At 47.9% G+C, this 67,258-nt stretch overlaps 7 protein-coding genes and 3 long non-coding RNA genes across 28 annotated transcripts in view; 7 read left to right on the top strand and 3 right to left on the bottom strand.

Moving 5' to 3' along the window:
• The window catches only part of sgf29 (SAGA complex associated factor 29), a 6,691-nt gene extending 5,591 nt beyond the window's left edge, over positions 1 to 1,100 (top strand). For both annotated transcript variants that reach the window (XM_023957221.2, XM_023957222.1), the window contains exon 10: positions 677 to 1,100. In XM_023957221.2, coding sequence (XP_023812989.1) covers positions 677 to 793 — 117 coding nt within the window. In that variant the 3' untranslated portion in view covers positions 794 to 1,100. The remainder of the gene's footprint in view (positions 1 to 676) is intronic.
• Positions 1,101 to 1,348: 248 nt separating this feature from the next.
• Positions 1,349 to 7,847, top strand: nfatc2ip (nuclear factor of activated T cells 2 interacting protein). Of its 4 annotated transcripts, none has more exons than XM_023957217.2 (9): positions 1,349 to 1,426; positions 3,609 to 3,707; positions 3,775 to 3,835; positions 3,904 to 4,030; positions 4,230 to 4,307; positions 6,883 to 7,111; positions 7,180 to 7,324; positions 7,411 to 7,511; positions 7,586 to 7,847. In XM_023957217.2, exons 1-9 carry the CDS (start codon positions 1,415 to 1,417, stop codon positions 7,745 to 7,747), a joined length of 1,014 nt encoding a protein of 337 aa, XP_023812985.1. In that variant the 5' UTR covers positions 1,349 to 1,414; the 3' UTR covers positions 7,748 to 7,847. The 4 variants fall into 4 exon arrangements, with proteins under 4 accessions (XP_023812985.1, XP_023812984.1, XP_023812987.1 ...); XM_023957216.2 differs by having other exon boundaries at positions 3,901 to 4,030; XM_023957219.2 differs by having other exon boundaries at positions 1,395 to 1,762.
• A 2,865-nt stretch (positions 7,848 to 10,712) lies between these two features.
• spns1 (SPNS lysolipid transporter 1, lysophospholipid) lies at positions 10,713 to 18,958 on the top strand. Of its 3 annotated transcripts, none has more exons than XM_023957214.2 (12): positions 10,713 to 10,954; positions 14,430 to 14,636; positions 14,705 to 14,770; positions 14,843 to 14,979; positions 15,235 to 15,386; positions 15,466 to 15,532; positions 15,607 to 15,749; positions 15,818 to 16,160; positions 16,234 to 16,299; positions 16,376 to 16,474; positions 18,241 to 18,409; positions 18,478 to 18,958. In XM_023957214.2, the coding sequence occupies exons 2-12, from the start codon at positions 14,435 to 14,437 to the stop codon at positions 18,546 to 18,548; spliced, it is 1,515 nt and encodes a 504-aa protein (XP_023812982.1). In that variant the 5' UTR covers positions 10,713 to 10,954; positions 14,430 to 14,434; the 3' UTR covers positions 18,549 to 18,958. The 3 variants fall into 3 exon arrangements, with proteins under 3 accessions (XP_023812982.1, XP_078808126.1, XP_078808125.1); XM_078952000.1 differs by having other exon boundaries at positions 10,717 to 10,954; positions 15,466 to 15,493; XM_078951999.1 differs by having other exon boundaries at positions 10,927 to 11,186.
• Positions 18,959 to 20,401: 1,443 nt separating this feature from the next.
• LOC110014520 (uncharacterized) lies at positions 20,402 to 25,385 on the top strand. 10 transcript variants are annotated; one of them, XM_023957227.2, is made up of 13 exons: positions 20,402 to 20,779; positions 22,504 to 22,649; positions 22,749 to 22,788; positions 22,865 to 22,899; positions 22,970 to 23,033; positions 23,376 to 23,428; positions 23,507 to 23,533; positions 23,604 to 23,652; positions 23,722 to 23,777; positions 24,385 to 24,411; positions 24,594 to 24,644; positions 25,201 to 25,274; positions 25,347 to 25,385. In XM_023957227.2, the coding sequence occupies exons 2-13, from the start codon at positions 22,511 to 22,513 to the stop codon at positions 25,359 to 25,361; spliced, it is 630 nt and encodes a 209-aa protein (XP_023812995.1). In that variant the 5' UTR covers positions 20,402 to 20,779; positions 22,504 to 22,510; the 3' UTR covers positions 25,362 to 25,385. The 10 variants fall into 10 exon arrangements, with proteins under 10 accessions (XP_023812995.1, XP_023812994.1, XP_078807134.1 ...); XM_023957226.2 differs by having other exon boundaries at positions 20,403 to 20,779; positions 24,355 to 24,411; XM_078951008.1 differs by having other exon boundaries at positions 20,412 to 20,799; positions 22,504 to 22,613; positions 24,355 to 24,411.
• Positions 25,386 to 26,578: 1,193 nt separating this feature from the next.
• Positions 26,579 to 32,324, top strand: LOC105354488 (uncharacterized). The gene is made up of 4 exons (XR_013657860.1): positions 26,579 to 26,893; positions 31,353 to 31,514; positions 31,622 to 31,953; positions 32,028 to 32,324. It is a non-coding gene; the product is annotated as an uncharacterized LOC105354488 (long non-coding RNA).
• Positions 32,325 to 38,526: 6,202 nt separating this feature from the next.
• On the bottom strand, positions 38,527 to 48,157 carry sh2b1 (SH2B adaptor protein 1). Of its 4 annotated transcripts, none has more exons than XM_023957199.2 (11): positions 47,970 to 48,157; positions 44,287 to 46,187; positions 44,115 to 44,216; positions 43,838 to 43,929; positions 43,675 to 43,757; positions 43,451 to 43,606; positions 42,396 to 42,607; positions 41,506 to 41,680; positions 40,594 to 40,684; positions 39,613 to 40,025; positions 38,527 to 39,447 (listed from the first exon to the last, which is right to left on the bottom strand). In XM_023957199.2, the coding sequence occupies exons 2-10, from the start codon at positions 45,901 to 45,903 to the stop codon at positions 40,004 to 40,006; spliced, it is 2,550 nt and encodes an 849-aa protein (XP_023812967.1). In that variant the 5' UTR covers positions 45,904 to 46,187; positions 47,970 to 48,157; the 3' UTR covers positions 38,527 to 39,447; positions 39,613 to 40,003. The 4 variants fall into 4 exon arrangements, with proteins under 4 accessions (XP_023812967.1, XP_078808104.1, XP_078808102.1 ...); XM_078951978.1 differs by lacking the exon at positions 40,594 to 40,684 and adding an exon at positions 46,634 to 46,721 and having other exon boundaries at positions 47,970 to 48,111; XM_078951976.1 differs by lacking the exon at positions 40,594 to 40,684.
• Positions 48,158 to 49,905: 1,748 nt separating this feature from the next.
• Positions 49,906 to 52,776, bottom strand: LOC101169944 (heat shock 70 kDa protein 1). Its single transcript, XM_023957233.2, has 2 exons — positions 52,574 to 52,776; positions 49,906 to 52,091 (listed from the first exon to the last, which is right to left on the bottom strand). The coding sequence occupies exon 2, from the start codon at positions 52,069 to 52,071 to the stop codon at positions 50,152 to 50,154; it is 1,920 nt and encodes a 639-aa protein (XP_023813001.1). The 5' UTR covers positions 52,072 to 52,091; positions 52,574 to 52,776; the 3' UTR covers positions 49,906 to 50,151.
• A 1,267-nt stretch (positions 52,777 to 54,043) lies between these two features.
• Positions 54,044 to 57,013, top strand: LOC111947723 (heat shock 70 kDa protein 1). Its single transcript, XM_023957231.2, has 2 exons — positions 54,044 to 54,246; positions 54,835 to 57,013. Exon 2 carries the CDS (start codon positions 54,855 to 54,857, stop codon positions 56,772 to 56,774), a length of 1,920 nt encoding a protein of 639 aa, XP_023812999.1. The 5' UTR covers positions 54,044 to 54,246; positions 54,835 to 54,854; the 3' UTR covers positions 56,775 to 57,013.
• Positions 57,014 to 61,244: 4,231 nt separating this feature from the next.
• LOC101166873 (uncharacterized) lies at positions 61,245 to 62,923 on the top strand. The gene is made up of 2 exons (XR_177412.5): positions 61,245 to 61,427; positions 61,520 to 62,923. It is a non-coding gene; the product is annotated as an uncharacterized LOC101166873 (long non-coding RNA).
• LOC111947724 (uncharacterized) lies at positions 62,771 to 64,590 on the bottom strand. The gene is made up of 2 exons (XR_002873619.2): positions 64,380 to 64,590; positions 62,771 to 62,907 (listed from the first exon to the last, which is right to left on the bottom strand). It is a non-coding gene; the product is annotated as an uncharacterized LOC111947724 (long non-coding RNA).
• Between the last annotated feature and the right edge of the window lie 2,668 nt (positions 64,591 to 67,258).

The following is a 67,258-nucleotide window of genomic DNA, read 5'->3' as shown; positions in this document are numbered from 1 at the left end:
CATTTAGTTAGATAAATATGTAAATTTGAGCTGTAAAAACAACTATTGAGTTTTATAGACGTAAGAAATTAGATTGAATAAATTTAACTCAATTACTTGTTACCAATAGAAGTAATTCATTTACGTTGGCAAAATTGGATAAGTTATATATATATATATATATATATATATATATATATATATATATATATATATATATATATATATATATATATATATATGAATATATGCATCACATGAAAATAGAAATAAGATCAGAAACTTGTGCGTTTACTTTGTTCTTTTTCTCCAAGCAGAAACTCTTTCTTTTGCTGATGATGCAGCCGTGTTACTTTTTGATGGACGTATAATCTTCATAGCCGTCATTACAATCTCAGACTCCGTCTCACTGAAGCGCTCTCTCTTTTTTTCTCCACGCGTTTCCATGGTGACTCCAGAAATCTGTGATCCATTGAGAATGTCTTTATGTACCTGCTGTGCACGTGCATTAACCCAGGGTTACCAAGTGGAGCGTAATTATGCTAACTCATATCTGGTCTTTGGGAACCGACATACCCAGAGTAAGCAAGTTCAGGCGGATTTCAGCCAGAGTTCAGGGTTAAAGTCAGGCTAGTTTAAACATGCTTCCTGGAATAGCCCCCTGGTCCGTGACTGTCCCTGCTGTGTTTGTGTGCAGCCTCAGGACGACTACTCGGTTCTGTTCGAGGACACGTCGTACGCCGACGGTTACTCTCCTCCGCTGAATGTGGCGCAGCGCTACGTGGTCGCCTGCAAGGAGAACAAGAAGAAATGAGCGGCGCCGGCATCAAACGTGGTGGGACAACCTGAACCAAAAAAGAGGCTTCCAGCGCCACCTGTGCTCCAGAAGAGGAACTGCTCATTGTGGTTCCAAACAGAACCGGGTTGATCCTGACCCGGGTCACTGTAAACGTTTCCCTTAAGAGCACACAGGACAGTCAGAAAAAGTACTTTTGAAAGATCAAAGTAAGTCGCCTGAACAAAACAAACTGTGGTTAACGTGAAGCTGGAAGTTGAATCATGCCGTCATTTTTTTTTAGAACAAAACAAATCCAGATTAATAAAAAGATTTGCTTCTCTAATATTGTTGGCATTGAGTTTTTACATTATTTATTTTTTACATATTTCAGTGTTTTTGAACTAAATTCAGTTTGTTTTAATGTAGTCATATTCTATACTATTATAAAATCAAATCAATGTAAGAAAAATAAAATAAAACATGTCTGTGACACATCGGATATCAACGATGTTATTTGATTATTTTTTAACACAATGATTAGTTTATTTATGATGTGCGGCCGCTGAGTGACAAAGGCAACGCGACAATAACAGAAATGATGCTAAATCTTAAATATCCGAGGGTCCTTGAAAGCAACAGAGAGGCGCGAAAAGAGCCATGGCGGAAACGGTGAGTGGCGGCTATCCTCCGTGATTCCTGTAGTGAAACCGGTCTCCGTGGGGGCTGGTCGTGGCTGACGGGTGTTGTTGAGTGAACGAACTATAAACTTCAAGTGAAGTTTGGGACGCGGAGCCACAGGATCGTCGGATTTCTTGAATATTGGATTACGCAGGCTTTTCACAATAAGAGTCTGCTGTTAGCAAACATTGTGTCGCACCGAGGAGACACATGGAGGCGATGGCCGTTTGTTCTGGTTTAAAGTGAGTTCACCTTTCGATGTTCTTTCGGCTGAAGACTACTGCAGCAGAATGACGGCTTTCCAGGCGCGTGGCTGAAGGTTATAAGGCAGGTTTGAGTTTGTTCAATAACGTAACATTTAACATCCGGAATGAACCTTTTCACGTTAAATCACCGGTTTTGTAAACTCTTTGAGTTTGATGGAACTTTTTAGACTCTGGGTGAAAACGTTCAACTTTAAAAGTCGCACTTTGTTTTACCATCAAAAGCCAAAGATCCTCTGCACAGTGAACGCATCACGAAGCTGTAGTTGAGGTTAGATTGGTCTAAATTGTCCACTTTCCAGATCAAATCTGCCTTCAATTGCAAGACCAGTCAGGACACAGCGTGGGGTGGGGTGGGGTGGGGGGACAACCCGTCCCCCCACCCCCCCCCCCGGGCTGAGGACTCCTTGGCTCCAACAAAAAGAGATTCTCTTCCAGTGTTTTTCAACCTTTTCTGAGCCACGGCACACTTTAACCTTAAAAAAAATCCCGCGGCACACCAGCATCCAAAAATTTAAAAAAAGAAGGATAAACTCATAGTCTGTATTGATCTACAGCCCCTTCTTCCACAATCTCACATGCATTTTTGAGATGATTGTTGCAGAAAAAGCTGGAAACTGCAGCTGTTTTTTCTAAAAGATGCAATAAAAGTTAAGTTAGAAGATTTAAAAACAGTTTTAAGTGTGTTCGTTGGTTTCAAGACGTTTAACAACAGATCTCCGTATGCGCTGTCACTCTCACAACCCAATGCATCATGGGAGATGTAGTGCATAAAACGGCCGGAGATCACTTTTCGGAGCTTCATTGTTTTGTTCTCTTGTTCCACGGTCTGATACCGGATTCTGTGGAAAGCTACACCGCTAAAGACGAGCTTTAGCTGGTATTTTTGTTAGAACTGAGAGACTTTACGAGCTAAATCGGGACAAGGAAGTGAAGACTTTAACCACTTCTGATTGGTCAGACTGATGACATGTGATTAAGCCTTCAAGAATGATTGGTGGAGAGAGATAAAGGGACGGGACGTTTCCAAAATACAGCCAAAGGTGCAGATGAATCGCGGTACCTTATCAAAATGTCTTTAATAAAATAAAATAAACGCAAAGAAAAAGTATTTTACGATCTTTTATATTCCTAACTCCTCAGTGTTTTATCAGGGCCTGTTTGGATGAACAGAGAGCTGAAATCCTGGAGATGGGAAATGTTTTCAGATCAGTGAATGAGGGCAATTTTCCGCGGCACACTGGTTGAAAAACACTGCTCTTCCAGACCAGATTGTGAAAACTGCTGCTGTGTGGAAGGCAGATGCTGCCCCCCCCCCCCCCCCCCGACCTTGGCATTTTTACCCCCCCCCCCCCCCTCCCCTCCAAAGTGAGCGCTGCCTGGAGACGCTCTTCTGCAGCTTGGAGTGTATCACAGCGGGAGCCCCCCCCCCCGTGTGATTTTGTGCGTTTGTGTTCAAACAGTGTAGTTTTTTGGTCGTCTCACAGTGTTTAGATATGACTTTTTTTTTTTGTCAGCAACGCCCCCCACCCTCCCCATTGGTGACCCATCTGCCCCCCTCCTAAAGCAGCACAGTCTGCTCTGTGTGTCTGATGGTGTTCCGGTTTAATGTCTGATGATGACCATAAACGAGGGAATTCTGCTTCTGACCACGGCGGTTGGTGCCGAGCGCTTCCGGGTTCCTGTCACCTGGTGTTCCTCTACCTGTAGTAACGGGGGGGAAGTCGTGGAAACTTTACATGAAAACAGAATTTTTAAGGAACTCTTGGTGTTTCATTGGGATTTATCTGCTGAAGTTTTCTAGTTGTTTCTAAAATCTTTGTAATTTTTATTTCATGAATTCCGTTTATTGGATTAAATGAATAAATGTCTTTCTCTCGTTGTCCCTCTGTGCTTCGCCTCCCTCTCAGGTTTTTGGCGGCGACATTCAGCAGATGGATCCGCCCCCCAAACGGCGGCGGGTCCTCGACCCGTCTGCCATCGCCCCGGTCCCCATCTACTCCAACAAGGTAAGCGGCTGACCCGTCGGTCTCTGTGCTGTGACGCCTGAACACGGCGGCCATGTTTGTCCCTCAGGTGAGCAGCGGCCTGCAGCTGAAGCCAACGTCCTCTTTGTTCGCCGAGAGCGAAAACGCAGGTAACGTCGGAGGAGGCGGAGCTTCCAGCAGCAGACCTGGTTCCTCCTAACGTCCTGTCTCCCAGCAGACGACGCTGATGACTGTCTGTGGGCGGAGTTTTCCTCCAAGGAGGCCGCTGATGTCATCTGCTTAAGCGACTCGGAGGAGGAGCCTGGATCCCATCAGCGCCTCGCAGAACCAAGAAAGGAGCGTGCGTAAGTCTGCAGCTCCACGCCGAGAGGTGACACGCTTTGAGGATGACCTGGAAGCCGTCCCCCCATGGCGGCGTTCCCCAGCATGGGGGGCTCTGGCCTGGGGGGCTCTGGCCTGGGCCTCCTGTTGGGTCTGCAGCTCTGAGGCTGGAGTTAGTGGTTTGGATGTGGTTCTGCTTAAACACGTGTCCGTGTGTTACAGAGAAACGCCGCGCTGCCCGACCCCCCCACCAGACAGTCCCGTGCAGAAACAGTCCAGGAAGGTCCGACAGAAGACCAAGTGAGTCCGGTTACCCTGGTTCTGTCAGGAGGTTGGTTTTAAAACGTACAACAGAGTTTAGAGCCAGTTTACAAACTGTAATGACTTTTACGTCATAGATTCATACGTCACACAGACGTAGAGACCAGGGGCCTCATTTCTAAAGGTTGCGTACGCACAAAAGAAGGCGTACGCCACTCTCTACGCAATAGTTGAGATTTATAAAAAGCAAACTTGACGGGAAAATGTGCGGTCCTTCAAGCTCTGACCCAGGCGTACGCACAAAAACGGGTGAAAGGAGAAACGGCGACGCCGTCGGCAGATGGAAGAAACACGTGAAAGTGAAAATGACAATACTGCCTCTCAGAAATAACATGAAGACTTCACAAAGCAAGTCTGACAATTAACAGCTACACCAACACCCGTTTGATCGATCAGCAGTGAAACAAACAAAAAGAATCAAACGAAAATTACAATAGAAATACAAATGAACACTTATTTGGAAAAAGAAAAGTGAAATATGTTCTGCAATATTGGCATGTTGTGCAATTCATCCTCATAAATAATATAGTTAACAGAACGAAATAATGTACAAAACTGATATTCTCCTCAGTGTGTCCGTCTGGTGGAGCAGATATAGGTGCAATTAGACAGACGGACATATTAATTGTCCACTGGGGAAAGTTGTTTTCATATTAAAACATTTCTTCATAAGCTATGGAATTATGGTATTCATGCATATGCCTTTAGTTTGTTTTATTTTTGATAAAACAATGTATGGCGTATGTCTCAACCATTCAGAAAGCAACAAGAAATTACATTTGCTGATCAATTTCCCATTTCCACGTGGATTATTACCGACATCTGTAGCTTGTCAGATGTAATTAAATGGAGGGAAATAAAATGCCCCATCACAATGTGTAATGACGCACAATGGCTGATGTTGTGCTCTTAGAAGATGTGGCAAATGGAAGAATTCAGAGTGAACGCATCTTTAGACAGCAAGAAGACGTGCTGGCAAACGAGGACGAGTGGCTTATGAGCCGGTTCCCACTTCCTCCAGCCGTCCTGTTGGAGCTTTTGGGGGGGTGTCACCCGGTGCATCTGGCGCATCGTGACCCCCCCGCCTCAGTCACCACTCCACTTAAAGGGATTCCCCAATTATTGCCGCCACTCTCTCTTCCAGAGGGGTCAGCTCCGGTGCCCCCCCACCCGTGGCAGACACACTCTGGCGATGCAGCGCCAGACGTTTTTTTGCCTCGACTTTGATGTCCGACCATTTCTTCTTTATTTCGGCCACGGTCCGAGGTTGTGAGGCTGCAGAATTAACGGCGTCTGTCACCGTTTGCCGCTCATGTGCCTTTTTGGCATTAGTAATGCCCACACTTTGCCCTCCAAACAACACTTTTCTCCTCTTTTCCACCTCGCCAACGATAACTTCTACTTCACATTGAGTGAAGTTACGTTTTTTTCATTTCCTCTCTGTGTTTGCCATGGTTTTGCAATCAATGAATATTCATTTGTGGGCGTTTCACGGACTATTTATGGGCAACTATGGGCGTGTCATGAAGCCGCAAAAGCTGCGCTGCATTTAGAATCGGTTGTGATTTATTGAGGGAAAGATGCGTAGGATGTGCGTGCGCACGGTTTTATAACTCCGAATATTTCTGTGCGTACGCACGTCCTATGTTTCATCCGTACGCCACTTCTGACGCAAATCCTACGCAAAGTTTTAGAAATGAGGCCCCTGGTCTTTGGAGGAAGAGAGGATGAAGGTGGACGTCTGCAGGGACACCGACGTCTTCATCAACGGCTGACAAATGAGCCTCCAAACATTTGAAACGTTATCAATAAAGATTCAATAAGACTCAACATTCCTAAATTTAACGTTTTTTGGTGGCCCTTTGTCGTAAAACCTGGGTTTTGTTTGAGTTAAATGAACCTTTTTGTGCGATGCGTGATGCCCCGTCATGAAACCACAACCCCCAACACGGATGGAACACGTATGTTTTATTTATGGCAGCAGAAGAATCTCGTGTGACGTTGGACTAAAACTAGAATTTCTCCTTAAAGGAAAAACTTCAAACCTCAGAACAAAAAGAGACTTTTCTTTGCTTCAGTTCAGACAGTTCAGAATTCTCTGGTTCTGGTTCTGGTTCTGCAGTACGGCTCTGGAAAACAGGTTAAAGGTGGAGCCAGGTGCTGACATCATTGATGATGCTGTTGGGGGCGGGGCGTCAGACAGAGCTTCAAAGCAAACGTCACACGGAGGAGCGGACAGACTACGGCGGGCTGGAAGCCGCCGCTCGAGCGCCATTCCGATCCCGGGGGGAACGCCGCGTCCGGGTGGGAGATGCTACAAGCTAGCATAGCTGCTGCTAACGTTTAGCCCGTTTTCTCAGTAAAGCTGCTCACAGCTGGTTGTGAACGTCACGTCTCTGAAGTCTGGAGTGACCACGACCATCAAGCCCTCCTTAGATGGGGGCGTGGTCTATTGGCGGACTGAAGGTGCTCCAGTGTATCCAGAGGGCGACGCCCACACAGCTGGAAGCCAGACTTCACAGCGGCAGGTTTCATTTTTGACCCCCCCCCCCAGTGAGATCAACAGGAGGCTGCAGGCGGCGAGCTCCGTCCTCTCCCCGAAGTCTCGCCCCACGGCGGCCCCCTGTGCCCCCCCGCCTGTGGAGGAGCAGGCAGACGACGATGACATCATCGTCTTGGTGACCCCCGGCACTCGGAGTCTGCCGGACTCCTCCGACCCGGCCCGGAAGATTCCCCTCAAGGTCCGCTGCAGAACGGAGATCCACCGGGTCCAGGTGCTGCCGGTAGGTTCTGGCAGAACCGCCGGTCGCTCCGCCTGTGCTCTGCTGCAGAACTGTGTTTGTCCTTTCAGTCCACGCCGTTAGGCCAGGTGCTCCGCCAGCTGTCCGTCACCCTGGACGTCCCGCCCTCCCAGCTGCTGTTGCTCAGGGAGGAGGCGGAGCTTCCACCACACCTCACCGTGGAAGAGCTCCGGCTCGGCATTGCTGACATCATCGGTGAGTCACATGACCCCCCCCCCCCCCCCCATGGCTCGTTGAGATCGGCTGCCTTCTGGTCGTCATGCGGCGTCTCTGTTCCTCAGACTGCGTCGTCATGGCGACGGAGGAGAAGAGCGGCAGCCTCATCACGGTGCGGCTGCAGAGCAAAGACCGCGGATCCTCGCAGAGCTTCTCCGTTCACAGAGTCGGTTCCTCCTGGTTCCCTCCATCCTGGTGTTGGTCCAAACCCGAACCAACCGTGTCCTCTGCTCCCCGCAGGACGCGCCGCTGGCCTCCGTCTTCTCCCAGTATCTGTCCGGCGTGACGGCCGCCGCTCGCTCCAAGGCCCGCTTCCAGTTCGACGGGTCCCGGGTGACGGGCGAGCAGACGGCGGCGCAGCTGGACATGGAGGACGGAGACATGGTGGAGGTGTGGATCTGAGCGTCGCCCAAACGCCGTCCGTCATGGAGTCACTTTGGGGCGGAACGTTCAGATGTTCTCCTCCAGAAACTGTCAAATAATTTAAACCTTTCTGTCTGCACTGAAGCTTCTGGTTTTTTCAAAATGGTTTTGAGAAGAAAAGGCTAACGTGACGGCAGCTTGTTGTTTCTGAGAACCATGGAGCCCCTTCAGTTCCCATGGTAACCACCAGGGCTCCGGTCTCACAGCTGAGGCCCTTCAGAGGCCTGCAGGTCTAGATGGTCCTGGATCCGGGGCGTCTGACGTCTGCTGGGGAAGGAGGAAGAGGGAGATCTAAGGGGGGGGAGGGGGGTACAGGTGGAGGTTTGGATTGAATTTTGAGGATTTTCTGAAGAGGTTTACAGAAATCACTGCGGGGGGGCAGGTGGAGGTGATGTTGGCTCGACCTGGGGGGAGAACGGAAACAGACTGAAGATCCGGGATCTTCAGGGTCGGAACCCGCCCCCCCTGTCGTTCCAAACAGGAAGTGATGTCGACGTCAGAGATGAGCTGTCAGTCATTCTGTTGGTCAGAACCGTTCTGGATCTGAAACTTTATCTTTATAATCCTCATTTTTCTGTCATTCAAGTCATAAACGGACCAATCAGATGCCTCAAAAGTAGGTGGAGCCTATGTGCCCCAACGTTCAAAACGTTTTTCTGCAGTGGTAGGGGGTGTGGCCTTTCAGCAAGCCCACTCCTGATTGGTGAGGGTGGTTGCCATAGAAACGTAGACTCAGACGACTCTGTCCGTGCGCTGCTTAATGACGATGTCTGACTCCGTCTTGGCGACGCCCACATCATGAAAAACTGGAAACTGATCTGAAAGTAAACCGATTTTTATGGGGGGGGGTCTGATCCAGTGGACGGTGGAAACCAGCCAACGGTTAAACTCCAGACCTCCAAGGCCAAAGTCTGCATCTTTTCCAGCTGATTACCTGGATCAGGTGTGTCCAGAGGATACCAGAGCAGGACCCGCCCCCCCCTTGCCCCCTCCCATTTAGCAAAACTCCCTCCCACCAGTATGGAGGCCTGGGGCTGACTCTTCAGGCTGCAGCTCCTGGTTTCGTGGACCACAACAGTCAGAAACTGCACACCTGAAGCAAAGCTGGCTGTGGGCCAACTCCGCCTCCTCACTCAGGGAGGGGGTCTCAGTGACCCAGAGACACCAACATGGGGGGTCCAGCTCCTCCTCTGTACCAGGACGGCTAACGGCTGTCCGCCTCCACCACCAGCAGAACCTCAATGACTCGCTGAGAGTTCTGACAGTTCAAGTCCCAATTCCTCATAATCCAAAGTGTTAAAACTTCCAGTTCTGCTTCTGTAACCGAGGCTGTGATCACAGAGGCTGTGGATCAGAGTCCAGCCGTCTGCTAAACCTGCTACTTCCCCGTTCAGGGTCCGGGGCTGCAGACACCAGCTGCAGGTTTTCTCCAGGAGAGACGCTCAAGAATCGGTTTCTGCTGGTTCAGGTCTGGTCTCAGACTTAAAACGTTCATTTAAAAGGAATATTAAACCTCTGGTTTTGATTGGATTTGCTTGCTTGATGTCAAGCAACCAAAAGAATTGAATGCTGCAATAAAAAACACACAAGGCACAGATGATTTCAACTCACTTCACATATAATGTTGATTAAAAAGAGTTTAGAAGAAATGGAGGTTTCTTGTTGAGGCGTCAGCTGATGAGGAACCTTTGGTTTGTGGCTTAAAGCGAAGAACATTTCTATAATCCCACCTCTGTAGAGGTTTTCCTTTATGTATAGTTGCCACAATCCGTTCCTGATCGTCCTCAGAAAACATTAACAGGAATCATCCTTCATGCCAGACTCACTATCATCCCAACACATTATTCCAGTAATCATCACTGATCTAGACTAGAAAATTGGTGGTTTATGAATTGAACCATTAGATTTCTCCAGCTGACAGTGACGTCCAGGAGCTAAACCACATTATTCACTAATGTCTCTGCGTGTGCAACTCAAGTCCCAGTTTTTGGGTTTCCATGACCTCAGCTGTCCACCTGCGGGATCTCCCTGAAGCATCCAAATGTCCGGTTAGTGCGGGACAGATCCAGGAAGAGCCCACATACAGGTAAACCGGCGTTATGGCGTCTGCCTGCTCCATCTGTCCAGAGGACAGTCCTCACCAAAGTCCACCCTAAGACCACCTAGAGCCGGGTCCTGGTCAAAAACCGCTGGACCTGCACTGATCAAACCTGGATTCAGTTATGATTTAGATAGTAAAGAACACAAGAAACTGTTTCTGATCAGTGAAAACTACAGAGGATTGTATGTAGTTGATAAATTTAAGATGATGTAGATTTTGTTGTGGCCTGAGCTGGACTGTAGGCAGATGACAGATTCACTAGACTGGAGGCAGCAGCAGTTCCAGACAACAAATATTTACTTTTTTAAACACAAAAAATTCAACAAAAAGGAAAGAAAGTCCATCCATTCTGGTTTTTCTGTCCTCCTTTCTGTTTCAGGCTCTGAAACTGTGTTTATTTATTGGGTTCTTTACTATCACAACCATAACTGAATCCAGGTTTGGTCAGTCCCGATCCAGCGGTTTTTGAACCAGACCGGTTCTAGGGTGAAAAACTCTGAAGGATCCACTTCCACCAGAACAGATCCATCAGGTGATCTGAGGCGGTCCACTGACCTCCTTTCATTCATAACGGCTGCAGGATCTGACTGTCTAAAGAGTTTCACCTTCTGAGACTGATGGGAAAATAGAAATGATACATTTGACGGAAAGTTTATGACTAATAAACCAGAAATAAACCTTTAGAAATAGGACAAAAGCAGGAAAATGTTCCCAAAGTGTGAAACATTCAGAAATGAATATTAACCCTTTAATTCACCGAGAATCTCCGGTAAATGTCGCTTTAGAACAAAAATATCGAACATTTCCTTCAGCAGTTGAAACGGAGCGGCGGTCACGTGACGGTGGCAGTCACGTGAGGGGCGGAGCTGAGGCGTCATCATGGTGTCATGGCGGTGAAGGAGCTTCTTCCCTGAAGCGGCTTCCAGGACGATAATTAACGGTTCTCTCTTTTTACGACAGCCGCGCGTGACACAAACCCACTCGACCCCCACGCCGCGGCCCGTTCCCATGGCGACGCAGTGAGGCGCGGCGGGCGGATCTGAACCGGCAGCAGACCAGACGCGGCGGTCCTGACTCATCTCCAGGTAAACAACAACAACGGGTACGAAGAAGAAGCCGGTCCAGAGTACGGCCCGTCCGCGGGGTTCGGGCTCCGCGGTTCCGGTGTCGGACCAACGGGTCGATCGGGTTCCCGCGTGACATACAACAAAGGTCACCGCCGGTCAGTCCTGATCGATACGTGAGAAATCCGGGAGGATCCCAAAGGCATCACTGCGGGTTCTTCCTAAAGGAATTCTGGGATTCAAGCGCGCGCCGGTAAAATGTGTGACACGGATCCCAGATCCAGGACCGTAGAACCAGAACCAGATCTTTGCTTTGAGTTAGAACAGTTTTTGTCTGATTTAATTTCTGTCTTTGAATTAATTTGTGGTGAAATGAGTTTGTTTCATTTTGCTGATTTATTTATTTAAATTTAGTGTTTTTGTTTGTTTTTTCATTCCTGATCATTTTTAGGAAGTTTGGTTCCGATCCTGTCACGTGACCGCAGACTCGCTTCCCTTCAGAAATCAAACGTTTTCCACTGATTCTGTTTGGCTCCTCCCCCCCAGGTCACGTGGGGTCAGTTCTACCCAGGCTGGTCTTTCTCTGCTTCCTTTTCCTCTGCAGAGCACCAGGTTCTGGTTCTGGTTACTAAGAACAAAGAACGTTTTCAGAAATGCAGTCTTCCTAAACCGTTTTACAGACGACATTTTCTAGAGGCTGATCCAGTTTTCCAGAACCAGTTCCTGGATCAGTTTTCCAGAACCAGTTCCTGATCCAGTTTTCCAGAACCAGTTATCCAGAACCAGTTCCTGGATCAGTTTTCCAGAACCAGTTTTCCAGTATCAGTTCCTGATCCAGTTTTCCAGATCCAGTTATCCAGAATCAGTTCCTGGATCAGTTTTCCAGAACCAGTTTTCCAGTATCAGTTCCTGATCCAGTTTTCCAGAACCAGTTATCCAGAATCAGTTCCTGGATCAGTTTTCCAGAACCAGTTTTCCAGTATCAGTTCCTGATCCAGTTTTCCAGATCCAGTTTTCCAGAATCATTTCCTGGATCAGTTTTCTAGAACCAGTTTTCCTGATCCAGTTTTCCAGAACCAGTTTTCCAGAACCAGTTCCTGGATCAATTTTCCAGAACCAGTTCCTGGATCAGTTTTCCAGAACCAGTTCCTGATCCAGTTTTCCAGAACCAGTTCCTGGATCAGTTTTCCAGAACCAGTTCCTGATCCAGTTTTCCAGAACCAGTTATCCAGAATCAGTTCCTGGTTCAGTTTTCCAGAACCAGTTTTCCAGTATCAGTTCCTGATCCAGTTTTCCAGAACCAGTTTTCCAGAATCAGTTCCTGGATCAGTTTTCTAGAACCAGTTTTCCTGATCCAGTTTTCCAGAACCAGTTTTCCAGAACCAGTTCCTGGATCAATTTTCCAGAACCAGTTCCTGGATCAGTTTTCCAGAACCAGTTCCTTTTTCATTTTTCCAGAACCAGTTCCTGGATCAGTTTTCCAGAACCAGTTCCTGATCCAGTTGTCCAGAATCAGTTTTCCAGAACCGTTCCTGATCCAGTTTTCCAGAACCAGTTTTCCAGAATCAGTTCCTGGTCCAGTTTTCCAGAACCAGTTTTCTAGGATCAGTTTCCCAGAACCAGTTCCTGATCCAGTTTTCCAGAACCAGTTTTCCAGAATCAGTTCCCGGATCAGTTTTCCAGAACCAGTTTTCCAGAACCAGTTCTGATCCAGTTTTCCAGAACCAGTTCCTGGTTCAGTTTTCCAGAAACAGTTATCCATAACCGTTTCTGGATCATTTTTCTAGAACCAGTTTTCCAGAACCAGTTTTCCAGAATCAGTTCCTGGATCAGTTTTCCAGAACCAATTGCTGATCCAGTTTTCCAGACCCAGTTATCCAGAACCAGTTCCTGGATCAGTTTTCCAGAACCAGTTTTCCAGAATCAGTTCCTGGATCAGTTTTCTAGAACCAGTTTTCCTGATCCAGTTTTCCAGAACCAGTTTTCCAGAATCAGTTCCCAGATCAGTTTTCTAGAACCAGTTTTCCAGAACCAGTTCCTGGATCCGTTTTCCAGAACCAATTCCTGATCCAGTTTTCCAGAACCAATTCCTGGATCAGTTTTCCAGAACCAGTTCCTGATCCAGTTTTCCAGAACCAGTTATCCAGAATCAGTTCCTGGATCAGTTTTCCAGAACCAGTTCCTGATCCAGTTTTCCAGAACCAGTTATCCAGAATCAGTTCCTGGATCAGTTTTCCAGAACCAGTTTTCCAGTATCAGTTCCTGATCCAGTTTTCCAGAACCAGTTTTCCAGAATCAGTTCCTGGATCAGTTTTCTAGAACCAGTTTTCCAGAACCAGTTTTCCAGAACCAGTTCCTGGATCAATTTTCCAGAACCAGTTCCTGGATCAGTTTTCCAGAACCAGTTCCTTTTTCATTTTTCCAGAACCAGTTCCTGGATCAGTTTTCCAGAACCAGTTCCTGATCCAGTTGTCCAGAATCAGTTTTCCAGAACCGTTCCTGATCCAGTTTTCCAGAACCAGTTTTCCAGAATCAGTTCCTGGTCCAGTTTTCCAGAACCAGTTTTCTAGGATCAGTTTCCCAGAACCAGTTCCTGATCCAGTTTTCCAGAACCAGTTTTCCAGAATCAGTTCCCGGATCAGTTTTCCAGAACCAGTTTTCCAGAACCAGTTCTGATCCAGTTTTCCAGAACCAGTTCCTGGTTCAGTTTTCCAGAAACAGTTATCCATAACCGTTTCTGGATCATTTTTCTAGAACCAGTTTTCCAGAACCAGTTTTCCAGAATCAGTTCCTGGATCAGTTTTCCAGAACCAATTGCTGATCCAGTTTTCCAGACCCAGTTATCCAGAACCAGTTCCTGGATCAGTTTTCCAGAACCAGTTTTCCAGAATCAGTTCCTGGATCAGTTTTCTAGAACCAGTTTTCCTGATCCAGTTTTCCAGAACCAGTTTTCCAGAATCAGTTCCCGGATCAGTTTTCTAGAACCAGTTTTCCAGAACCAGTTCCTGGATCCGTTTTCCAGAACCAATTCCTGATCCAGTTTTCCAGAACCAGTTATCCAGAACCAGTTCCTGGATCAGTTTTCCAGAACCAGTTCCTGGATCAGTTTTCCAGAACCAGTTTTCCAGAACCAGTTCCTGGATCATTTGATTCTGGTATTCTGCCGGTGACCCGCCTTGTTCTGCGTCGACTCTTTCCCGCCTCATGAAGCAGTTCTCAGCTGTGAGGCGTTCACTGACCTCCAAGTGATTCCGTCCAATGGAATTATGTAAAAATAAAAGCTCACATGGGGCTTTTATTCTGGCAGACCATCCGGCTCCTCAGGAGAGGAAGCGGTTCTCCACAGCCCCCGTTTTCAGTGTTGGTGGGGGGCAGTTGACTGTAGACGTGTTTCGTGGTTTTATTGAGTTTCTTGGAGCGTTTTGAAATCAAATGGATTATTATTAAGTGGAGATTATGATGAGCTGGTGTCTCTGCTGGCTCCGCCCCTTTGTAGCGGCCATGTCTCTGGCGGGACACACGTCGGACTCGGCGCCGCTCTTCTCCTCTGACAGCGAGGCAGACGGTCTGGAGGAGCATTCAAGGCCGACCAATGAGCAGGAGGCGCCGGCCAGCGGCGTGTCGGCGCTGCGAGCTCTGCTCACCGTCTTGGTCCTCTGCTACATCAACCTGCTGAACTACATGGACCGCTTTACCGTGGCGGGTAAGGGCGGCCCGCGGCGCCATCCCAGGGCGTCGCCGCTTTCATAACCCCGAGCCCTGTCTCCGCAGGCGTCCTCCCAGAGATCGAGAATTTCTTCGGGATCGACGACGGGAAGTCGGGTCTGCTGCAGACAGGTCAGAGGTCGGCCAGCGGCCCAGACGTGTGCGGGCGGCGCCTTCTGACCCGGTTCTTTTGTCTCCCGACAGTTTTCATCTGCAGCTACATGTTCCTCGCCCCCTGCTTCGGTTACCTGGGCGACAGGTACAACAGGAAGTACATCATGAGCGTTGGGATCCTGTTCTGGGCCCTGGTGACACTTGCCAGCTCCTTCACCCCCAAGGAGGTGAGTTTCCAGTCCTGGGGGGTCGGGGGTCTGTCAGAGGCTCTGAAAGACGATCTGACGCCGAAAAGTGGCCAATGGTAGAGTGTCATGCCGGGACCACAGTCTGGTCATTCCAAAGAAGTTAAAATGGCCCCACCCTGGTGGGGGACGGTTTGAACGGTGGGTCCTGTCTGAAACGGCGTGGGCTCTGATGTCATCAGGAGGGTCAGGTGACCTCCGCGGGTCGGACACTAAGCGTCACTTTTGTTGCTGCAGCACTTCTGGGTTCTGCTGCTGACCCGCGGGCTGGTCGGCGTCGGGGAGGCCAGCTACTCCACCATCGCCCCCACCATCATCGCCGACCTGTACGTGAAGGACAGGAGGACCAACATGCTGTCCTGCTTTTACTTCGCCATCCCAGTGGGCAGGTAGCCCCTCCCCTCACGTGCGCTCCGTGCTGACTCCGCCTCTCCCGTCAGCCTGACCCCGCCTCTCTTCTCCCCGCAGTGGGCTGGGCTACATCGTGGGTTCTCAGGTCAGCAGCGCCGTGAAGAACTGGCACTGGGCTTTGCGGGTGAGTTTGGCGGTTCTGCCCGGCTCCGGACCGGTCCGGACCGGTTCTTCAGCAGCTCCGCCTCTCTGCCGCAGGTGACGCCGGGCCTGGGGCTGGTCGCCGTGCTGCTGCTGCTGTTCGTGGTCCAGGAGCCGAAGCGAGGAGCGGTGGAGGCGCGGGCGGAGGAGCAGCTGCACCGCACCAGCTGGCTGACGGACATGCGGGCCCTCAGCAGGAAGTAGGAGGCGTCTGGGTCGGAACCGCCCCGCTGTCACAGCTGAAGGTGATGGGTGTGTCTTTTTGCAGTCTCAGCTTTGTGCTGTCCACGTTCGGCTTCACGGCGGTGGCGTTCGTGACGGGCTCCCTGGCGCTCTGGGCCCCCACCTTTCTGTTCAGAGCGGCCGTCTTCACGGGGGAGAAGGCGCCCTGCTCCGAGACGCACTGCTCCTCCTCGGACAGCCTCAACTTCGGGATCATCACGTGCGTCAGTGGCGTGCTGGGCGTGGCCAGCGGCGTGGCGGTGAGCCGCCGGCTGAGGACGAAGACGGCTCGAGCCGACCCTCTGGTCTGTGCGGCTGGTCTGCTGCTGTCGGCGCCGTTCCTCTACCTCGCCATCGTCTTTGCCGAGTCCAGCACCATCGCCACATATGTAAGTGCTTGTGGTCCCGCCCCCTTCCTGTAAACCCCGCCCATGGTTTCACCGTTTCCACCTCTGTCCTCAGGTCTTCATCTTCTTGGGGGAAACTTTCCTCTCCATGAACTGGGCCATCGTGGCCGACATTCTGCTGGTAAGAACCGCGGTTCCTGTTCTGACCCGAGAACCGCCGGAAGGCTTCAAGCCGTCTCTGTTCCTCTGACCTGCAGTACGTGGTCGTTCCGACACGCCGCGCCACGGCCGAGGCTGTGCAGATCGTCCTGTCGCACCTGCTGGGAGACGCTGGAAGTCCGTACCTGATAGGAGTGGTAGGTTCCCACTTCCTGTGGCGCCCTGAGCAGCGATGACATCACACCACGAAGACAACGGGAGAAAAAACACTGATGCACAAACACACACACAAACACACACTGATACACACACACTGATACACACTGATACACAAACACACACTGATACACACACACACAAACACACACTGATACACACACACACAAACACACACTGATACACACACAGACACTGATGCACAAACACACACTGATGCACAAACACACACTGATGCACAAAGACACACACAAACACAAACACACACTGATGCACAAACACACACACTGATACACAAACACACACACTGATACGCAAACAGACACTGATACACAAACACACACTGATACACAAACAGACACTGATACACAAACACACACTGATACACACACACACACACACACACTGATACACAAACACACACTGATACACAAACACACGCTGATACACACTGATACACAAACACACACTGATACGCACACACAGACACACTGATACACACTGATACACAAACACACACTGATACACAAACACACACACTGATACGCAAACAGACACTGATACACAAACACACACTGATACACAAACAGACACTGATACACAAACACACACTGATACACACACACACACACACACACTGATACACAAACACACACTGATACACAAACACACGCTGATACACACTGATACACACTGATACACAAACACACACTGATACACACACACAGACACACTGATACACACTGATACACAAACACACACTGATACACAAACACACACACTGATACACAAACACACACTGATACACAAACAGACACTGATACACAAACACACACTGATACACACACACACACACACACTGATAAACAAACACACACTGATACACAAACACACGCTGATACACACTGATACACACTGATACACAAACACACACTGATACGCAAACACACACACTGATACACAAACAGACACTGATACACAAACACACACTGATACACAAACACACACACACTGATACACAAACACACACCGATACACAAACACACACTGATACACAAACACACACTGATACACACTGATACACAAACACACACTGATACACACACACACTGATACACAAACACACACTGATACACACTGATACACAAACACACACTGATACACAAACACACACTGATACACAAACACACACTGATACACACTGATACACACTGATACACAAACACACACTGATACACACACACACTGATACACACACACACACACTGATACACACACACACTGATACACAAACACACACTGATACACACTGATACACACTGATACACAAACACACACTGATACACACACACACTGATACACAAACACACACTGATACACACTGATACACACTGATACACAAACACACACTGATACACACACACACTGTTACACAAACACACACTGATACACACTGATACACACTGATACACAAACACACACTGATACACAAACACACACTGATACACACTGATACACAAACACACACTGATACACAAACACACACTGATACACACTGATACACACTGATACACAAACACACACTGATACACAAACACACACTGACACACACACACACTTATACACCCAGTTTTCCTGAAAGCTTCAGCAGGATTGTCCAACAGATGGAGATTTTGACTTCCTCCCCCTCCTCCTCCTCCTCTTATTCCTCCCCCCCCCCCCCCCTCCTCCTGCTCCTCCTCTTCAGGTGTCAGACTACATGAGGAAGACGGACTCCTTCCTCTGGCAGTTCCGCTCCCTGCAGCTGTCCTTGCTGCTCTGCTCCTTCGTGGCTGTGGTGGGCGGGGCTTTCTTCCTGGCCACCGCCCTCTTCATCGAAAAAGATCGTAACCGCGCAGAGAACTACGCCCCCACAGGTGAGTCGGACCCCCGTTGCTGTGACCAGGAGGCTGCGGCTCATTAAAGCTCTAAACCTCCTCCACAGAGGACGAGCCCATCGTTGTCCCGAAGAGCGGCCGCTCCACCCGGGTGCCGGTGTCCAGTGTCCTGATTTGACCCCAGAGTCGTCGCCGTGGAAACAACAACGCTAACTTCAACGAATTTATGAACAATTTACTGCTGCCGGGTGCAGTTTGGCTGCTGCCTGTAGGTGGCGCTTTGGCCAGTGACTAAGCTGATCTGAGATCAGGAGGAAGGGGGAGGAGCTTCGTTTGCAGTGAAGGCGTGGTTTAACCTCCGGGTGTTCGCATCAACAGCTTTAATTCAGCAGCACTTTTCTTTAGACCAGGACCTCCTGGACCTCCTGGACCTCCGGGACCTCCTGGACCTCCTGTCCATAATCCAGCTTTTATTTTGAAGTGGTCGTAACCCTCAGTTAAGCAGATGTCTGAACGTTTTAAAACTTTTTTTCATTTCACTAAAAACTTGTTTATCTTTTTAAGACAATAAAACGTTTGTAACTTTCAGTCGTCTGCACTTTACGCCTCTTCTTTTCACTTTTGTGCACAAACAGCTGTGGCGTCGTGGTAGAGCGGTCGACCTCTGATTGGAAGAATGCAGGTTCAGTTCCCTCCCATGTGACAAAGTGTCCTTGAGCAGGACACTGACCCCCCCATGCTCCCGTGTGTGTGTGTGTAGACTTTTATTTGTTGTTTTTCTTGGTTTTCCTGATCTGAACCAAGACTCGGTGACCCGGTCCAAACCGGGACTTTTGGGATCTCTGGTACCTCTACCACACAAACGTCTGGTTCCTGAGGATGACGTCGGCTTCTGTTAGAGTCCTGGTGGTCGTCGCACCCGTTCTCTCCATCTGCCCCCCGCCCTGGAACAGCTGTAACACCCCCCCCCCCCCCCCCAGCTTAATGCTTAGCAGGGACGCTCCTGGATTTGAACTGACAACCTTCCAGTCTCAGGGCAGACACTCTTCCACAAGGCCACTGAGCTGGTCTGGCTCTGTCACAGTTAATTCTAAACTGAGTCCTGTTTCCATAGCAACCAAACTGATTGCTGGAACTCTTCATCACCCCCCCCCTTCCCGTGAACGCCGTCCAAACCACAGAAGAAGAGCCGTCCTGTCAGCTGTTCGTTTGGAAAAACTTTCTTCAGGATGTTGATCAGAGTAAATCAGGTTTTGGCGCTGAAACGTTGCCGCGGTGACGCTCAAATAGTCGGTTAGGAAACGGCGCCTCAGCTGTTTGCAGACGCAGCTGGATGTATGCAGGTTACAGGAAGCCGCAGACGAACGCCGCCTGTCAGATTCTTATCGCTCGGCTTGCAGCCTCATCACTTCTGACTCGTCTGAAGTGGGACATTATTGAAGAATTAGGACCAGACCCCCATGCACACACACACACACACACACACACACTTTTATGACCTGCTCTGAGGTCACGACCCTCAGCTGCATGACCTCCATCTGCAGGCGTCTCTGCTCATGCAGAGGAACCGGATGCGTTCTTGCTTAGAAGCTCAGATCCATCAGAAACCTTCAAAGGCAGCCCCACCCCCATGCAGTGTCCCCCCCCCCCCCCCCCCCCCCGGGCCTCTTTCACAGACGTCAGAGCAGAACTTTACCAGAACCCGAGCCAGAACATTTCTTGAAAATGTACGAACACCTCAGTGTGTGAGGCCAATCGATGGGACCGTTTGGCAGAAACGATGAAACTACAACTCCCATGATTCATTGGTTTGTTTGAAAGCATGGGGCTCCTGACCGGATCCCGGTGGGAATCCACTGGACTTTCTCTGGACCGGTTTTCTGGACGGGCTTTGGTGTTTAGGATCCGGCCTCCATCTGGGTTTGGTGGATCCTCTTGGTGGAGGGGGGCGGGGGTGAGGGAGGTGGGGAAGGACCCGCCCCCCCTCCTCGGTGTGGTTTCCTGTTTGTAGGTGGAGGATGTTGAGACGGTTGCAGCAGCGTTCTCACAGCTCTGCAGCCTTCTAACAGCGAGGTGCCTCAGCTCCGCCCCCTGATTGGTGCAGCAGCCCCCCCCCCCCCCCCCCCATCGCATTTCCAGCAGCAGATTGCAGATGAGCGGCTGTCAGCGGGCAGCTTGATCAGCCCACACACACAACACCAGAGCCTGGTGAGTCACACCTGAACCCTGTGCCCATCGCCAGCTTCTTTGGGGGCGGAGCCTGTTAGGGGACGACAGGAGGAGAGACCGTGACGAAGACGAAGACATCCTGAGACATGGTGGCCTCATGGTGAGGAGCGCATGTGAAGACCCTGCAGGCCGAGCATCCGTCCGTCCGTCCGTCCTGTCCCGGTTCCTCCCAGCCCTCAGGTGAGCCGTGATCCTCACAGGTGAGTTCGGACCCTCTCTGGTGCCGGGACCGTCCCTCAGAGGAGGTTCTAAGCCTCATTTCAGCCTTTCTCACGCAGACTTTTCCAGAAAGAGGTCGCCTGTTCTGCTCAAGAATTCAGCAGAAAGGTTTATTCTGAAGAACAAACAGAACCGAGTCCAGAACCATGGACAGAATGTGATCCGATCCACTTCCTGGAGGTCCGACACTTTCTGGCAGCAGCTTCTTTCAGTGGAAACTCACTCTGAAAATGAGAAACTATCTGAGAATCCAAACTTTATTTTGTTCCTTTGGATGTTTTTCATCCGTTTTGTTACATTTGGAAAAACATTCAGGAAAAACGTTGGTTTCACATGAAACCGGGTCTGAAGATGAGTCTTCAGGCCCAAACGCAGGAAACATGGCCGCCGCCGCCGCAGGAGTCTTTTTGACCCGCTCAGAGACGCTGTAACGGGTCTTTGACATGAAGGAGGTTCTTCTGATCGAGCTGTTGAACCCGGTTCTACTGACCCATTTCAGGGTGAGAATGAAGCTCCAAGTGTGGAGGGGGGTGGAGCGTCTCCTGCATCCTCTGATGGTTAGCAGGTAAAAATGGAGGACAGGAGTCAGAAGATCTGGGGTCGGCGTGCAGAACGGCGTGATCTTCTGCAGACGCCTACAGGAAGGAGGAGCAGCTGCTCCTGTTAGATCAGCCGCAGCATCTGCGTCTCCTTCCTGTGAAGATGCTCTGCAGAGAGAAGAAGCTTTGAAGGCGTGACCCGCACAAGCTTTTAGGTTCTCAACAAAGACGTGAAGCGCCGACCCGGCGCCGTGGCGCTGCGGCACAAACGCCTGAGCTCTACTGTAACTCCAGAACTGACCCGGCCCACCGAAGCAGATGAGGTCCACATTCCCAGAAGGTTTGGACTCCAACAGCACGTCTTCCATCTTTGGTCTGAAATCTGAGCTGCAGGAGGCGGAGCAAACATCTGCGTCATCAGGACGGAACCATTTTCTCCGAGGTTCTTCTGCAACTGGAAAAGGATTTAGAAAATATTGAGCCGAGTCTGAATTCATAGCGTCGGGTTCTGCTCTGGTTTGTAGAACCATAAAGGAGAACCTAGTGAGACGGACGGGGAGCTTCACGGTTCTGGTTCTGGACTCCAGAAAGGTCCGATGGCTGTGATGTCGTGTAACGGTTGTTACTCTGCAGATGTTCACTAATGAGTGGTTCTGGTTCTGGAATTGCGAGGACCTCCCTGGAAACTTCTAGTCTTTGTCCTGAGGAGCAGAGCGACCTGGCGGTGAAGGCGGCGTGCTGATGGAGACGGCTGGATGTGGAGGCGGAGCAAAGACTCTCCACTTCCTGCAGATCTGCATCACAAACTCAGATGTAGATGGAACTGAAACAGGAACTTCCTGCTTAAGCCAAAGTCCCCAGAAGGTGTGAGACCCTGAGAGGCGGGACCTCGTGCTGACCATGTGAAGTGGGTCCACCAGGTCCCCGCTGTGACCCCCCCCCCCCCACCACCACCACCACCACCGCTGGATGCGGACATCAAGTCTCTCCAGAGTTTCTAAACCTTTCTCCTGTTTCTTTTCTAAGCCAGTTGAACCTGTTTAGTCGTGGTTTTATCCTGCTTGTGGCCTGACAGTAGCCCTCTTTAGCCCGGCTTTTGGACTTGGTTTCAGACTTACTTCACAGATTCACCTTTGACCTCCTCAGATGATCCATGGAGGTCTCCTGGCTCGTCCTCCTGGTGTCGGCCGCCGTCTTTGCCGCCATCTTCCTGCTGTTGGTTACCTGTGTGGACTGTACAAACCAAGGCCCATTGGGTGAGAGGAAGCCCCGCCTCCCTGCTGCCACATGTGGTTAGACGCTGCTCTCTGCGGCTTTCAGAGTTTGGCGCCTTTGACGTCCGACTTAGATTTGTGGTTTGAGATTGGAATGTTTTTCTGTTCTCCTGTCAGCTCACATCATCCAAAGAACCCCTTCAGAGGAGGACGTGCCGTAAGTACCCCACACCTCTGGGGCACCTGCGCCTCCCTGCCCCGCCTGACCCAATCCCCTTTCTGTGTTCTCCCAGGCCCAGCGGATTCATCGTCATCCATCCACGAACCGGTAAGTGTCGCTCCGCTTGAGTGGGCGCTGCCAGCAGAAGTCTGACCGTCATCTTTTTCTCTGAGCTCAGGATCCACGCTGCCGGCCGTGGACGTTAACCCCGCCCACCCCTCATCCATCGCCCTGTCGCCATAGTGAGTCTCTGACATCTTCAGCCGAGAGATCCTTCAGAACCGCAGAAACGCCTTTTTCCAGACTGACATTGTAGGTCTAGGTTTAGAGCGAGGGGGGAGGAGCTTCAGGCCTCCATGGCGGGTGGGCCTGCATCTTTTCCAGAGATCATAACTCTGAGTAGGGTTCTTCAGGTGACCAGAACTGGACCAGCAGGACTGCAACCCCCACCCCCCATCTAGAACCAGGGACCGTCCTTTCAGATCTTCTCCCAGAATCCTTTTCTCCAGCCTTTCATTGAATATTTCTGATCATCTTTGGACCCGTCTGGTTCTGGAAGTCCTGAAGGTTTTCTCTGCTTTCAGCCCGAGCTCTGCTCATCCTGGATACCGGCGGCCCACCACCCCGACAGAAACCGGTGAGGTTCTTCATCTTTTGCAGTTCCTGCTCTGTAACGTGCACTAACACCCCCCCCCCCCCCCCCCCCGTCCTGCAGAGAGCAACCCCAGCTACGAGAACTCAGGTAAGGCCCGCGAGCGGGGAACGCTCGGACCGGGACGTTGACGGAATCTCAGTTCTGTGGTTTCCTGCAGGAATGCCTTCCGCACAGCGAGAGAGCGACGGCGAAGACACCGGATACATGTAGGCTCCGCCCCCTTGCTGGAGCAGCTGCCTTGCTCTGCAGAATCTGACTGTCTTCTTGTCCCGCAGAACCGTGCTGCCCGAAAACGACCCTGGGAAGAGTCGGGCCTCCACGCCCAGCTCAGGTGGGGCGACTGCAGAATCCTCCCAGATTTAAGGCCCCGCCAGGGGCGCAACTACCCCCACCCCCCACATGCACACATTATCCCTGGTGCTATCCTATGCACGTTAACGTTGGGTCATCTAGACCCACTAGACAGAGCTCTGAACCTTTTTTCTTCAATGATTTGTGATCTTCACTGGTGTCCATGGATTACATGAAATCTTTCCACCTTTATCCACCTTTGTCATGGTAGGGAGAACACCTCAATGGAAGGGTGGGGGGGGTCATCTAGATAGGGTTATACAATGCCCCATCCACCCCTCCTCAAGCTAACTACACACAGCACAGCAGGGGCGTCCAATCAGCTGTGATGTGCTTCTGATCAGATCAGATCATGTATGTGTGCACAAACAGCTGTGAAATAACTAAATATAGACTGTAAATCATTTTCCCGACTTCAGGTCGGCGCCCCCTGTACCCTGGCGCCCCTATGCTGCATACCCCCTTATTGCCCCCCTGGACCCCGCCTTCTGTTCTTAACATAATTTTCAAAGTTTGACTTCTTTATTTCACGTGTTTGCTGTGACAACATGAAGAAGACCCCGACTGCTCCTCCTCTTCTTCTACAGATGATCTACACGAGTACGTAAACGTCGGTAAGTTATCCGCCTTTCATCATCTTTACTGTCTCTGTGAATGCTGACGCTTGATTGGTCTATGTTCATGGCTCCGCCTCCTCTAACCAGCCCAAAGATGCTGGGGTGGGGGGGGGTAAGAGGAGGCGGGGCTTATAGCGTGGATGGAGCAACTTAGACTGACGTTTCCTGTGTTTCCTCAGAGTCCCAGGGGTCCAGCAACTACCTGAACGTTCCCAGCCCGAGCAACGCAAGTGAGTGCAATGCTTGGGTTCAAGTCAGTGAACGAGGGGCGGGGTCTCAGCTTTTTGGGATATTTTTATCCTTCATATTTTTAAAAGTTTGGTTTAAAGGGTCAGATGTGAGAATTGCTTCATGGAATGTAATCTTAAACCAGAACTTGATTATTGATTGATTGATTGATTGATTGATTGTGTTGGACAGGTGCTACTGTTACAGTAGTGCGGTCTTCAGGGAACACTGCCGTAGAGGGATATGAATCTGACACACGAGGGGGATGTTTGTATAAACCCCTTCTGGATTGAAGGCTAAACTTTATTTATATTTATAATGTTAGCATAAATTTCTTGTTGGACCGGACGTAAAACAGAAGAGAGACGGATGTTAGAAATGGGGTGTGAGGGTATAAAGGGGGGGTTAAGGAAGTAGGAAGCTGAATCAGAAGTGGGCGGTGCAGAATCACAAAGTAATTTTAAAATTATGAATAAAAGTCACACAGAATCAGGTTACCATGGTTACACTTAAGAAGTTTTCACAAGTGAATCCCCCCCCCCCCCCCCCCCCCCCCAGGATCAACCCCTGAACCGTCGTGTCCGAGCGTCAGCGATGACGATGACGACAACAACTATGTGAACCAGCTGCCGGTAGGCTCCGCCCTCCGCCATAGTCAGGCTGGTCATTGGGGCTGCAGCTCTCATCTCTGTTACTCCTTTCAGATCAACGACGGCTAACCTGGTGCTGGGACCCCCCCCCCCCGGACCCCCCTGAGTCATGGTTTTTGTAGAGACCCAACTGACCACAGACCCCCCCCCCCCCCAACTGAGATCATTTAGACGGCAGGGGGGGTATTTTCTTTGTAACCCCTGTTCTATCCTAGGCACTTTAACGTTGGGAGTGGGGTCATCTAGACCCACTAGACAGTGGGTCATCTAGACCCACTAGACAGTGCTCTGAACCTTTTTTCTTCAATGATTTGTGATCTTCACTGGTGTCCATGGATTACATGAAATCTTTCCACCTTTATCCACCTTTGTCATGGTACGAAAAACACGTCAATGGAAGGGGGGGTCATCTGGACCCCATAGGATAGCACAAGGGATAATATAAAACTTACAAAATAAACCAGAATTTTCAAAATAAAAGACTGAAAAGCCCTTGAAGTCTACTAATAAATAAAGATTTCAGAAGATCATTTAAATTATTCAGGAACTTCCACCAAAAGATTCATGTTCCTAAAAATATTTTTTGGTTTTCTTGTGTTTCTGGTTTGCACCGCTGCCATCACTATCCCATAATAACCTTCCCTCACTGTTGATATAGAACAGAGGCAGTTTTTACGTAGCGAGTCCACAGGCATCCCCTGCCTGCAGACCTTAGAGGGTCTTCCAGTCCTCCATGTCAGGCACGGGTTTTGGTTTCTGGACCTGAACCTCCTGCAGAGTCTGAGCTGCAGGATCCTCCCAGCCGGAGCCTCTGAGCGTAAAGATGAATCCTGGGGAAGATCCTTCTAATCTGCAGTCCCCCAGTCCTGGATCTCCTCTGGGGGGTCAGGAATGTTGGAACGCTGAGGGAACTACTGGCTCATTTCAATGTTTAAGCTTAACTTTACTGACGGATCCTGAGAATGTCTGTGTGTGGTTACCATGGTTACTGCTGTCATCTAGAACTTTTTCCAATAAACTGAACTAAACCTGAGAACTCGCAGTTATTTTATAAAATAATAATTATTCTGGTGTGAAATCTGGAAATCTGTTTCATCTATTTTGGGGGCTGTGTGTGTGTGGGGGGGGGGGCGTAAACACGAGAATCAGATTTAATAGAAAAACATTTTCTGGTTGAGCACAAATAATTTTAATTTCAATCGGATCTTTCCTTTGATCTTGATAGACGCTACTGATGTTGAGAGAAGCCACTTCCGGTTTGCTCCAGCATGATCGATCCGTCTGCGACGTTTGCTGCCCCCTGCTGTTCACGGAGACACATTACAGGACCTCTATCAGCGGCTCGCGCTGCTTTAATCCTTCTGTTTGAAGTTCAAACAAATACAATATTAGACCACGAAGCCTCGACGTCGGACAGGTGCGTGTCAGGTCAGCGTGCTTCACTTCCGGTGAGCATGACGAAACAAAACGATTAAAAAAACGGTGTAAGGCGGGTTTTCTTCCCCCTGTTCTAATTGGATTCAGGTGTGCGGCGCCCGAGCGTGCTCTCATTAAGCTGCGTTGCACGCGGCGGCCCTCTGTTCCTGCGCGTGCTGCCTCCGGTAAGTTCCAGATTTCTCATCATTTTGACGTTATGAATGTTTTTTGGTGGGTCCGGGTCAAACCGGGTCAAAGTTTTTAAACTCTAAGTTCTCATTGTAAACTTGAACACAGCACTCAAAATCTGTTCCAATATTTGTATATCTAAAAATATTTGCGTAGTAAAGCTGGGCTCTAAACTTGATAAACTGACCATCATACAGGGGGCGGGAACACATTTAGTTTATTGTAGAATTAACCAGAATATATGGCGTTTAAATTAGATGCTAAATGTTTTTTGGTCGATTGTATCGAAAATCCTGTCGGAAACATGACGTCATTTGAGCCGCTGACAGAAGACTTGACATGTTTCAGAAACGGTTCATGAATTGAATCCTAGCCCATAATATGGGGCTAAAGCAGACTCAGGCTGACCGCTTTTAGCAGATTTATAGTAATGAGTGCCGTCGTTCAAAGTAAAAACCTAATAAATATGAACAAAAGACTATTTCTGAATCACTGTTCAGGTGATGAAAACTTAAAAACAATTTAATTAAAAAATAATAAAAATGAATTTTGTTTTTTAAGAGGTCATAGTTTTCTGTTTCACTCTAATCACTCTAAAGTCTGAAAATGAAACATGTTTTTGATAGTTTAGGAACAAGTTTAACTTCAGTGATGACATCTGTTTTTAAGTATTTAAACAGACTGATAAAAAGGTTTCATAGATGATTTGTTTTTAAAGTTGAAGTCCCATGATCCGTCACACACCTGTTTGAAAGGTGTTCCCTGCCTTTGACCCCTCCCCCCTGGGGAAGCAGTGAGCCGCGCTGTGGAACCATTTGGTGGTTTAACCCCCCCATCCTACCCCTTAATGCTGACTCAACAGAGAGGCGTTGGGTCTTTGGTATAACTCGGCCAGGATTTGAACTCACTACCTTTAGTCACAGGGCGGACACTCTACCACAAGCCCTCTGAAAAACGTGGATCAGAACCATTAACAAAAAAAAACAAACGGGCGTCGTTTTAAAGTCACAAATTTGAAACTATAGACTAGATTTTACGTGTCGTGCTGTGACTTTGCATTTGCTCTTCTGGCCGCCGAGCCCCGACTTTTTGTTTCTCGGCCGCCGTGCCGTGACTTTGCATTTCCTTTTTAGGTCGCCGAGCCCCGACTTTTTGTTTCTCGGCCGCCGTGCCGTGACTTTGCATTTCCTTTTTAGGACGCCGAGCCCCGACTTTTTGTTTCTCGGCCGCCGTGCCGTGACTTTGCATTTCCTTTTTAGGCCGCCGAGCCCCGACTTTTTATTTCTCGGCCGCCGTGCCGTGACTTTGCATTTCCTTTTTAGGCCGCCGAGCCCCGACTTCATGTTTTCTCGGCTGCTGTGCCGTGACTTTGCATTTCCTTTTTAGGCCGCCGAGCCCCGACTTTTTGTTTCTCGGCCGCCGTGCCGTGACTTTGCATTTCCTTTTTAGGCCGCTGAGCCCCGACTTTTTGTTTCTCGGCCGCCGTGCCGTGACTTTGCATTTCCTTTTTAGGCTGCCGAGCCCCGACTTTTTGTTTCTCGGCCGCCGTGCCGTGACTTTGCATTTCCTTTTTAGGTCGCCGAGCCCCGACTTTTTGTTTCTCGGCCGCCGTGCCGTGACTTTGCATTTCCTTTTTAGGCCGCCGAGCCCCGACTTTTTATTTCTCGGCCGCCGTGACTTTGCATTTCCTTTATAGGCCGCCGAGCCCCAACTTTTTATTTCTCGGCCGCCCTGCCGTGACTTTGCATTTCCTATTTAGGCCGCCGAGCCCCGACTTTTCATTTCTCGGCCGCCGTGCCGTGACTTTGCATTTCCTTTTTAGGCCGCCGAGCCCCGACTTTTTGTTTCTCGGCCGCCGTGCCGTGACTTTGCATTTCCTTTTTAGGCCGCCGAGCCCCGACTTTTCGTTTCTCGGCCGCCGTGCCGTGACTTTGCATTTGCTCTTCTGGCCGCCGAGCCCCGACTTTTTATTTCTCGGCCGCCGTGCCGTGACTTTGCATTTCCTTTTTAGGCTGCCGAGCCCCGACTTTTTGTTTCTCGGCCGCCGTGCCGTGACTTTGCATTTCCTTTTTAGGCCGCCGAGCCCCGACTTTTTATTTCTCGGCCGCCGTGCCGTGACTTTTTATTTCTCGGCCGCTGTGCCGTGACTTTGCATTTACTTTATAGGCCGCCGAGCCCCGACTTTTTATTTCTCGGCCGCCGTGCCGTGACTTTTTGTTTCTCGGCCGCCGTGCCGTGACTTTGCATTTCCTTTTTAGGCCGCCGAGCCCCGACTTTTTATTTCTCGGCCGCCGTGCCGTGACTTTGCATTTACTTTATAGGCCGCCGAGCCCCAACTTTTTATTTCTCGGCCGCCGTGCCGTGACTTTGCATTTACTTTATAGGCCGCCGAGCCCCAACTTTTTATTTCTCGGCCGCCGTGCCGTGACTTTGCATTTACTTTATAGGCCGCCGAGCCCCGACTTTTTATTTCTCGGCCGCCGTGCCGTGACTTTGCATTTCCTTTTTAGGCCGCCGAGCCCCGACTTTTTGTTTCTCGGCCGCCGTGCCGTGACTTTGCATTTCCTTTTTAGGCCGCCGAGCCCCGACTTTTCGTTTCTCGGCCGCCGTGCCGTGACTTTGCATTTCCTTTTTAGGCTGCCGAGCCCCGACTTTTTGTTTCTCGGCCGCCGTGCCGTGACTTTGCATTTCCTTTTTAGGCCGCCGAGCCCCGACTTTTTATTTCTCGGCCGCCGTGCCGTGACTTTGCATTTCCTTTTTAGGCCGCCGAGCCCCGACTTTTTGTTTCTCGGCCGCCGTGCCGTGACTTTGCATTTCCTTTTTAGGCCGCCGAGCCCCGACTTTTCGTTTCTCGGCCGCCGTGCCGTGACTTTGCATTTGCTCTTCTGGCCGCCGAGCCCCGACTTTTTATTTCTCGGCCGCCGTGCCGTGACTTTGCATTTCCTTTTTAGGCTGCCGAGCCCCGACTTTTTGTTTCTCGGCCGCCGTGCCGTGACTTTGCATTTCCTTTTTAGGCCGCCGAGCCCCGACTTTTTATTTCTCGGCCGCCGTGCCGTGACTTTGCCATTCCTTTTTAGGCCGCCGAGCCCCGACTTTTTGTTTCTCGGCCGCCGTGCCGTGACTTTGCATTTACTTTATAGGCCGCCGAGCCCCGACTTTTTATTTCTCGGCCGCCGTGCCGTGACTTTGCATTTCCTTTTTAGGCTGCCGAGCCCCGACTTTTTGTTTCTCGGCCGCCGTGCCGTGACTTTGCATTTCCTTTTTAGGCCGCCGAGCCCCGACTTTATTTCTCGGCCGCCGTGCCGTGACTTTGCATTTCCTTTTTAGGCCGCCGAGCCCCGACTTTTCATTTCTCGGCCGCCGTGCCGTGACTTTGCATTTCCTTTTTAGGCTGCCGAGCCCCGACTTTTTGTTTCTCGGCCGCCGTGCCGTGACTTTGCATTTCCTTTTTAGGCCGCCGAGCCCCGACTTTTTATTTCTCGGCCGCCGTGCCGTGACTTTGCATTTCCTTTTTAGGCCGCCGAGCCCCGACTTTTTGTTTCTCGGCCGCCGTGCCGTGACTTTGCATTTACTTTATAGGCCGCCGAGCCCCGACTTTTTATTTCTCGGCCGCCGTGCCGTGACTTTGCATTTCCTTTTTAGGCTGCCGAGCCCCGACTTTTTGTTTCTCGGCCGCCGTGCCGTGACTTTGCATTTCCTTTTTAGGCCGCCGAGCCCCGACTTTCCGTTTCTCGGCCGCCGTGCCGTGACTTTGCATTTCCTTTTTAGGCCGCCGAGCCCCGACTTTATTTCTCGGCCGCCGTGCCGTGACTTTGCATTTCCTTTTTAGGCCGCCGAGCCCCAACTTTTTATTTCTCGGCCGCTGTGCCGTGACTTTGCTTTTCCTTTTTAGGCCGCCGAGCCCCGACTTTTCGTTTCTCGGCCGCCGTGCCGTGACTTTGCATTTCCTTTTTAGGCCGCCGAGCCCCGACTTTTTGTTTCTCGGCCGCCGTGCCGTGACTTTGCATTTCCTTTTTAGGCCGCCGAGCCCCGACTTTATTTCTCGGCCGCCGTGCCGTGACTTTGCATTTCCTTTTTAGGCCGCCGAGCCCCGACTTTTCATTTCTCGGCCGCCGTGCCGTGACTTTGCATTTCCTTTTTAGGCTGCCGAGCCCCGACTTTTTGTTTCTCGGCCGCCGTGCCGTGACTTTGCATTTCCTTTTTAGGCCGCCGAGCCCCGACTTTCCGTTTCTCGGCCGCCGTGCCGTGACTTTGCATTTCCTTTTTAGGCCGCCGAGCCCCGACTTTATTTCTCGGCCGCCGTGCCGTGACCTTGCATTTCCTTTTTAGGCCGCCGAGCCCCAACTTTTTATTTCTCGGCCGCTGTGCCGTGACTTTGCTTTTCCTTTTTAGGCCGCCGAGCCCCGACTTTTCGTTTCTCGGCCGCCGTGCCGTGACTTTGCATTTCCTTTTTAGGCCGCCGAGCCCCGACCCCAAAATCCAACTAAAATGAGATCAGATGAACTTTGGCCTATGAGCATTTTTAAAGCTTGATCTGGTGACTTTCATCGAAGGACAGACGGTGACGATTCAATGAAGACCCCCCCCCCCCTCCACCACCACCATATTTCCTGTAAGGTAATACTTCTCTAATAATTTCACTGTCTCTTCATTTAAAAAACTAATTTGAAAATATCTTCAACCTTGAGTTGACCTTCAAAGCCCCCCCTTTTCTCTTTCTGCAGGTATCCCTCATGATGGACCACTAAGACCTGCATCCCAGAACTGGTGACTTCCTTCAAAACCAGATTCTGGTTTTCTGCCGGCGTTCTGTCATCAGAGCTTCTCCAGAGGGCCTGAAATAATCGGGATCTTTTTTGTCCAGAACCTTGAGGGGAAAATGTTTTCCTCTAAAATCTTAAAGTGTCTTTCTGTGGAAAACTTCCAGGATGTCCATCAGTTCTTAGAGTGAAAACCGAATAACCTGGATTATCTGCTTTCCAAAGACATGAGACTGAAATCCTCTCGATCTCCAGCGGCGAGGACGTCTTCAGTCAGGCTGGATTCATGACTAAAGGTAAAGATCTTTTTCCACCAGAGCTGTTTCTGTGCAGTCTGAACTGAAGGTAAACTTTATTTCCTAACCTGCAGGTCTGTTCATCTACAGAGAAAACGCCCCGTTGGAAGAGGAAGCTGACGTTTGCTGCGTCTTTACCTGCATTTCTAATTTAGCAGGAAAACGGACTCTGAAAACGGAAAACTGTGTTTTAAAAATGTAAATGTTGTTGTTGGAAAATCCTCAACTATGTACAGAATGTCTCCACAAGAGAACAAATGTCTGCTTTTGTCTGCTTTACATCCTTTTTAGAGAAAATGTCAACATTTGTTTCTGTTTTCAATTGTCAATCCTGCAAAAAGTATCAATTAAAGGGTTTTGTTTCACTTTTCTACCATTTTTATTCTTTGACCTAAATTCTACTGTAGATTTGAACCCACAACCTCCAGGGTGTACCTGTAAAAACCTCTAAAGCCAGTTTAACTCTGTAATCTCAGATGATTCCATGTTTACGTCGGCACCTTTTTCAGGATGTGGACTAAATGTCTGGAACACGACGATCACGTTCCTGCCTTTGACCGTCAGGTGAAGGTCCACCTGTGGTCCTCAGGACAGGCGGCTCGAGGCCAGGTGAGGCCATCGGCCGACGAGGATCAAAGGTCAAGGCGTGAGGGGGCGGAGCCTGCCAGCGTCCCATGAACGAAGAAGGTTCTCCTTCAGCGTAGAAGCGGAGCTGAGATTTGGTCGTGAAGCTAGAAAAGATTCTTCAGAACCTCAGGAACATTACGGGAGCAGTGTGCTGCTTTTGGATCCAGTCTGTCAGTGTTTGGCACAAAAAACCATAATGGACCTAAATGTAAACCTGAATACAAATCTAAATGTTCAATGCTTAATGTCAGAGTGTGGAAGCATTTCTGTAGCAGACTAAAAATAAACACCTTTTTCATTTTAACAATGTAACTGCATCAAATGACTCGAATAAAATGAATCAATCCTCGAAATGCTTTTTCATTTTATTCAACCACCGCTCATTCTGTGACATTTAAGACACACCCACAGTGCAGAAAGTGTAGCGTAATTCAATTCCAGTCTGCATTTCCAGGAGGGAGGCGTGGCGAGGATGAAGACGGACATGTTTAGGAGCAGTGCGGTCCGGCTCGTAGCTTCGTTATCTGCAGGGGAGGGTGTCGCTGTGCGCTCCTGATTTACAGATTCTCAGGTGAGTGGCAGCATTTCTGCCGTCTGGAGCTGCGGGCCGCGGTGCGTCTGTCTTTGGACAGAGCGAAGACCGTATCAAAGCACAGCCGGTCGGAAGGTGGAAATGTCACAAATCATTGAAGAAAAAAGGTTCAGAGGTCTAGAGCAGTGTTTTTCAACCTTTTCTGAGCCACGGCACACTTTAACCTTAAAAAAAATCCCGCGGCACACCAGCATCCAAAAATTTAAAAAAGGATAAACTCATAGTCTGTATTGATCTACAGCCCCTCCCTCCACAATCTCGCATGCATTTTTGAGATAATTGTTGCAGAAAAAGCTGGAAACTGCAGCTGTTTTTTTTCTAAAAAATGCAATAAAAGATAAGTTAGAAGATTTAAAAACAGTTTGATGTGTGTTCGTTGGTTTCAAGACGTTTAACAACAGATCTCCGTATGCGCTGTCACTCTCACAACCCAATGCATCATGGGAGATGTAGTGCATAAAACGGCCGGAGATCGGTTTTCTGAGCTTCATTGTTTTGTTCTCTTGTTCCACGGTCTGACACCGGACTCTGTGGAAAGCTACAGCGCAAAAGACGAGCTTTAACTGGTATTTTTGTTAGAACTGAGAGACTTTACGAGCTAAATCGGGACAAGGAAGTGAAGACTTTAACCACTTTTGATTGGTCAGACTGATGACATGTGATTAAGCCCCTCAAGAATGATTGGTGGAGATAAAGGGGCGGGACTTTTCCCAAATACAGCCGGAGCTGCAGCTGAATCGCGGTACTGTACAGTCATTCTTATCAAAATGTCTTTAATAAAATAAAATAAACGCAAAGAAAAAGTATTTTACGATCTTTTATATTCCAAACTACTCAGTGTTTTATCAGGGCCTGTTTGGATGAACACAGAGCTGAAATCCTGGAGATGGGAAATGTTTTTAGATCAGTTAATGAGGGAAATTTTCCACGGCACACTTGACCATCTCCCGCGGCACACTAGTGTGCCTTGTGCCGTGGCACACTGGTTGAAAAACACTGGTCTAGATGACCCACTGTTAAAGTGCCTAGGATAGCACAAGGGTTACAGGCTATTTCCACCCATTTACATCTAGATGGTCATTGCAGCATTGATTAATAATAATCATAACAGTAATAAAAGCACATTTAGAAAATCGTCTCCTGCTGCTTTATGCTGTTCGAGGACATCTGCAGCTCCAGCAGATTTCATCTAAACCTTTGCTGGTTGGACCAACACGCACTGATGTCATCGCCCCGCCTCCCTCCTGGAAATGAACTATGCCACACTTTTAACATGGTGGGTGTGAAAACTAAAATGCAACCCCCCTTCATGCAATTTCACTTTATGTCACAGAATGAGCGGTTTTTAAGTAGAAAAAGCATTTTTGAGGATTGCTTTTTCATTTTATTTTGAGTCATTTGATGCAGTTATGTTGAGAAAAGGAAAAAGCATTTCTGTTGATCCAATTTATTTTTCAAATTAGACATTTCTAATTGAATTTTGCTACACATTCACTAAAGAACTTTTAGAAAATGAAATGTCTAACATTTTAATTATCGGAATAAGCGGTATTGTAGAAGAAAGCGGCTTGGCAGATTGCTTTTTCATTTTCATTTGAGTCAACAAATGCAGTTACATTTTGAAAATGAAAAAGCATTTTTGGTTTTGACTTCAATTCTTAATTATGCCACTGAAATGCTTCCACAGGTTGTTCTAATTCCTTTACTGCACAGTGTGTTCATCATTTTCTAGTTCTGTCTGAATCTAGAATTCCAAATCCAGAGCCCTGGAAATTTCCCAGAAGTCTTTGTGGAAAACCAGTGTGTGTCGATGCTCACTTAGATCGCTGAATATAGACCACAATGCATTGCGTCCGAGCAGTTTTTGCCAAAAACATTTATTTAAATGTATTAAACAAAAAGTTATCTTCTGAAGACAATTTTCTCATAAATTAGATTTTGTGAAATCGATGACATCATATTCACAGTTTAGAAAATAAAAATGGTAAACGAATGCTTTTCAAATCCAGGCCACTTGTGGTGCTGCACTATAATGTAACCCTTGTGCTATCCTAGGCACGTTAACGTGGGGTCATCTAGATTAGTGTTTTTCAACCTTTTTTGAGCCACGGCACACTTTAACCTTGACAAAAATCCTGCGGCACACCAGCATCCAAAAAAAAAACAAAAAACAGAAATTCATGGTCTGTATTGATCGACAGAACTGAGCGACTTTATGAGCAGAATTAAGAACAAGGAAGTGAAGACTTTAAGCACTTCTGATTGGTCAGACTGATGACATGTGATTAAGCCCCCCAAGAATGATTGGTGGAGACAGTTAAAGGGACGGGACTTTTCCGCAAACTGTCCTAGCTGCAGGTAAATCGCAGTAACGTCATTCTTATCAAAATGTCTTTAATAGAATTAAATAAACAGAAAAAGTAATTTTAAGATCTGTGTTTTATCAGGGCCTGTTTGGATGAACAAAGAGGGAAATGTTTTTAGATCAGTGAATGATTAATGAGGGCAATTTCTCCACAGCACACTGGTTGAAAAACACTGATCTAGACCCACTAGACAGAGCTCTGAACCTTTCTTCTTCAATGATCTTCACTGGTGTCCATGGATTATGTTGGAAAAATATAATCTGTCGCTTTGAGATTACTTTCCTTTGTTGCATGTTCAATAAAGTCGAGAAGAAGAAAACCACGGGATTCGGCCGGATTAAAGATTAACAAATTTATTCCCTAACATAATTTCTAAAAACATAGTAAAAACAGAGTAAAATAAAAACAGATCGATCTGGGTGTCCAAAATCAAGGCCTGCAATACGCAAGAGGTTACATTTCGAATTCACATGCAGCTTGTCTGGAGACACAGGAAAATTCCTTGAGTTCAGACTTTTAAGCATGTGGGCAGAACATCCTCCCCCGGGAGCAAGATGGCCGCCGAATCTCCGCCTCTGGTCGCTAGAGATTGGCTGGCAGGGGAGCCCGCCTACTTCCTTCAGCCCATGTTAGGAGTTACAGCATTTGGTCCTGGCTTCCTGCTTCAAACGTCCAGGGGGGTTATTTCAAAGACGGACCACTGTCCGACCACCAACAGTGTCCCCATGGGGGTCCAGCACCGTCGCCCGGATCCTTCTCCGCAGGCAATCAGTCCCAACTCTTTGTCCTTTTCATGTGAGTTGACACCTTCAGGGGGTTCCCATGAATTGAATTGAATCCTGGAGACAATTTAATTCTGGTCCATGTCAGATCTACAGTTAAGGCTTCCAGATGGTCTTAGAAGATCAAAGACTGTTTTCTCCTGAAGGGGGTTGGAGGTTGGAGCTGCATTCCTGAAACCTCTTTACATATGCAATTATCAGGAAGTCCCTTTTAATTGAAATGACTGAAACCCACACACAGTAAACCAGAAAGAAAACCTTCAATGAAATAAAATGAAGATAAAAACCTAGGAGAAATGAGAACCACAAAAAATAAATTCCTTCAATTACATGAAATCTTTCCACCTTTGTCATGGTAGGGAGAAGCTTTGTTGGTGGAAAATCTAACGATTCTGGTCCAAATCGCAGCCGTCAGTCCTCCCTGGGATTAAATGTGAATAAATAAAAAGATCCAGTCTTTTGAATCAGAAATCCTTTATTGTCATTGTTACAACAGAAAGCTCTCCAGCTGCTCTGACAAAATAAAGTCATATACATACATGGAACTATGGATGTATAACTGTTATTGCACTTTCTGGATGAACTGATCCAAAAGACTCGGCTCCCTAAAAAGAGCCGTATATGTTGTAGTGGGGGCCCCTGGGCCCTTAGCGCTACCAGCATGGATGATCCCGGTGACGGTCAGAGGGACCATAGGCGTGACCTGGCAGCCACGCCCCCACCATCAGCAGGTATGAATGAAGAGTGAATGAATGACGGACCCAATGGAAGCGTCTGGAAAAGCTCAGATGGATCCATTAGTATTCCCATCAGGAGGGGGGGGGGGGGGACGTGTTCCAGGTCGTTGAGGAAGAGTGAGGAACCGCACAGACTCCAGGTTTGACTAAATACCGGTTGATGTGAATTTCCTTTTTGCTGCTCTTGAAGCTCTCTTGACATCCATGTTTATTATTTTGTTCAACCCTTTTTTCTAGATCTAGTGGAAGCATGAAGGCGGATCTAAAGGGTTCTGCAACCGTGGGTCTGCACTGCTGCAGCAGAACGACACGCATGATGCCTAAAGAACACCGGGGGGTTTATTATTATGATTACATAAGTACATTAAGAATTACAGAGCAGTCGTCTGAACCAACTGAAAACCTGAAGTGTTCTTCAAAGATCCATCTTGAACCTTCATTCATTCTTCTTCCAAACCACGTTTGTCCCTTTCGGGGTCACGGGGTGGCTGGAGCCTATCCCTGCTGCTCCTAAGAGCAGCGGCTGGAAGTCCAGAGAACATAAGTAGGAATTGATCACTAAACTTTGGTGCTTTAGATGTTCTCCTGGTGGAATAACATCCCTTTTCTGTCCCACAGGAGAGTCTGAGTTCAATTCCCACGGTGGGCAATGAGCCATAAATCCACGGGGAGGACTTTCTTGATGTTACTCGTCTGTGCCATGAAAACCCCCACCTGAAGGTGAAAGGTCAACGTTGTGTTTAGTGTGTGTATAATTTATTATAGCAATGTATGCATGTGAGCACAATTCTCCCCGTTCATGTTACCATGGCAACGGTGAGGTCTCTCCTCCTTTAAAGAGCGAACAGGTGGTCAGCAATTAGAGACTCCGCCCACTTCTTCACCTGTATGATCTTATTGGACAATAGTTCCTCCATCGATGTAGACGTCTGACAAATGTTTGAATAATAAAGGACATTAAAAGCTACGTTTGTGTGTTTGTAGTGGTTTTTTGTTAAAGGTTAAAGGTCAAGTTTTTGGGAACCTGGTTGTTTTTCTTTAAGACTGAAAACTCAGAACCAAAACACAAACTTTCCTCTGTGGCAGAAATAAACATGTTTGCAAACAGAACCTTTAGTATGTTTTATACATGTGGAAATGAAAAAAAAAACAGTTCAGTGGGAGGCATGTTAAACATGTTTACCCCTTGTGCTATCCTAGGCACTGGTGGGTCATCTAGACCCACTAGACAGAGCTCTGAACCTTTTTTCTTCAAGGATCTTCACTGGTGTCCATGGATTACATGAAATCTTTCCACCTTTGTCATGGTAGGGAGAACACGTCAATGGGAGGGGGGGTCATCTAAGATAGCACAAGGGTTACAGACTAAATCAAATGTTTACATTTAGTTGGCGAAGGACTCTTCAGAGTCTGGATCCTCCAGGCTCCGCCTCCAGGCTCGTGCAGAACAAAGGAGGCAGCACAGCAGCTTCCATGTTTCACTATATTTATATTATATCATTAAATTCAATGTAGTACCTGAAACTAACACACGGGGGGGCAGACAGCTGTGCCCCCCCCACACGGTCCCAGCAAGAGAGAAGAGAGCGAAAGGCACGAAGAGTTAAACAGGACAGGGGGGGGGGGCAGCACGACAGACAGAGAAAGGCACAAATACAAAGGTCACCTGGAAACAGACTGGGGGGGGGGGGGGGTTCCCCCCCAAACAAAACGAAAAGAAAAGGCACAGAAGCATGAGAACTGAACGATGGTATGAGAGCAGAACCAGAACCTCCATCCGGACCACCGGAACCATCCAGAGGAGAATGCAGCGCCACGCCCAGATCGCCAACCGTCTACAGCAGGTTCCATCAGCGTTGGGTTCCACAACGGGACCATCGTCCCGGATCTTCTCTGGCTCAACCGCCGTCGGGCTTCAAACATCTTGGTTCTAGCCTGTCTTTAGAGGTCAAAGGTCACTGGACCCGTCTCAAACACTCTGCAGGAAACCCGCCTGCTCCACCTGGATCAGGGGGGTGGGGGGGGTCCCGATCAGGTGGTCTGCAGGATGGGGGACCTCAGGGAGCGCGGTTGTGCTCCCTTCAGTTTGGCGTTCTGGATGGTCTGGAGCTGCAGCCGCAGGCGGCAGACAGGTGAGTCCGTGCTGCGCCGGGGGGGGGGGGTCTACCCCCGTGGCAGAAATGTCTGCAGACCGTGGTTGCTGTGAGGTATGGGGGTCCGCCAGCCCCTCAGGGGGAGCCGGCTTTGAGGCGCACCGGCAAAAACAAGCTTATCTGGCTAAAAGATTAAAGAAATGTACGGATAGTTAAAGTGGTGAAGCTGCTCCTGTCTGCTCCTCCTTCCCTCATAGTGTTAGTACTTTACTCCTCCTCCTCCTCCTCCTCCTCCTCCTCCTCCTCCTCCTCCTCCTCCTCCTCCTCCTCCTCCTCCTCCTCCTCCTCCTCCTCCTCCTCCTCCTCCTCCTCCTCCTCCTCCTCCTCCTCCTCCTCCTCCTCCTCCTCCTCCTCCTCCTCCTCCTCCTCCTCCTCCTCCTCCTCCTCCTCCTCCTCCTGCACCGAGCTAAATAAAAATACTGGTTACAAATGGCTATGATGTACGACGCCTCATCCACGCTCGCTCAGTCGCATGCACACAAACAAACGTGCTCCTCCTCCATCCCAGCATCAGAAGAAGGAGTACTGGTTATCAATGGCTCTAGGAGCCCGCGCGCCGTCCCTCTCCTCCCCCTCCACAGCTTCTAGTTGGCGGAGGGGCGTGTCTCTTTCTCTCTCCTCCCACTCGTCTGATCCTCCCCCACTTCCTCCTCCGCTGCCTCCACTTCCTCCTCCTGTGGCTGCTACTGTCCCTGCAGGCACTGCTCCTCCTGCCAGCTCTAGTTCTCCTCTCTCCTGGGGCGGAGTCGGTGGCGGCGGCCGGCCCGGCGGTAGCGTAGGAGGCTGGGGGGGGCTACGGGGTCTGCTGGTCAAGTCTGCCAGGAGAGAGAAAGGAGGCGTGAGAGGGAGAAAAGAGAAGGAGGACAGGAGCATGGAGTCAGACGCCTCCTCAAAGCGCTTTTCTCCCAGATCACTTACAGCAGAACTCTGAGGTTCTGGTTCTGGTCTGATCCAGAACCAAAGGGAGGAGATGCTGTGAACTCCATGTGTGTGCAGGAGGCACATGTAGATAAAGCGAGAGAGAAGCGAGGAGTAACGACCAGGAGGCGGAGACAGAGTCCTCCTCCTCACCAGAGGAGTCCAGATTTCACAGAGAGGAGGACTGAAGCTCCGCCCACTACCAGGAGACGAGGGGGAGCCGCATCTACTAGAGATTCTACGCACAGACGTGGAGCAAGGACCGACAGGAAACAGCTGATGTCCTCAGAGATGGCTCCGCCCCCTTGATTAGAGATGTAGATCTGGACCAACTAGATCTGACCCGGTTCCAGTCTATGATCTACTACTCCAGAAGTCAACCAGTAACATTCAATCTGATTGGCTCTGAGGAGTCATGTGACCCAGAATGTTCAGTCAGCCACACACGCGTCCGGTCTCACTTACACACAGTCAGAGATGGGGGTTGATGGAGAGTCGGGATGGCGCGTGGTGATGACATCACAGACTGTAGGCCGGCTGCCCGCCCTGTCCCGGCCTGTAAGGACGAGCCAATGATACAACAAGGAGAGGTCAGAACGGCCGCGGCAGCACGGAAACGGCGCCGGTTCTGCAGCCGCCGTGTCCATGCCGGTCGGAACACAATCAGGAAAATGAGGAGTGTGATGATGATGATGAGGACATTATGGGCTGCATGCAAATGCTACACATCAATCCCAAACACGCTGCAAAGGTTCTGATCCGCCTCGATGCTTCCAGTGACAGCAGAACCGATGCACAGCAGTCAACACAACCCACAGGCGGCGGGTCCGGTCCGACTCGCCACTGTGGGTCTGCCTGAAACACAGTTTTGGGCCAACAGTCCTTTGACCCTTGCCAGCTCACCAGGAACAGGAATAGAGGTGACGACACCCCAGCCCCCCTCGCCGTTGCTTCCTGATACGGGCGCCGCCCAGTTGCAACTAGTCGAGTGACTGATTTCAACACGGCGCCACCCGTATCAGGAAACAACGGCACTTCCTGTTTAGGAGCAGGGAGGGGTCGGGCTGAAGGTGTTCCTAATGATTTCTCCTCACAAAGGATCAGGACAGGCCCGCTTCCGGCGCCGTCAGAGGGTCACGTGACTGTGTGGTCACTAAAGCGTGTGTAAACGGACATGAATGAAGATTCCAACATTGGTGTTTACACGCACCGCAGTGAACTGGTCTCATAAGGAAACTGGTACAGAGTTTCCTCCGGGACGCCACACGCTTGAACACGGTCGACCGCCGACACCACCTGGTTCCTGGACCGGCCCGGGCAGCACGGGTCCAGACCTTCAAAGAGTTTCTGTGGGCCCTACGGCGCCGTCACACATACCTGGCTGGCGCATGGCGGTAGCACCGACGAAGCTGATGAGGGTGACGTCAGAGGCCCCCCCCGACTCCAGCGGGATGGGATGCACCCGGAAGTGCTCCAGCATGTCGAAGATGGACTGGAACCAGAGGTGCTGCACGCGGCACTGCCCGTCCTCGTTCAGGGACAGGCGGAGGTGCTGCAGGAGGCGGGAGAACCGCAGGTGAGAACAGAGCTTCTGCAGAACCGCAGGCCCAGCTGGAGAGGAGACGTTCCTGCAGGACTGCTGTTCAGCTGAAGGCACATCTCTGATTCATGTTGGAAACATTTGTGCTACAATCATCAGGCTGAGCAGGAATCAAACCTGCAGATCAGAGGTCGAACGCTCTGCTTAATTATCCTACAGAAATTATCTCTGATGCATGCGCGGTTTTCATAAAAGTACAAGGAAAATGTATCCGTGTTTGCAGGGAAGGCGGGGCCAACCTCGACCACCGAGGGTCGAAGGCGGGGCCAACCTCGACCACCGAGGGTCGAAGGCGGGGCCAACCTCGACCACCGAGGGTCGAAGGCGGGGCTTGACCAGCTCCACCCGCCCACCGCAGGAACACCCATGGAGCTCCTTCAGGACTGGCGGAGGACATGGAGCGTCGTTTTAAGGCTGTAGTATCTGTGCTGCCGCCAGCAAATCTAAAATCTAACAGGATTCAGAGAAAAGCGGCTTCTATCTGCGTCAGAATCCGTTGGAGTCACGTTGACAGATTCACGGTCATTCAAAGAATGTCCAGACTGGATGTAAACTTTCGAGGTTCAGGAGTTGATGATGGCAAAAGGATTCACTAGAACTGTTTTAAATAAAGGTTTGCTGATTGAATCTGGCCGCTGTGATTCTTCCTGTCTACACCTGCACTCACCTTGGCCTTGCCCTGGAAGTTAAAGGTCAGGACGTACTCCCCGCGCCGCGTCTCGCTCTGGCGGACCAGGAAGACGCCGTGGCTCGCCGGGCCTCCTGCCAGCACCAGCTGGGCGGCTTTGAGGCGCGACAGCGTCCCGTGGAACCACTGACACTCGCTGAGCGGGTGCTCCACCGCCTCTGCGGGCGCCACATCAGAGAAGAGGAACGACCCTGGAGGTCACAGAGGAAGAGACGCCGCCATCAGCTGCTGCTTCTACAATCAGAACTGGCTTTAAACGGACCAATCAGATTCCTCGAAAAAAGTAGGTGGAGCCTGCTGGCCCCCACAACATTAAAAACTTTTACTGACAGGCCCTCCAGCAAAGGCCACACCCCTTGCTGGAGGGCTTTCCAACAAGCTCACGCCTGATTGGCCAGAGTGGTTGCCATAGAAACGTTTGAGACCAGCCTCGATTGCATCAGAAGCATAATTAACAGCTTCAATGCACATTTGACGTTTTCAGGGTTGATCCTAAGTGGGGGCGGGGCTTTAAGTCCATCGGCCAGCGGGACGTGATTGACGTACCAAACTGAGAAAATATCACTGCTGACGCCAACAACAGACGCCTTTCTGGAGCGGAAATGACCTCTGATGTCAATCAGCCAATGGACTCAAAGCTCCGCCCCCACTAAAGCTCAACTACAAAAACACAAAGTTCTGAATAGAAACTGTAAATTAAGAAATGAAAAAATAGAAAACAGCAGCTGTTACAGAAAAGGTTTTAGCTTCATAGATTCTTACATTCCTGGAGTTTTCTTTCTAATTTTAGTGCCAGTATTTCAAGAGCAACAACCAAAAGACAATTAAAGGAGCAAATAGAACTATTTAGAGCCACAAAAACCGGCCAATCACAGACATGGATGCTGATTGGTCAGAAAACCTCCAATCCGCTGCTCCGCTTCACACTTGTAAATGTGTGAACTATTGGCACAAACGTCCCTCCATAACCATCTGGTTCTTCCTTCAGGACCCTCCTGGGTCACGTTTCACAGGGGGCGGGGCATCACACTCACCTGTGGCGTCTGGCGTCTCTGCAAAAGGCGTGCCCAGGCTAGCCCCGCCTCCCCCGAGAATCCTGCCATCCGGTTCGTCCAGAGGGGCTCGAGGCGGCAGCTCTGGCGGGAGGGGGTCCATGAGCGGCAGGAAGCCCCCGATGCCCCCGTAACAGACTGGGGAGGGAGGAGGCGGTGAACGTGCTGCAGAGGAAACATGCAACACCCTTTACCGCCAAACTCACTTTGTGAGAGACGCTCGCCAGCCTCCGGCGTCCCGCTGATGTCCAGCGGCCCCCGGCAGCCCCCCTCTGCGTCTTCCTGTTCACTGTGGCGGACAGGAAGCAGGGAAAGACTTCAGAACCGACGGTTCTGGAAGAAGAGCGGATCTGCAGAAAACATGAGTACCTGATGCAGATGGCGTTCCTGATGTCACTAAGCCACGCCCTCATCTGAATGGCGTCTCGGGTTTCGATCACGTACTGCGTTGAGCCCTCCAGCTGGAAAAAGACGACGGCGAGCAGAAACACAAACGTTTTCACATCAAAGACCAACGTTCAGGTTGGATCTTTTTTGGGAAATAAAGATGAAACTTTTGATCTGCTGGTTTGTGGTCGATGCGTCCGTCACCGACAGACGCCGCGCCGGCATCGACCCGCTTGGACCTGAGCGGAATCCGACTCACCTGCAGCAGGAAAGTGTTCTCCTTGTCCGGGACCTCCAGCGCCGTGGTGCTCCTCACCTCCGTGATGGAGCAGCAGTGGACGGTCAGCCGGGGCTTTGAGGCCTGGGGAGTCAGACGTGGGCGGAGTCAGAGCAGAAGCCATCGAGTTCCGTTCGCTCTGACGAGAACTTACTTTAGGAGGGATGAAGAACTCCAGGTAGTACTCCTCTCCCCGCTCTCCCCCCTCCCTGTCCCTCGCTCTGAGGACGAGGCGACATTTATGCCAGCGCCCCCCGCTCCAGGGCACGTTCCCCCCGCTGGCGAGGAGCGGCGCCTGACTTCCTTGGCTAGCGGCGGTCGGCGACGTTGCCACGCTGTTGCTGTCCGTGCCGTGGTGCAGGAGGCCAAAGGAGAAGCCGGAGAAGGCGTGGCTTCCTCCCAGCTCCTCGCTGGAGGAGCTGACACTGACTCCGCCTTCCCGCATCAGCCGGCCCACCTTCCTCTGAGGACCCGCAGCGGCGGCGCTGCTGGGGGGCAGCATGGAGGAGGGGTTGGAGCCGGCGGGGGGTGGCAGGAGGACGGGAGGGGGGGACCGGGACAGCCGCAGTTTCTCCAGACGATGGCTCCACTTGTCCTTCTCCCCCCCCTCACCGTTGCTCCGCCGGCGGTCCCGGGCGGCGTCCGACAGAGACAGCGAGGTGGCGCTGCTGGAGGAGGATGGGGGCAGTGAGGATGAGGAGGAGTGAGGAAGAGAGAGAGGCATGGAGAGGGACACCGGCATGGAGGAGGTGGGGGTGGGGGGCTGCGTGGCGGAGGTCCTTTTGGTGGTGGGACCCAGGCCGGCGTCCTGCACCCCCATGGTGTAGCTGTAGCTGGGGGAGAGCTGGTTCTGACCCGAGTCGCTGGAGGAGCTCCTCCAGTGCAGGATGCCGCGCACGCTCCCGCGCACGCTGCGGCCCACGCTGCGCAGGGAGAAGCGCTTCTTCAGTTTGTTTTTGGAGGAGATGGGGGTCTCTTTACACGAAACCGCGGAGGGGGAGGGGTCCTGAGGAAAGGGGTCGGCCTCCCCGGACTCCTGAGGCTCCTCCCCGATGGAGGCCACACCGGGCCAGCTGTCCTCGTCGGGCCCCTCCCCGTTCCCGGGGCTGAACGTGACGCCCCTCTCCTCCCGTCGCCCGTTGTTGCCCCCCACCGAGGAGCAGCACGACGAGGACGACGATGGGGGGAGGGCCTGTCCGTGGGAGTCCTGGAACTTGTCCCCGCCGCGGTTCTCCAGAACCAGCCGTGCCGGTTCGGGTCGGGATGAGGCCTGGGGCGGGGTGGCCCCCGCCGCTGCAGATAAAGGCGAAACCTCCTCCTCTTCCAGCGAGGTGGCGTCCGACGGGGGGGCCCAGCTCACCATGTCGTTGCGGCTGGGCGGCGGCCCCCCCTCCAGCTCGCTCTGGAAGTGGCGCACAAAGCGGTCGGTGAAGCGGCGGCAGAAGGCGGCGGCCGAGTCGGTGCTGTAGTGGGGGTTCTCCAGGAGGAACGCCCGGAAATGGCGAGCAAAGTCCCCCGCCGCAACTCGCGCATGGAGCTCACAGAACTCGGTCCAGCTGAGGGAGGGGGACGGGGACGGTGTGGGGGTGTCCGAAAGGGAGGAGGGGTGAGTCTGGGATGGAGGGCTCACGAGAGGTGGGAGAGGGGGGGGGCGGGGGGATAGCGGCAGCAAAGACGGCGACGGGGGGGACGGAGACGGGGAAGGCGAGGGCGGTAAAGGGGAGGAGTTTGTAGCCCTCGGGCTGGGGGGGGTCAAAAGAGAACCGTTCATCTCTAGGCCGGCCAGCTGAGCTGCACTTCAATCACAAATAAAGGGGGCGTGGCAACGAACGGCGGCAAACACAGAACGCCTAAAGTCGCACGGCACCCCCGGTCTAAAACCAAGACGAGGGGCGGACCCCCACAGGACGCGGTTGAAGGGGGCGGAGACCTGCAGCTGTCTGCTACATCCTCTGGTCCTGGAGCAGGACGGGGAAACGATGATGATGATGATGATTCACGAGGAGCGTCCCGTCTTCATCCTCTGACATGCGGCCGGAGAGGCGGAGAATCATCCTGCAGAAGAGACCAAAAGAGATTCAGAGAATCTGAAGAAATCTCTGTGTGTCGGGGACTAAACGACGCAGAAAAGTCACTGCGTTTGGGGGGGTAGATGTCCTGAAGACAACCATGTTCTCTTCTGCAGAAAAGGGGCGGGGCTAAATTCAACAACAATAGAATTGATCTGAACCAACAGAACTGGACAGATTGATAAAATCTGTTTCCTATTTGTGTTCATGAGTGATAATAATTCTAAACATTAGCTCCTCCTCCTTTCAGGTTAAACAATGACACGCTTTAAGGAAATGAATCCAGTCGGTTCCGTGTTCCGGCTGTGAACGTCAGCCCAACAGAACTCCGGACTCTCTACCTGCTCAGACAACCTGTGGACCCGCAGGTCCTGACTGAGCTGGGATGGAAGGACCGCTCTGAGAACCGCAGAGAGGAAAACACGGCTTCACCTGGAGATCAGAGACGTCTCAGAGCTGACTGCGAGCGCCGGCGAAGACCCCAGGACGCGTTCCCGCCCTCCTGCTCCTCTACCGCTGACTGCTGATGACAAGACACGAGCGATAATGCTCACCTCTCTCCACTGGAGTAAGCCTGCCCTCATTTCCCAGCATCCCTTTGTTTATCCTGTGTCTCACTAGCTTACAGCCCCTCACACCCCCATGCTAACATTAGCGGTGCTACAGAAATGGCAGCAACATGGCATCTATGCAGCCGTCCAGCTTAGATCCAGATTCCAGCTCGAGCAGGAGAACAAAGACGTTCTGGATCTGTCTGTCTGATCAGAAAGGGGCGGAGCAGGAAGCTTACGGCCCGCCCTTGTTGGTCACACACCTACAAGCTTCTTCAAACTGCTTTTTTATCAGCTCCTGATTTACTCTTTGAATAAAAAAATACTCAAACAGCTTGGAGCTTCATTTTCCTCAGACTGGGTCTATCATGGGGCAGGGGGGCAGATCTGGTCCTATTCGTACCGGGTTCCTCTAGGTTCTGTTCTTAGCCCTCTTCTCTGTCAACAGCATCATCATGACCTTCTGTCTAGGTTCTGCTGATGAGACGTCTGCTGGTTCCTGCACAGCGTGCAGCTGAGGATCAGAGGCTGACCTTCTCTGAGGACCCGTTCATGTCAGCTTCAAGAAAAGACGGAATCATTCAGGAGGAAGATCCGTTCAGCCCCGCGTGGCCCTGACCGGGTTCGATTCCTCACTACACAAGTCTATATAAATGTTTTAAAGATCAGCCGGTTCTGCAGAACTTTGAGAAACATGGAAAGCAGTTTGTTTTTTTTCAATTAGTGCGTAGAAACGCAGGATTTTGATGGTCAAACCGTTTTTCAGTCCTGATTCAGGGTCAATCAGGACTTTGCCTCCTTCCGGTCCAGTCACAGGTGTAGAGTGTGGAGCAACCAGGTGAGGGCGGTGACCTGGGGAGGTCCAGGTGAGGGCCGTGACCTGGGGAGGTCCCGCAGATCCTCGCTGCTCTGGACGCTGGAGCTCAGCTGTAGGTTCGCCGCTCACATCTTTTGCTCGTTCAGCGTCCCACAAACGTGTTAGCCTACTAAGGTTCGATCCCCATGGTCAGCTTTGACTCCCCGTCCCGAGCATCGATATCTGCCCTCCGTGACCACTCCTGTGTGTTTTTTTTCCCTCTCACCTGTCGCTCACGTGAGAACTTTTCCAATCCCGACGACAAACATTCTCCACGAGCGCAGCTAACTGTTAGCCAGCGGGCTGGTTATTAATAAACAAGCTAGTCGGCTATCGCCTTTATCGTGACGGAGAGTCGTACCTGAACACCGCGGCCCACACCTGGTCACGCGCGCCTGCAGCCCCTCAGCGCTGCCCCAACCTGCGCGGCGGGACAGACATGAAAGCAGCTGTTGTTGTTGCTAAATATCAATGTCGCCTTAGCTTCTCTGCTCCTGATCTTCTCGCACTGGCTCGAGGTCTCGCGGGATCTGCGGAGGGGTGAGCGAGTCCAAACGGCCGCTGATCAGATCAGATCAGACGACGTGAATGACGTTAAAAATGTAAAATTAAAAACGTGATGTTCTTCAGCCGAAAAGACAGATTATGGTGTACTTTAATTCAAGTACGAATTCTAAAAATGTTGCTAAAATGGAAAATAAAAGTATTTAATTTTTTTTTCTAGATGCGACTTTTTTTATTGCACAATTGCAACATACAAAACAAGAAAATACAACAATTATGCACATATGATGTACAATAGAATTCTGAATACAGAACAAACATGTTACATTCTTTAAAAAATTCTAATTATTAATAACAAACACAAGAGGGAATAAAAAATAAAATGAAATAAAAAAATAAAAAGAGAAAATGCGAGTCTATGTCAGCAGTCCAAAAGAATTACAAATGTTAATTGTTTTTTGAGCTTTTGTATTTTTTGAAGCAGAAATTAAGTTTAAATATTGCTGCAGTTCCAGTTTGAACACAAAGAAATCCGTTTTTTATTGGAAAATTTTCTTTTGTGAATATGAAATTTAGCCATAAATAATACCATGTTTACACAAAAGAAAGCATCTCGGTCTTTGACATCAAAGCTATGAAAACCAAAAAGTACATTTTTATCATAAAGTTGTATGTCAGCAAAAATAGAATCGGTGATAAATTTGTGAATGTTTTTCCAAAATCTGTATGTAAATTCACAAGACCAGAATAAATGAGAGCAGGTTTCAGGTTGTTTCTGGCAGCAAGTACAGCGCCTTAAATTTAGTCAAGTAATGCTTTGCTGGATAAAATCTGTGTAGGAGTTTAAAAGAGATTTCTTTGACTTTATTTGTTAAGAAGTATTTTTGTGGTAAAGATCAGACTTTTTCTATTCAATGTTCGAGGTGAAATTAGCCCAATAAAAGGAAGCTGATGGAACAGAAACTAAATGATCTTGGAACAAAGCTCTGATTTTTGAGTTCAACTGTTTAGCGGAAGTGAAGCAGAAACGACCAGAGGGGATTTGAACGCATCAGGAGGATGGAGAGTCAGAGGAGGAGCGCTGTAGAAACCCCTGAATAACATGCAAAGCCCAGACGGGACGGCATCAAACACTAATGCAAAGTCTTTGGGAGTTAATGGTATTTTATACTGCATTGTGAATTCTGAGTAGTTATATAATAATCCAGGTTCTTTGAATAATTGAGGAAAATTATACCATTATTAACCCAGTTATTTAAAAACAGAGTTTTCCTTTTATAGACAATATTACAGTTAGATACGACTTAAAATCAGAATAACATTTACAATGACGTCATTACCATAGCTAAAACATTTTGTTACTATACAATAAATTAAGAGTTAGTGTAACCCTTCTGTTGGGGAAAAAGAAAATGAACATAATTTATTTTGAAATAAATTGTAGAAATTAAGTAATTTTAAGAAAATCCCTTTTTTTAAACACTATCTTGGTCCCAGTGATGTTGAACTCATATTACTTACATTTTGCTCCATAAAAATATTTAAAAAAATGACTTTAGTTAATTATTTTATGTTGCAATGTCCCCAAGACATTTATTATTAAAATCTATACTCAAAGCTTCACAGTATTCAAAGGTACATTTCAGCATTTAATTTTTGTTTTAATTCTCATTGGAATTTTCATGTAATATTTAATAAACTGATTCTGACTCACTGACAGAAAACAGAGAACTATAAAGAAACAAGTTAAACTGTGTTCTACTCTAAATGCAAGACAAAGAGAAAGAAAAGAGTGATTTTAATTCTTTTTATTAAAAAAATAAGTTAGTATTTTCCATTCAAACACAGGATTTTAGAAGCTGAGGTTCCAAACGTGTCGGACAGAAATGACATCACAGCTTTTTCTTACTTCCCTCAAACATCTCAGTTCAGGTTTTCTTGCAATGTCCAGCAGAGCAAAGTCTGAGTAAAGTTTGACACTTGACAATATTTCCATGTTCACGTCTGTCCAGTCAAGCGGGTCCAGAACCAGGGCCCCTTCAGTCCACCTCCTCAATAGTGGGCCCCTGGCTGTCGGCCCGCGCCTGCTCTCTGCAGGAGCCGCTGGGCATCCCTCCCTGATACAGCTTGCTGATGATGGGGTTGCAGACCTTCTCCAGCTCTTTCTGCTTGTGCTGGAACTCGTCTTTGTCGGCCAGCTGGTTGTTCTCCAGCCAGGCGATGGTCTCGTCGCACTTCTCCACCACCCTCTTCCTGTCTTCCTGGCTGATTTTGTCCTTCAAGCTGTCGTCCTGCGCGCTGCTCTTCAGGTTGAAGGCCAAGGACTCCAGGGAGTTCTTGGCGGCGATCTTGTCCCTCTGCTGCTCGTCCTCGGCTTTGTACTTCTCCGCCTCCTGCACCATCCTCTCGATGTCCTCTTTGCTGAGGCGGCCCTTGTCGTTGGTGATGGTGATCTTGTTCTCCTTGCCGGTGCTTTTGTCCACCGCCGACACGTTCAAGATGCCGTTGGCGTCGATGTCGAAGGTGACCTCGATCTGCGGGACCCCTCTGGGAGCCGGCGGGATTCCCGTCAGATCAAACTTGCCCAGCAGGTTGTTGTCCTTGGTCATGGCTCTCTCGCCTTCGTAGACCTGGATCAGGACCCCGGGCTGGTTGTCGGCGTAGGTGCTGAACACCTGGGTCTGCTTGGTGGGGATGGTGGTGTTGCGTTTGATCAGGGCCGTCATGACTCCACCGGCCGTCTCGATGCCCAGGGACAGAGGCGCCACGTCCAGCAGCAGCAGGTCCTGGACGTTGCCCGAGGTGTCGCCCGACAGGATGGCGGCCTGCACGGCGGCGCCGTAAGCCACCGCCTCGTCCGGGTTGATGCTCTTGTTCAGCTCTCGGCCGTTGAAGAAGTCCTGCAGGAGCTTCTGGATTTTGGGGATCCGGGTGGAGCCTCCCACCAGGACCACGTCGTGGATCTGCCCCTTGTCCATCTTGGCGTCCCTCAGGGCTTTCTCCACCGGTTCCAGCGTTCCCCTGAACAGGTCGGAGCACAGCTCCTCAAAGCGAGCTCTGGTGACGGAGGTGTAGAAGTCGATGCCCTCAAACAGAGAGTCGATCTCGATGCTGGCCTGGGAGCTGGAGGACAGGGTCCTCTTGGCCCTCTCGCAAGCGGTGCGCAGCCTCCTCAAGGCCCTCTTGTTCTGGCTGATGTCCTTCTTGTGTTTCCTCTTGAACTCCTCCACAAAGTGGTTGACCATGCGGTTGTCAAAGTCCTCTCCGCCCAGGTGAGTGTCTCCGGCCGTGGCCTTCACCTCAAAGATGCCGTCTTCGATGGTCAGGATGGACACGTCGAAGGTGCCTCCTCCCAGGTCAAAGATCAGCACGTTTCTCTCTCCCGACTTGCCCTTGTCCAGTCCGTAGGCGATGGCGGCCGCCGTGGGCTCGTTGATGATCCTCTGGATGTTGAGTCCCGCGATGACGCCCGCGTCTTTGGTGGCCTGTCGTTGGGAGTCGTTGAAGTACGCCGGCACTGTGATGACGGCGTTGGACACCTTGTGGCCCAGGTAGGCCTCGGCGATCTCCTTCATCTTCACCAGGACCATGGAGGAAATCTCCTCGGGGAAGAAGGTCTTGTTCTCTCCTTTGTAGTCCACCTGGATTTTGGGCTTCCCTCCTTCTGAAACCACCTTGAAGGGCCAGTGCTTCATGTCGGCCTGCACCACCGGCTCGTCGAACCTCCGCCCAATCAGCCTCTTGGCGTCAAACACGGTGTTGCTGGGGTTCAGAGCCACCTGGTTCTTGGCCGCGTCTCCAATCAGCCTCTCCGTGTCGGTGAAGGCCACATAGCTGGGGGTGGTCCTGTTGCCCTGGTCGTTGGCGATGATTTCCACTTTTCCGTGCTGGAAGACGCCCACACAAGAGTAGGTGGTGCCCAGGTCGATGCCGATGGACACGCTCTTGGCCGCAGACATGTTTGCTGGATGACTTTGTGCTGTAAAGACGCGCAGACACAGACGGGAGGAAACGTTACAAACATGAACTTCTGCAGCCGCTCTGACAGAGTCTCGAAAGAACCCAGTCCAGCATCAGAGCTCGGATTCCTCTAGAAGGAGGATTCAGGCGGTTCTGGCTCACGCTCATCTGCTCTGGTCTCTACTCGGTAAAGTTAGCACATCAAGGCTTCAGGTTTCTACTTCAACCAACCAAACATCTCCAAAGCTTCTGTCGTTCAGACTAAAGCAATAAAGTTTGATTGGCATGAAAAAAAGGTTTCTAATCCAATCTAATGAAAATAAATTAATTGATTTAAAAAAAGTAAAAGGTTTCTAATCCAGTTTAATAAAAGTAAATAATTAAATTAAAACAAAGTAAAAGGTTTCTAATCAAATCTGCCTTTTCCTCCCGATAGTCTGGATCAAAGCTTTTCCTCCACTTTCCTGCCTTTTCTCTAGAAAGAATGAAGGAAATACTTACAGCTGAGTGATGATGGAGTGATCTGTGAAGAGGAAGGATCTTCTTCTCTTTCTTCTCCTCTGGATCTTCTCTGCGCTCTGCTCTCTTTCTCTAACTGTCTCTGCTCTCGGATCAGCCGCTTTATATCTGCGGAAGCTCACAGCCTGGCTGCTTCTAGACGCTTCACGAACAAAACCGTCGAGTCTGCGGAACGCTCCACAGCCGTTTCCGGTTTGACCCTTCACAATAAGACGTTTCCTGTTGGACGCGCGTTTCCGTCAGTGAGGCTCAACATTCAGGCGTCTTATTGTGAAACTGGATCGGGACCACGTGACGCAGCTTCATGAGAACTTTCTGGAGTCAACGAGAGGAGAAGAGAAGCTTATCGTTCACTTTCATTCCAACTAAAGTTCTGCCGGAACAACCGAAAAGACTCAAACATAAATACAGAAACAAGAATGACATTAAAAAAAAGATTCTCTAAACAATTTATTGAAACTAAAACTGTAAAAAAAAAAAATCAGCAAACCAAAATCTAATAAACTGGAAATCAGATTCAGCTTATTAAAGTTACTTTAAAAACTTAATCATCTGTGTTCATAGTTTTTAAATAGCCCAAAGCTGATGGATCTGCATTTTTATCCAAATATACTAGAAACACTTGAGGAGTAAAAATAAACGTTCTAGCACTTTACAGCTAAATTAAAGTGCTTTCTAAAAACTGACACAGTCGGACAAACATTTAGAATCAACTTTACATTAAATATGGATAAAACTGATGTGGAAAAAGTAGGAATTAATATTGAGAAATTTCTATAGCAACACACCTGCAGAGAACACGACAGTTCTAGCTTTAACCTACATTTTTATGGAGTGTCATTTGGTCCAAATGTTAATAATTATATAGAAAATTGTTAGTTTAAGAAACGTAAGAAAAGCTAAAGAATATACACATTTATGTTTAAATAATATTAATTTAAAGGAGACACATTGGAATCATTTTTACAAGTCTTATTAGTGGAGGTATGTTTTACAATATTTGTTTTATCGAGAAAAAAAAACAAATACATAATCACTAAATATGAAGATACATCATCTTTGGGCTATTTAAAAACTATGAACACAGATGATTAAGTTTTTAAAGTAACATTAATAAGCTGAATCTGATTTCCAGTTTATTAGATTTTGGTTTGCTGATTTTTTTTTACAGTTTTAGTTTCAATAAATTGTTTAGAGAATCTTTTTTTTTAATGTCATTCTTGTTTCTGTATTTATGTTTGAGTCTTTTCGGTTGTTCCGGCAGAACTTTAGTTGGAATGAAAGTGAACGAGAAGCTTCTCTTCTCCTCTCGTTGACTCCAGAAAGTTCTCATGAAGCTGCGTCACGTGGTCCCGATCCAGTTTCACAATAAGACGCCTGAATGTTGAGCCTCACTGACGGAAACGCGCGTCCAACCGGAAACGTCTTATTGTGAAGGGTCAAACCGGAAACGGCTGTGGAGCGTTCCGCAGACTCGACGGTTTTGTTCGTGAAGCGTCTAGAAGCAGCCAGGCTGTGAGCTTCCGCAGATATAAAGCGGCTGATCCGAGAGCAGAGACAGTTAGAGAAAGAGAGCAGAGCGCAGAGAAGATCCAGAGGAGAAGAAAGAGAAGAAGATCCTTCCTCTTCACAGATCACTCCATCATCACTCAGCTGTAAGTATTTCCTTCATTCTTTCTAGAGAAAAGGCAGGAAAGTGGAGGAAAAGCTTTGATCCAGACTATCGGGAGGAAAAGGCAGATTTGATTAGAAACCTTTTACTTTGTTTTAATTTAATTATTTACTTTTATTAAACTGGATTAGAAACCTTTTACTTTTTTTTAAATCAATTAATTTATTTTCATTAGATTGGATTAGAAACCTTTTACTTGTTTTAATTCATTTATTTTACTTTTTTTAAATTGGATTAGAAACCTTTTTCTATTTTAAATTTATTTATTTACTTTTATTAGATTGGATTAGAAACCTTTTTTTCATGCCAATCAAACTTTATTGCTTTAGTCTGAACGACAGAAGCTTTGGAGATGTTTGGTTGGTTGAAGTAGAAACCTGAAGCCTTGATGTGCTAACTTTACCGAGTAGAGACCAGAGCAGATGAGCGTGAGCCAGAACCGCCTGAATCCTCCTTCTAGAGCAATCCGAGCTCTGATGCTGGACTGGGTTCTTTCTAGACTCTGTCAGAGCGGCTGCAGAAGTTCATGTTTGTAACGTTTCCTCCCGTCTGTGTCTGCGCGTCTTTACAGCACAAAGTCATCCAGCAAACATGTCTGCGGCCAAGAGCGTGTCCATCGGCATCGACCTGGGCACCACCTACTCTTGTGTGGGCGTCTTCCAGCACGGAAAAGTGGAAATCATCGCCAACGACCAGGGCAACAGGACCACCCCCAGCTATGTGGCCTTCACCGACACGGAGAGGCTGATTGGAGACGCGGCCAAGAACCAGGTGGCTCTGAACCCCAGCAACACCGTGTTTGACGCCAAGAGGCTGATTGGGCGGAGGTTCGACGAGCCGGTGGTGCAGGCCGACATGAAGCACTGGCCCTTCAAGGTGGTTTCAGAAGGAGGGAAGCCCAAAATCCAGGTGGACTACAAAGGAGAGAACAAGACCTTCTTCCCCGAGGAGATTTCCTCCATGGTCCTGGTGAAGATGAAGGAGATCGCCGAGGCCTACCTGGGCCACAAGGTGTCCAACGCCGTCATCACAGTGCCGGCGTACTTCAACGACTCCCAACGACAGGCCACCAAAGACGCGGGCGTCATCGCGGGACTCAACGTCCAGAGGATCATCAACGAGCCCACGGCGGCCGCCATCGCCTACGGACTGGACAAGGGCAAGTCGGGAGAGAGAAACGTGCTGATCTTTGACTTGGGAGGAGGCACCTTCGACGTGTCCATCCTGACCATCGAAGACGGCATCTTTGAGGTGAAGGCCACGGCCGGAGACACTCACCTGGGCGGAGAGGACTTTGACAACCGCATGGTCAACCACTTTGTGGAGGAGTTCAAGAGGAAACACAAGAAGGACATCAGCCAGAACAAGAGGGCCTTGAGGAGGCTGCGCACCGCTTGCGAGAGGGCCAAGAGGACCCTGTCCTCCAGCTCCCAGGCCAGCATCGAGATCGACTCTCTGTTTGAGGGCATCGACTTCTACACCTCCGTCACCAGAGCTCGCTTTGAGGAGCTGTGCTCCGACCTGTTCAGGGGAACGCTGGAACCGGTGGAGAAAGCCCTGAGGGACGCCAAGATGGACAAGGGGCAGATCCACGACGTGGTCCTGGTGGGAGGCTCCACCCGGATCCCCAAAATCCAGAAGCTCCTGCAGGACTTCTTCAACGGCCGAGAGCTGAACAAGAGCATCAACCCGGACGAGGCGGTGGCTTACGGCGCCGCCGTGCAGGCCGCCATCCTGTCGGGCGACACCTCGGGCAACGTCCAGGACCTGCTGCTGCTGGACGTGGCGCCTCTGTCCCTGGGCATCGAGACGGCCGGTGGAGTCATGACGGCCCTGATCAAACGCAACACCACCATCCCCACCAAGCAGACCCAGGTGTTCAGCACCTACGCCGACAACCAGCCCGGGGTCCTGATCCAGGTCTACGAAGGCGAGAGAGCCATGACCAAGGACAACAACCTGCTGGGCAAGTTTGATCTGACGGGAATCCCGCCGGCTCCCAGAGGGGTCCCGCAGATCGAGGTCACCTTCGACATCGACGCCAACGGCATCTTGAACGTGTCGGCGGTGGACAAAAGCACCGGCAAGGAGAACAAGATCACCATCACCAACGACAAGGGCCGCCTCAGCAAAGAGGACATCGAGAGGATGGTGCAGGAGGCGGAGAAGTACAAAGCCGAGGACGAGCAGCAGAGGGACAAGATCGCCGCCAAGAACTCCCTGGAGTCCTTGGCCTTCAACCTGAAGAGCAGCGCGCAGGACGACAGCTTGAAGGACAAAATCAGCCAGGAAGACAGGAAGAGGGTGGTGGAGAAGTGCGACGAGACCATCGCCTGGCTGGAGAACAACCAGCTGGCCGACAAAGACGAGTTCCAGCACAAGCAGAAAGAGCTGGAGAAGGTCTGCAACCCCATCATCAGCAAGCTGTATCAGGGAGGGATGCCCAGCGGCTCCTGCAGAGAGCAGGCGCGGGCCGACAGCCAGGGGCCCACTATTGAGGAGGTGGACTGAAGGGGCCCTGGTTCTGGACCCGCTTGACTGGACAGACGTGAACATGGAACTATTGTCAAACTTTACTCAGACTTTGCTCTGCTGGACATTGCAGGAAAACCTGAACTGAGATGTTTGAGGGAAGTAAGAAAAAGCTGTGATGTCATTTCTGTCCGACACGTTTGGAACCTCAGCTTCTAAAATCCTGTGTTTGAATGGAAAATACTAACTTATTTTTTTAATAAAAAGAATTAAAATCACTCTTTTCTTTCTCTTTGTCTTGCATTTAGAGTAGAACACAGTTTAAAATCAGCCATTCCCTCTCCATCCATTAGTTATTCGTGTAGAAACAGGAACTGTCCTGCAGGTGGCGCCAAAGGTAAATGTAAAATAAATCTATTACTTTAGCCAGAGTTTCCCGCATTTAATTTTCTTCTTAAAGGTAAATGCATATCGTATTTTTTTTAATTAAAAAGAAGATAAAAAAAATCACTGTTTTTCTGTCTCTTTGTCTTGCGTTTAGAGTAGAACACAGTTTAAATTTTTTCAGATCTAACTTGAAAATGAGTTTGAACAGATTCTTAATGCTGTTGCTGTTTTTCAAAGGTTCTTCAGAATTTCAGGTTTTCTGAGTAAACTGGCCACGTTTAAAGATCCGTCTAAGAATTCCCAGATAGGCAGATGGACCCAGAGTTGAGGAATTCTGCTCTAAAATCAATGCAAAGCAAGTCAAACAAAGGAGGCTTTATAACATGCTGTCAATGTAGAAAGTTTTTAAAAAGTCGTCAGAAGTTAGATTTTAAAGATGAAGTCTCCTATCAGGAGTCTTTTAACTGAACTGCTGATTTCAGTCTTGCAGTGGGCAGATTTCCGGTACATTACAGGCGGTCAGGTTCTGCAGAATCTGAGACTGCAAACCCTTTTCTGACCCACATGGTCCTGAACAGCTGTGTCTAAACACTGAATTGTATTTCACTAATATCTGATAAAATGACCTGAAGTTCAGCTCTGCAGCCGTGTTTGGTCATTTCCATGTTTTCCCTCTAGTGTTGGTATTTTAAAGACCGTCTCCGGATGCATCTTAATTCCCTCATAGCTACATAAAGCACTTTTTACGACGTTTGCCATTTTTTTGGGGTGTCTAAATCTACGTTCCAAAGTCCAAAGTTCTGGAAGTGCATTGATGCTCACAAGACCACAATGCATTATGTTTGAATGATTGTCATCTAAACATGTATGTAAATGTATTTTTTTCAAATTTGAACATATTTGTTCTGCAGACTGGTCCTCTAGGATGTCACCACAGACTGTTACATCTTAGATGTTTGCAGACCTTCATCGTTTCAAAGACGGAATGTTTTTGCATCACATGCGTTTGTGGACATTTGCTACTGATTTAGTGGCCATTTTGGTGACATAAACTGACCAGACAAAGGGGGGGGGGGTCTCTTCACTTCAACTCTCTGATCCGTGAAGTACTGTAGACCATCTTTGATCTGTTTTTGTGTCAGTTTACAGCATAATTGCCCGTAGACCAGATTAATAATCCCTGATGTGTCCCTAGGGATTATAAACAGTTTCTAATCAAACCAAAAGTGGGTCAGGTATGTGGACTGGCTGGAACGTCTTCAACTCTGGGTGAGACAAAAGGTAAAGTGGAAGTTTTCATGAGCCCACTCACCTGCCAATCATAAATACAACCCTTAAACTCAGTTTAAACTGAGGGTGTATTCAGACTAGAAAGATCCTTTGTTCTGGATCGAGTCCTGAATCTTGCGTTTGGTCTGTATTCAGACCGGCATCAGTGGACCATTCTGTTCCGGACCAAAGTTTGTGAACAAAACCACATGACTGAAGATCTCTTCCGTCATTGGCCAGGCGGGTCAAAATAAGAGAAAGACATGCGTGCCGCTTACAATCCTTATCAGGACAGTTAACTCATTAAAACTTTATATTTGGATTACCAGTTTTGAACGTTAAAAAACAAATTTTTTACTTGTTACTCTGGTCAGCGGCTCATGCTGCAAGGCGGTTACTGAGGAGACGTCGGGTATGAAGGTGATACGTGTTTATGACATATAGATATAGATCTTTTCATCATCCACAGTCTGTAAACCATCCGTCCTCTGAGCGGAACAACTGGACCAAAACAGCCACTGTAGCGTAAACCGAGTAGGAGTGATACAAAATATAAAGCTACAATTGTCGTTCTATCAAACAGAAAAAAGGGTCCAACTGTTTATTTGTTCGGACCTTTATTTTAACACAGATGAAAACGCTTCTTCCACCCTTTCCTGTGTCTCGTTACACGTCATTCGCCCAACAGGCGCTGCTGTGACGTCATCCTTAGAGTTACCTTGTAGTTTCCTCAGCAGAATTCTCGTAACCATGACACCACAACGATGAGACACAGCAACTCATTGGAATGTGGTTGGATGAATGTAGGCTCATTAAAACACCTATTAAGGTGATCCACATCACTTCTCATTGTTTTCCTGACAATCTGTACGTCATAAACACGTGTAACCCCCCCTTTATATCCGGCGTCTCCTCAGTAACCGCCTTGCAGCATGAACCGCAGAGTAACAAGAGTTTGGTTCTTCATGTTCAAAACTGCTAATCCAAATATAAAGTTTTCATAAGTTAACTGTCCTGATAAGGATTGTACAGTGGTTGTTTTGATCTGCCCTCATTGTTTCTGACTGAAGAGATCTTTGGTCACGTAGTTCTGTTTACTAGCTTTGGTCTGGAACAGAATGGTCCACTTGATGCCAGTCTGAATTCAGACCAACACAAGGTTCAGGACTTGATCCGGAACAGAAGACCTTCCCAGTCTGAATAGAGCCTAAATCTTCACCATGCTATGGAATTCTTTTTTTCATCCACTATTCCAAGTGAGGGTGGGGTGGTGGTGTAGTGGTTTGCCCTGCCTCTTCACAGGGAGATGAAGCTTTAGTGTTAACTTCACAAAAATTATTTGAAAAATAACTTCTATATTAAAAATATTATAACTTATAGTTACTAACATCCAATTCATCTGATCCATGCACATTTTATACTTTAATATTAGTGGTAAATGTAACGAGCAATGTAGAAAAACTTTCTTTCATTTATTTTTCTATTATTTGAAAACAAAGACAGGAAACTACTTAAAGTTAACTTACTGGGTAGTTGGTGGGGGGGTTTTGAAACATTTTTAGAGGGGTTTTCGTCTAAAACATGGATGCTATTCATTCATCTTCTACCGTTTATTCCCTTTCAGGGGCCCCAGGGTTGCTGGAGCCTATCCCGGCCACTTGGGCGTAGGCAAGGGATGCCCTGGAGTGGTCGCCAGTCTGTCGCAGGGTGGGATATCCTCAATCACACATCCATTCACTCTCACACTCACACCTATGGACAATTTAGAGTTGCCAATCAACCTATGTAGCATGACTTTGGAGGAAGCCGGAGACCCCGGAGAAAACCCACGCATGCACGGGGAGAACATGCAAACTCCACACAGAAAGGCCCCCATTGATGTAGTTTTTCAGGTCCCCCAGCCGGGACTTGAACCGGGGCCTTCTTGCTGTGAGGCAAGAGTGCTAACCACTGCGCCACCGTGCAGCCCCATGGATGCTATGGATATGTTTATTTAAAAATGGACCAATAAATTACATAAAATTATGTGTCAGAAATGTCCATGATTGCTGTAAATTTAGGCTGAAGAAAACATTCCCATAGAGATCACATTAAAAGTTACTTAGTTTTACCTAACACTTATAGTAATTAAATATGATTTTAAATTACTTTATAAATGTAGATAAAACGTATTGGAAATGAAATGTATTTTTTACTGTAAACTTGAAAATGTGTGGTCACACATTAACCCCTGTTCTATCCTAGGCACTTTACCATTGGGAGTGGGGTCATCTAGACCCACTAGACAGAGCTCTGAACCTTTTTTCTTCAATGATTTGTGATCTTCACTGGTGTCCATGGATTACATGAAATCTTTCCACCTTTATCCACCTTTGTCATGGTAGGGAGAACACGCCAATGGAAGGGGGGGGGGGGGTGATCTAAGATAGTGTCCCTGATACCCAAAATAATGTAGTAACTTCAAAATAGTTTTGCTCTCCTTCCATTCACGTCTGTCACGTTTAAACTGCGCAGGAGCAGAAAGTTCCAGTCCAGTCCTGCTCTGCTCAGTGCTCACGTGCAGAAAGGCACGAGCTCTGAACGTTAGAATTGGGAATTTTCCATTGGTTTCTAGAACGTTCTGTTGTTGGGTAGAAAATCGACAGTAAACTCCATTTATGGTAAACAAGGTTGTGATTGGTCTGTTTATTCGCCAGGGAAAAGGGGGTCGTGTCATGTTGTTTGGGTTAATATCCATTTCCGTGATTCAATTTTTCAAAATAAAACAAATTGTCCAAATTTCTGGATTCTTGCAACAACAAAAAACGAGAATAGCCTTTATTTTGAAATACGTCACCGGACACGCTTTTAACATTTTTCCGACTCGACAGCCGAATTGTTGCGAAGTTTCTCGAAGCGTCGGTCTTCTCTCTATAAAAAAGCAAGGCGCAGACCGTCAGTCGTATCGGGATGACGCGGACCAGGCTGTCGGTTGGAGGATCGGTCGGGGCGGACCAGACCGGACCGGACCGGACCGGACCGGACCGGGCGGCGATCGTGAGTACAGAAATAGGATCGAGTGTTTAGGCAGGCTGTGGTTGTTTGGGTTTAATGCAGTTCATGCTGAAAACTACTTTTGTTCGTTTCAGAAATGTTGCCGTCCGTGACGCAAAGATGTTTCCATAGGTTGAAGTAAATTGTCAGACGGGATCAGCTGACGGTCGGTTTAAAGCCGGTCTGCTAACAGTTTCCGTTTGAAAGTAACCGGACGGTCAGCAGGAAGGTTTGGATCATAAACGAGGACAAACATGGCGGGATTTCCTCCAGTTATTTCTGTTTCAGTGGCGAAGAGAAACAACAAAAACCAGAAGATTCTTGGGATAAATGTTTGCTTTTGATCGTAATCCTAGCAGTTATTGTGTAACTAAAGGAAATCTATTTAAATTAATTCAAATAATTAAAAATGGTGTCAGCAATGAAATAAAAAACTTTAAATATTTTAGTGAAGAAACCTCAGTAATGATGTCATGAAACAACAAATGCAGATATTTTTATGCTCATTATGACTGTTGAAGATTAAAACGGCTGCTTTAGTTAGTAAAAAAAATAAAGATAAAAATTCCAAAGGTCAAACCTGCTGCAGGTGAAGAGGGTGTGGTCAGTGTGTGCAGGAGTGGGGGCTCTGGGGAAATGGGCGGGGCCAAAGAAAGAATGTTCTGGATTGTTCTACCTGGACCAATGAATATACCGTATAGAAGGAAAATACTCCGGACCACAGATCATGAGGTGAATGATGACATAACTATGTGGTGTCAAACCTGGTTTTAGTCATATTTGATGAAACTACTTGAAATCTAAATCTGGTGAGATGTTGATTAAAAGATTATTTCTGATAAAGTTTTTAACTGTTAAAAGGGAAAAAAAGGGACATTTCCGTAAATGATAAATTCATAGAGTTTACCAACATTTCTGTTCAAGTATTTCCTTATATGTGGTTTGATAAATATGTGGGTTAATAAACAACTTTAACACAGGAAAGTGGGCGTGGTTAAATCTGCAGTCTGGTTTAAAAAACAGGAGTCAGTTCAGGGAGACCTGGAATGTTCTGGAAACATCCTGGAAGTTTCCTGAAGGTTAAACTGGTGATTAATTATAAAACTAATGAAGGTTTTTGATGCAAAATCTATATTTTCATATTATTGACAGAGCTTCAAAACAGCAGATTTAATGTCATGTTGTTGTCAACAAATCAGATCAAATATTAGTGTTTATTTTTATGGATGTGGCTCATCAGAAGAGAAAAACTGTGAAGTTGATTTGGTTTAATATTCTGTCCAAATCTTTAATGCCATATTTGTGGTAATAATGTGATGAAGGTGATCAACATCAAACTGTTTACATTTGGTCTTTTTTAAGGTGAAGCTCTTAGCTGCTAATGATGTAACATGGTGGTGGCTAGAATATTTATTGATGTGTTTATATATTAACACGTATGTTTACTAAAGTGTTCATGTCCCTACAAATAAATCATTACAAACTTTTACTAAACTAAAGTGTTGTAAATCTGGTTAAATAATCGTCATGGAGATGAGCAGCATCCAGATTAGATTAAAAATTATGACTTCTACAGATTATGGTTCCTGCTGCTCTGTAGGGACGGGGTTTCTACTGGGTTTTGGGTTGTTCCATGCAGGAAAATATTAAAGTACTATTTTAATCAAAAGGTACCATAGATCACAAGCTGAACTATTGACTATAATAAAAATCTGGTCTCAGAAATGGAGAGATACTGCCTGAAGGAGAAAGTTCTGCAATTGTGTCACAAACTTGTATTACTGAGTATTTGAATAATCAGGTTATGTTAAACATTTTGAGTTTTAAAGTTTATGAAAACAACTTTTAACACAGCAAAGTGGGCGTGGTTACATCCAGAATGGTTCAAAAACAGGTGGCGGAGTCGATTCAGGCAGAGTTTGAATGTTCTAGATTGATCCAGAGAAGTGGCTGTGATGCAGAGAAATACCAAACAGGAAGTTCATTTGGTCTAAACTGGTAATGAATTATAAAACTAACCAATTTTAATACAAACATGGATTTTGAATAAACAGAAATAAATAGCAATTTTATCAACAGAATAGTAGAAGAGCAGATTAAATGTCAAGTTTATATCAAACTATAACACGACCCATCAGATTAACTACTCAAAGTGATGCTCTGATGATACATTTATAAATAATATAGCAGTGACGTGCAGTCAGGAGAGGCAGGTGAGGCTGTGCCTTACCTGTCATTATGGGAAGAAAAGAGAAACAATAAATTCAATTATTATATTTAATCAGTAATTTGTGCTTTGCAGTCATTTTCCATTTAAATGTACCATTTTTGGGTGTTTTTTCTTTTCAAAATCGCTGAATTTCCGCATTTGCCGTTCAGATACTAAGAAGTGACGTGCGATGAGGCACCAGCCCGCTGAGCCTCACCTTGGATTGCGCAATACCTATGCAGTCAGACGGTCCTGCTGTCTCTCTGTATGTCGGTTCAATCACTTGTACTATATGAGCTGAGTTTACATAATTTAGCAGATGTATATGATGTACAGTGTTTGTTTTTATAAATAACTGTATGTGAGGGACGTGTTTCTTGTGCTGAGCGCTAAACGCCGGCGAAAAAGCCGCTGGGTGAGGCCAGCAGTTCTCGTGCCTCATGTTAGGGGGCGCCGGTGAGCCCTGAGATTATGACGCTAAAAAACAATAGAAGAAGTGATAGCAAGCGGAAAGTCATTTTCTTCAGAAGGAGCGGCATATGGACTTTATTTACAAGTAAAGGTAAGACGATAATAACGTTTGTGCTTTTTTCTATGCCGCAGTTTGTATATGAAAAAACATGTTGAAATGATATTTTAAACAAAACACGTTAACTGTTGTCAATTAAATGGTGAATAAGTTACTCAGTATGGTTCATATGTTTGTAAGTCTGACTGATGACGTCAGTGCCTCACCAGCCATTAACCTCACCGCACGTCACTGTAATATAGAATAAACTTATATGAGTAGACTAATGACATGTGACAACTGATCATTTCCCAGTTTTACACTATTTGACATCAATGTGAAGACAAAGAAAATAAAAGAACCAGTTTATAAAATGTTAAGAAATGAAAAAACTATGACTTCTCAAAATAATGACTTATTCATCAGAAAGCTCAAAGCTAGAACATCACTGAAGCAGCAAACGGCCTCAAGAACTATTCTGTAAACGGGGTCCAGAGATGGCAGCAGAAATTCCAGAATGTAAAACCAGCAAAGACAATAATCCACCATGGAAAGGATCCCAAACTCAATCCTTCTCTGATGGGAAAAACATGTGCTGATATCAATGTGAATACATTCCAGAGTAAAAACTCTAAATATGGTGAGGATATAGATATGACAGTGATGAAAAAGGTCATTAATAGTCTCTCTAAGCCTCTAACTTATCATTACTAACTGGGAGATTCCCAAACCAAATGAAAATAGTAAAAGTGATTCCTATCTGTAAGAGTGGAGACAAACACCAATTTACAAACTATAGACCTGTTTATCTCCTCCCACAATTCTCAACAATATTCAATGATAATTTAGCTACATTTATTGATAAACATAACATTATAAATGAAAACCAATCTGGTTTTAGAGAAAACAGATCCACCTCATTGGCTATCATTGATGCTGTGGAGGAAATCACAAACGCTCTGGACAAAAAGAAATATGCAGCTCATTAACTTAAAAAAAGCATCTGACTCTCAATCATGACATCCTACTTGACAAACTGGAAGTGTCTGGGATTAAAGGACTAGCGTTAATTTGGGTCAAAAGCTATTTAATAGGAAGAAAACAATTTGTCAAGATTGATGAATATCCATCAGAATCCATAGAGATAAGTTGTGGTGTCCCACAGGGATCAAGTCTAGGCCCGCTGCTATTCAATATTTATATAAATATTAAATGTTTCAAAATGTTTAAATCTCATAATTTGCTGATGACACAAATGTATTCTATTCTACAGACAATCATAGGGAATTTATCAATGTGGTAAACAGAGTTCACCAAAATAAAATCATGGATGGATTACAACAGATTATCTTGAACCTAGATAAAACCAAAGTGATGTTTTCCAGTAACTACAAAGCAAATAAAGAGCTCTCAATTATAATTAATAATGTCTCAATTGAAAATGTCACAGAAGTCAAATTCTTAGGGGTTGTTATCGATGACAAACCAAGTATGTCAATCATCAATAAATCTAAACATATATTAGAATACAACAGTAGATATTTATTTTACTGCTCCTTAATATTACCATATTTCACCTACTGTATAGAAATTTGGGGGAATAATTCTAAGAGTTCACTACATCCTCTCTGTTTACCTAAAATCCAGCCGTCAGAATTGTACATAAAGCCGGATATCTTGATCATACAAACTATTCATTTTCAAAGTTTCTGTGTCGGTGTGTGGCACTAAAGTTTGGAACGGGTGAAGTAATGAGCTCAATCAATGTTTAAATACCCAAATATTCAAGAAAATGTAGACAGAAACTCTGATTTCATGATGTAAAGATAAGAGTTAAGGATCAACAGGTGTTTGAATAATTCCAAATCCATGTGTGAACTTGAATGTGGTGAAATAATCAAAGCTCTTTTAATTACAATCAATAAGTATTACATTGTGTAATGTGCAATAATGATAACTGAAATGTTTGAATTACAATCAATAACTATTGATTTTCTTTAATTGATCTGCAATGTGTAGCAATAATTACTGGTTTAATGTGATCAGGTGTTCTAATAATCAATGATTATTACATAACTGTTACCGTTACTGTTTACTGAAATGTGAAAGAATGTTTTCTGAAGATAATCAATCTTTAATAACAACTGGATTTAGTAACTTGAAAAGAATCTATTGGATCAGAACCAGATGACAAAAACTATGTAAAACTATCAAATGAATGAACTCAGGAGGGGTGGGGTTATATAAACTCGCTTCTTCCTGCTCCTTTCCAAGCAATAAATGTTGTTGTCAACAAATCAGATCAGATATTAGTGTTTATTTTTATGGATGTGGTTCATCAGAAGAGAAAAACTGTGAAGTTGATTTGGTTTAATATTCTGTCCAAATCTTTAATGCCATATTTGTGGTAATAATGTGATGAAGGTGATCAACATCAAACTGTTTACATTTGGTCTTTTTTAAGGTGAAGCTCTTAGCTGCTAATGATGTAACATGGTGGTGGCTAGAATATTTATTGATGTGTTTATATATTAACACGTATGTTTACTAAAGTGTTCATGTCCCTACAAATAAATCATTACAAACTTTTACTAAACTGAAGTGTTGTAAATCTGGTTAAATAACCGTCATGGAGATGAGCAGCATCCAGATTAGATTAAAAATTATGACTTCTACAGATTTATGGCTCCTACAAATTATGACTTCTACAGATTATGGTTCCTACAGATTATGGTTCCTACAAATTATGACTTCTACAGATTATGGTTCCTACAAATTTATGGCTCCTAGAGATTATGGTTCCTACAGATTATGGTTCCTACAAATTATGACTTCTACAGATTATGGTTCCTACAGATTTATGGCTCCTACAAATTTATGGCTCCTATATATTATGGTTCCTACATATTATGGTTCCTACAAATTATGACTTCCACAGATTATGGTTCCAACAAAATATGGTTTCTACAGGTTATGGTTCCTACAAATTATGGCTCCTACAGATTATGGTTCCTACAGATTATGGTTCCTACAGATTATGGTTCCTACAAAATATGGCTTCTACAGATTATGGTTCCTTCAAATTATGGCTCCTACAGATTACGGTTCCTACAAATT

Source organism: Oryzias latipes, chromosome 8 (assembly GCF_053564925.1).
Source record: "Oryzias latipes strain Hd-rR chromosome 8, Olatipes_Hd-rR_3.1".
NCBI classification, from domain to species: Eukaryota; Metazoa; Chordata; class Actinopteri; order Beloniformes; family Adrianichthyidae; genus Oryzias; species Oryzias latipes.
This window is presented reverse-complemented; position numbering and strand designations above follow the sequence as displayed.

What these genes read in the sequence shown, in the direction of transcription:
- nfatc2ip (XM_023957216.2), top strand. An exon ending in TCCCCATCTACTCCAACAAG is followed by an intron (nt 3,708 to 3,774) that starts GTAAGCGGCTGA and finishes TTTGTCCCTCAG; the next exon opens with GTGAGCAGCGGCCTGCAGCT. An exon ending in CGCCGAGAGCGAAAACGCAG is followed by an intron (nt 3,836 to 3,900) that starts GTAACGTCGGAG and finishes CCTGTCTCCCAG; the next exon opens with CAGACGACGCTGATGACTGT.
- spns1 (XM_023957214.2), top strand. Translation starts at nt 14,435, where the DNA reads ATGTCTCTGGCGGGACACACGTCGGACTCGGCGCCGCTCTTCTCCTCT. An exon ending in GCTCCTTCACCCCCAAGGAG is followed by an intron (nt 14,980 to 15,234) that starts GTGAGTTTCCAG and finishes TTGTTGCTGCAG; the next exon opens with CACTTCTGGGTTCTGCTGCT. An exon ending in ATGCGGGCCCTCAGCAGGAA is followed by an intron (nt 15,750 to 15,817) that starts GTAGGAGGCGTC and finishes GTCTTTTTGCAG; the next exon opens with TCTCAGCTTTGTGCTGTCCA.
- LOC110014520 (XM_023957225.2), top strand. Translation starts at nt 22,511, where the DNA reads ATGGAGGTCTCCTGGCTCGTCCTCCTGGTGTCGGCCGCCGTCTTTGCC. An exon ending in CCTTCAGAGGAGGACGTGCC is followed by an intron (nt 22,789 to 22,864) that starts GTAAGTACCCCA and finishes GTGTTCTCCCAG; the next exon opens with GCCCAGCGGATTCATCGTCA. An exon ending in GGCCTCCACGCCCAGCTCAG is followed by an intron (nt 23,778 to 24,351) that starts GTGGGGCGACTG and finishes GACAACATGAAG; the next exon opens with AAGACCCCGACTGCTCCTCC.
- sh2b1 (XM_078951976.1), bottom strand. Translation starts at nt 45,903, where the DNA reads ATGAACGGTTCTCTTTTGACCCCCCCCAGCCCGAGGGCTACAAACTCC. An exon ending in AGAGACGCCAGACGCCACAG is followed by an intron (nt 42,608 to 43,450) that starts GTGAGTGTGATG and finishes TGTGACCTCCAG; the next exon opens with GGTCGTTCCTCTTCTCTGAT. An exon ending in ACTTCCAGGGCAAGGCCAAG is followed by an intron (nt 41,681 to 42,395) that starts GTGAGTGCAGGT and finishes CGCCTCCTGCAG; the next exon opens with CACCTCCGCCTGTCCCTGAA.
- LOC101169944 (XM_023957233.2), bottom strand. Translation starts at nt 52,071, where the DNA reads ATGTCTGCGGCCAAGAGCGTGTCCATCGGCATCGACCTGGGCACCACC.
- LOC111947723 (XM_023957231.2), top strand. Translation starts at nt 54,855, where the DNA reads ATGTCTGCGGCCAAGAGCGTGTCCATCGGCATCGACCTGGGCACCACC.